The following is a 72,089-nucleotide window of genomic DNA, read 5'->3' on the forward strand; positions in this document are numbered from 1 at the left end:
ACATCGGACTTCCCCATCTTCCTGCATTACCCACCAAGTATATCCAGGTCTCTGAGCAAAAGCAACCCCACGAGTGGGTTTGCCTTTACCTGAAGCAGGAATAACCCAGACTGTCTTCCCCAACAAATTCTTTATGTGCACCACAGGAAATTTATCCCCCTCTACAGTATGTAAAAGTTCTGATTGGGCTGGGCCAGCCCTGTTGGCAGATCCCCTACTGTTGACCAACCAGGTGGCTTTTGGTAAATGTGTATCCCAGTGTTTGAAAGTCCCACCACCCATTGCTCTCAGTGTAGTTTTTAACAGCCCATTGTACCGTTCGATTTTCCCAGAGGCTGGTGCATGGTAGGGGATGTGATATACCCACTCAATGCCATGCTCTTTGGCCCAAGTGTCTATAAGGTTGTTCCAGAAATGAGTCCCATTGTCTGACTCAATTCTCTCTGGGGTGCCGTGTCGCCACAAGACTTGTTTCTCAAGGCCCAGGATAGTGTTCCGGGCAGTGGCATGGGACACAGCGTATGTTTCCAGCCAGCCGGTGGTTGCTTCCACCATGGTAAGCACATAGCGCTTGCCTTGGCGGGTTGGTGGGAGTGTGATATAGTCAATCTGCCAGGCCTCCCCATACTTATACTTCAGCCATCGTCCTCCATACCAGAGAGGCTTTAACTGCTTGGCTTGCTTAATTGCAGCACATGTTTCACATTCGTGAATAACCTGGGCAATAGTGTCCATTGTTAAGTCCACCCCTCGATCACGAGCCCATCTATATGTTGCATCTCTGCCTTGATGGCCTGAGGTGTCATGGGCCCACCGGGCTAAAAATAATTCACCCTTATGTTGCCAATCCAAGTCCATCTGAGCCACTTTAATCTTAGCAGCTTTATCCACTTGCTGGTTATTCTGGTGTTCCTCAGTGGCCCGACTCTTGGGTACATGAGCATCTACGTGGCGTACCTTCACCACCAGGTTCTGCACCCGAGCAGCGATATCTTGCCACAATGCAGCAGCCCAGATGGGTTTACTTCTGCGTTGCCAGTTGCTCTGCTTCCATTGCTGCAACCACCCCCATAGGGCATTTGCCACCATCCATGAGTCAGTAGAGAGAGAAAGTACTGGCCATTTTTCTCGTTCAGCAATGTCCAAGGCCAGCTGGATGGCTTTCACCTCTGCAAACTGACTCCATTCACCCTCTCCTTCAGCAGTTTCTGCAACTTGTCACAGGGGACTCCACACAGCTGCCTTCCATCTCTGATGCTTTCCCACAATACAGCAGGACCCATCAGTAAACAAGGCATATTGCTTTTCACTCTCTGACAGTTCATTATATGGTGGGGCCTCTTCAGCACGCGTCACCTCCTCTTCTGGTGACATCCCAAAATCTTTGCCCTCTGGCCAGTCCATGATGACTTCTAGAATTCCTGGACGACTGGGATTTCCTATTCGAGCTCGTTGTGTAATTAGTGCAGCCCACTTACTCCATGTAGCATCAGTTGCATGATGTGTAGAGGAGACCCTGCCTTTGAACATCCAGCCCAGCACAGGCAACCGGGGTGCCAGGAGGAGCTGCGCTTCAGTTCCTATCACTTCTGAGGCAGCTTGAACCCCTTCATAGGCTGCCAGTATCTCTTTTTCAGTGGGAGTATAGCTGGCCTCGGATCCTTTATATCCCCGACTACAAAAGCCAAGGGGTCGACCTCGAGTCTCCCCTGGAGCTTTCTGCCAGAGGCTCCAGGTAGGACCATTCTCCCCAGCTGCGGTATAGAGCACATTTTTCACATCTGGCCCGGCCCGGACTGGTCCAAGGGCTACTGCATGAACTATTTCTCGTTTAATTTGTTCAAAGGCTTGTTGTTGCTCAGGGCCCCATTTGAAATCATTCTTCTTCCGGGTCACGTGGTAGAGAGGGCTTACAATCAGACTGTAATTTGGGATGTGCATTCTCCAGAACCCCACAACACCTAAGAAAGCTTGTGTTTCTTTCTTGTTAGTTGGTGGAGACATTGCTGTTATCTTGTTGATCACGTCTGTGGGGATCTGGCGGCGTCCATCTTGCCATTTTATTCCCAAAAATTGAATCTCCTGTGCAGGTCCCTTGACCTTATTCCGTTTTATGGCAAAACCGGCCTTCAGCAGGATTTGGATTATCTTCCTCCCTTTCTCAAAAACTTCTTCCGCTGTATCCCCCCACACGATGATGTCATCAGTGTATTGCAGGTGTTCTGGAGCTTGCCCCTGTTCCAGTGCAGTCTGGATCAATCCATGGCAGATGGTAGGGCTGTGTTTCCACCCCTGGGGCAGTCGGTTCCAAGTGTACTGGACGTCCCTCCAAGTGAAAGCAAACTGTGGCCTGCATTCTGCTGCCAAAGGGATTGAGAAAAATGCATTGGCAATGTCAATTGTGGCATCCCACTTGGCTGCCTTTGACTCCACTTCATATTGAAGTTCTAACATGTCCGGTACGGCAGCACTCAATGGTGGTGTGACTTCATTCAGGCCACGATAGTCTACTGTTAATCTCCACTCTCCATTAGACTTTTGCACTGGCCATATGGGGCTATTAAAGGGTGAGCGGGTCCTGCTGATCACTCCTTGGCTCTCCAGTCTACGGATCAGCTTATGGATGGGAATCAAGGAGTCTCGGTTGGTGCGATATTGCCGCCGGTGCACTGTTGTGGTCACAATTGGCACTTGTTGTTCTTCGACCTTCATCAACCCCACAACAGAAGGATCCTCTGAGAGACCGGGTAAGGTGGACAGCTGCTTAATTTCCTCTGTCTCCAAGGCAGGAATACCAAAAGCCCATCTATACCCTTTTGGGTCTTTGAAGTACCCTCTCCTGAGATAGTCTATGCCAAGGATGCATGGAGCCCCTGGACCAGTTACAATGGGGTGCTTTTGCCACTTCCTCCCAGTCAGGCTGATTTCAGCTTCCAGCATAGTTAACGCTTGGGATCCTCCTGTCACTCCAGAAATATAAATGGGTTTCACCCCTTGATACCTTGATGGCATCAGAGTACACTGTGCACCGGTATCTACTAGAGCCTTATACTTCTGTGGGACTGATGTGCCAGGCCATCTGATCCACACAGTCCAGTAAACCCGATGATCCCTCTCCTCCACCTGGCTGGAGGCAGGGACCCTCTAATAGTGCTCACAAGATTGTCCACTTATGTCTTGTAGAAAGGGATTAGTATTCCTTATCACAGGAGCTGGAGTAAAATCAGCTCTTTCGCTCCATCTGGGAAACTGCTCGCCAGAGACTGGAGCAGCAGCTTTCCTAGGAGGATCATCCTTGACCATTGTTGTCCTCTTCAGTTCACGCACCTGTTGCTCCAGAGCTGAAGTAGGTTTTCCATCCCACTTTCTCATGTCTTCTCCGTGATCCCGCAGGTAAAACCACAGGGTGGCCCGTGGCGTGTACCTCCTATATTTTCTTTCTCGAGCAGTAGGGCGCCTTCTGTTAATAGCTGAGACATGGGTTGGTGCACATGGGGAGCTGGATAGATCAGATAAATCATCTCTCAGTTGTTTGAACTCCTGGGAGAGTTTTTCCACAGCTGAAATGATGGAAGGGGTGAGATTGTCTTCGAACTCTCGGAGTTGACGAATCAGGCAATCCACTGTTGGTGATATTCCGTCATTCCAGGTCATTGATGCCAATGTGTGGGCATATGATGATGGCGCACTCCGTGTAAGTTTCCGCCACATGGGTCGTGTACATTCGACTTCATCTGGATCTACGGATGTGTTCCTGGCATCCGGCCTACGATAGATCATCTCTAGAATGGCTGATTCCCTCAGGGACTGGATGCCTTTCTCTATCGTGGTCCAGTTGGCTGAGCGATTCGTAATATCGTCTTTGTAGGGAAACCTTTCCTTCACAGCTGCCAGGAGCCGCCTCCAAAGACTGAGGGATCGCTTCTCTCTTGCAATCGCTTTGTCAATTCCTCCTTCCTTAGCAAGTGATCCCAGCTGCTTGGCTTCCCTACCTTCTAGTTCGTGACCGTCGGCCCCATTGTCCCAGCATCGGAGCAACCAGGTGACAATGTGCTCCCCTGGAAGACGGGTGAAATCTTTTCGCATATTCCGCAGTTCGGTTGAGGTCCGGGGTCGAGAAGTGACCTCTTCTTCTTCTTCCTCTTCCTCTGACCCACATAGTAGTAACTCTTGTTCAGGTGCTGTTGCATGTAGTAATGGCATTGGGTCTTCATCTTTCTTCACTTCGCGGGTTGCTCTTTGTGCCTCTGGTCTGCTTTTGCTTACAGGGGCAACAGACATTGTCACAAACTGGACATTTGGTTTAGCTGCAGTGTTTGTCATTGTGTTTGGAGTGGCTGCAGTGTCTGCCACTAGGATTGGAGTGGTTGCAATGTCTATTGCTGGGGTTGGTGCAGCTGTTGTGCTTGGGAGTTGAGTAACACCAACAGCTGCATTGTCTGTTGCTGTCGGGGTTTGAGTAGCTACTGTGCTTGTCACTGGGGTTGGTGTAGCTGCGGTGCTTGGAGTAGCCACATTGCCTGTTGCTGTCGGGGTTTGAGTAGCTGCTGTGCTTGTCACTGGGGTTGGTGTAGCTGCTGTACTTGGAGTAGCTGTGTTGTCTGTTGTGGTCAGGGTCTGAGTAGCTGCTGTGCTTGTAGTTGGCATAGCTGCGTTGTCTGTTGATTTGCCATCAGATCCAGAGACATTTTTTTCCCTTTGAAGGTGCTGGATAGTGTTGAGCAGGGCTCTGTAGGCATAGGCCAAGCCCCAGCACGTTGCCATGATTTGTCCCTCTCTGGTATAACCAGGACGACAGCACACCTCGTTTAAGTGTTTTACTAGTTTTTCCGGATGTTGCACTTGTTCAGTGGTGAAGTTCCAAAGCACTGGAGGGGCCCACTGGCCTAGATACTTGCCCATACTATCCCACACACCCTGCCACTCATAGCTGTCCAGCCTCAGGGAAAATCTCCTGGTGGTCCTCCTATATAGTCGTCTAACCCTAGACCAGATTCGAACCTGATACTGCTGAATTTTTGAGATTAAACGAAATAGGATGTTCCTAGAACGGGATGGCCGTGGGTAAAACACACTCCGTATGTTTGCCAACATGCTGATCCCCAGCACAATCAGCAGGCAGGTTTCAAGGGTACTCAAAGGCCATCTAAAACCTTCAGAACTCTCAACTGCTGTTGCAAATAGGCTGGTGGGGGAATGGGGGGTGAAAGAGAATGCTTCCTTCGTAAGTTTACCCCCCGAGGAGAAAAAAAAAGATATGCAATTCCTAAAATATTTCATTATATACCTCCCAATGCATAGAGGTGATGGCCACGCTGGAAGCACAAACCAGACCAGTTTCATGATCAATGAGTCTATTGTATTACAAGTCATTACCATGAAGTACAGTGAAACAAGAACCTTAGCCCAGGCCCCCCAGCCTATAAACACTAAAACAGCAAATAGTGGCTGTAAGTAAGGTACAACATGCTGAAACTCTGAGATCAAGCGCAACAAATCTGAGAGCCAAATAATCACCATTGTGACGAGTAGTAACAATGAATGCTTATCACAAATATGATTAAACACACTCTGGTCAGATCTGTCATTATCTCAACCTTTCGGGCCCCATGTTGGGCGCCAAAAGAACTGTCGTGGTTTGAGCCCAGCCGGTAACTCAGAACCACACAGCCGCTCGCTCACTCCCCCCCTTCCTCCCCCCGCTCCCGGAGGGATGGGGAGGAGAATCGGAAGAATGTAACTCCCACAGGTTGAGATAAGAGCAGTCCCGCAACTAAGGTATAATACAAACCACTACTGCTACCACCAATGATAATAATGATTAATGAAATAACAAGGGGAGAGGATACAATTGCTCACCACCCGCTGACCGACACCCAGCCCGACCCGAGGAGCGATCTGGTTTATATACTGGGCATGACGTGCTGTGGTATGGAATACCACTTTGGCTAGTTTGGGTCAGGTGTCCTGTCTCTGCTTCCTCCCGGCTTCCCCTCCTCCCTGGCAAAGCATGAGACTGAGAAAGTCCTTGGTTGGAATAAACATTACTTAGCAACAACTAAAAACATCAATGTTATCAGCGTTGTTCCCAGGCTGAAAGTTAAAAAACACAGCACTGCACCAGCTACTAAGAAGGAGAAAAATGACTGCTATAGCTGAACCCAGGACAGTACCACACCTCAGAAGGCTAAGTGCTACTGTAGAAGCACTTCTCTACATCTGTCTCTCTTTACCTACAGCCACTTGTGGAATTGCAGTAGCTTTGAGATCACTGATATAATTGCTTAATGTTTGCAAGTGGCTTCAAATGCTGCTGGAGAGGACTGGCAGAACAATTCCCTGTCTTTTTTTTAGGAAATCATACAGAAAATTTCTCACCATTTCTCATGTGAGTGAAGTAGTATGCTGATGAGAAAGACAAAAATAATGACATGTACCTAAACAGCAGTTTTCCTCTCTTAATAGAAACAGATATCAAGCTATATCTAGGAGTACCCTTATTTACCTCATCCTATTCCTCCCTTAAAGAATCATAGAAAGAAGAATCAAGACCTCTAAATCAAAGCACTAAATTGCCTCCCCTTCCTATTCCATTGTCTGCAGGTGTATGTTATCTGTAATCATGCTGCTTAGACAGCAGCCCAGAAATAATCTCAGGTAAGCAAAACACAGATGACTGACTTGTGTAAGATTTGCTGCATTACTTTGATCCTGGTTTCTGCTTTCTTGCATGTTCAGTATTTTAGATGCACAAAACTGATGGCTTCTTGTCCTTATAGCTGCAAAGAGAAGAAAGAAAATATCTCTACCTATAGACACAGAAACAGAACACAGGGAAAAAACAAATCTATGTTCCTTAATTCAGTGTTTATTCAGTATTCTAATCCAAATTTAATATTTTGGGTCAGTAGAGATATTGAACTAATAGCATACAAAGATCCATTGCTGCGTTCAGCTACATTAAAGTATTTCACTATCTGTCTTGTCCTTTTCATATATGGCACTGGAATTCACTGAGTAAATAAAAAAATACAAGCATCAAGAATGAATTGTTACTATGAAAAGAAGCTATAAAAGCTTATCTGCATTACAGAATCTCAGTATAAACAGCTTGAGAATGCTGTGTGACAGAAGAGCAAATTGTACCACTGCAAATAGCAATTTGTAGGCTGATTTAATGAGCCTGCCTCAAAAATTGTTAGTGAAGATGGAGCCTACATTAGGATTGCTAAGCTAAGGCACTGGGAAGAATTTCTCCTTCATTTTAACATTTCAATCTTGTTTTCCAGCTACACTTCCTTCCCTATCAGTATCACTATTAGGAGTTGAACAAGTTGTCAGTTGAAAAGTGGCTTGCCTTAGGTTGTTTTTATTTTTCTTAATTACTTGAAAGCTTAATAAATGCTTTGATTTATAATTTGCTCTCAAGGGTATGAGAAAGTTAAGTTGGAAAATTCTACATTAATACAGTGTTGGTGACTAGTAGCCAATTAAGGACACTCCATCAGTTCTGAAAAGCAGTTTTCATTTAGCACAGCAGCAGCTTGCATTTTTAGTGGTTCATTCAGCATTGCCAAACTTAACAAAAACTGATTAGAACAGCTGACACTATATGAACAGCCTGTCATATGTCAGCCTTAATTTTGGAAGATGTAATCAGACATATTAAATTCTAGTGCACCAACTGTTCATAGCAAGAACTATAAAAGCTTCCCATTGTAGCATTGAAAATCCTTTCTGTAATGCCTCTAATTTACATTTTTACCTCTTAGTCTTCTTCACTCATGCTGGCCAAGAAGCAACTAACTGAAAAGGATTTAATTTCACAGTGAAGTATTATGCCTCCAAACAAGCCATTGCATACGACTATTACCTAGAAGAGATAAAACATTAATTGCATTGTAGAATCATAGTTTTGCACTGGATTGACAATTTAACACCAATGATGATCTGGCCTTTGTATCAGACAGAACCAGATGCAGGAACCAAAACCTAAGAAGATGCTGGTTTGGGTTTGGTGTTTTGTTTTTTGTTGGGGTTTTTTTGTTTGTTTTTGTTTTTTTACATTCTGCTGCTATACAGTTAACAACTTGTTCAAAATTCAGTTTGCAAATTTTAACAGAATAAATCTTGTCTGCTCCATTCCTCTGCACTGTAAGGCTGGTTCTGCATACTTACATATGAATAGAAGCACTTTTGGTTCACTAACACAAAATTGGAAAGCAATTTCAGTGCAGTGACAAGCAATAGCTGATTAATATATTCTAAGGATCAGCACTGATGGTTTTGAGAGCTACCAAAATAGTTAGATGAATGCAGTTGGTTTTAAGATACCGATTCTAAACATTGCACTTTTGTCCTATGCACGAAGTGTAATGTACAAAAGACTGGTGCTTTCTTCTTTCTGAAGGCATGAGGTGGTGAAAGCATGCATGTGGTGGTACAAATGCTCCAAGTGAGGAGGCCAATAACTGACTGTCCAAGAAAAGAACCATTCACAAAAGTTTTATTTAAAAAATTCCCCTTTCACCTCAAACAAGTGAAGCTTAAGTTCTGTACTACTAGGCTATGTTTAGAAAAATGAAAATAATTTTTGAAGGCTATACATTGTAAAATTCCATAAGTCAGCATAAACTTGGACTGTGCAAGCAAATATAGCAAATATTTCAGATGTCATTTATTTGGTCCATCAGATGTACAGTATAGTAGTAGTATCTGGGTTTACAAAACATCAAATATAAATAACCTGAAACTGTAACAATACACAAAAATTTGCTTCTTACATTGACATACCAGGCAGTACAAGCTGAAAAACTTGAGTAAATTAACAGTTTTACAGTAATGTACAGTGCCAGCTGAAGTTTAAGAACACTGTTAAAACATGGCACTAATTTCCTTTATTGAATTTTCTTCTTGACTTGTTCAGGGTGTGATAAATGTTTAGGACTAGGCTAAAACTGTTTTTCTTCAAGAAAAAAAAAAAGTAGTTACTTAAAACCTGGACATCAGATGATTACCCTTTACTAAACAAGAGTAGGGGTTTTTTTTGTCCTTTTGAATTATACCTAAAAGGTATTTACACATAAGTAACATGCTTTTTTATGACTGTTTAAGGAAACACTTATAGCAGCCTTCCAATATCTGAGGGGGGCCTACAAGGATGCTGGGGAGGGACTCTTCATCAGGGACTGTAGCAATAGGACAAGGGGTAATGGGTTTAAACTAAAACAGGGGAAGTTCAGGTTAGATCTAAGGAAGAAGTTCTTTACTGTGAGGGTGGTGAGGCACTGGAACAGGTTGCCCAAAGAAGTGGTAAATGCTCCATTCCTGGCAGTGTTCAAGGCCAGGCTGGACAGAACCTTGGATGATCTACCTGGACTTGTGCAAAGCGTTCGACACTGTCCCACATGACATCCTTGTCTCTAAATTGGAGAGACATCAATTTGATAGATGGACCACTCGGTGGATAAAAAACTGGCTCGATGGCCGCACGCAAAGAGTTGTGGTAGATGGCTCGATGTCCAGTTGGAAAACTGTAACGAGTGGTGTCCCTCAGGGATCGGTGTTGGGACCGGTCCTGTTCAACGTCTTTGTCGGCGACATGGACAGTGGGATTGAGTGCGCCCTCAGCAAGTTTGCCGACGACACCAAGCTGTGTGGTTGAGTTGATACGCTGGAGGGAAGGGATGCCAACCAGAGGGACCTTGACATGCTTGTGAGGTGGGCCAATGCCAACCTTATGAAGTTTAACCAAGCCAAGTGGAAGGTCCTACACCTGAGTTGGGGCAATCCCAGGCACTGCTACAGGTTGGGCAGAGAAGAGATTCAGAGCAGCCCTGCAGAGAAGGACTTGGGGGTGTTGGTTGATGAGAAGCTTAACATGAGCTGGCAGTGCGTGCTTGCAGCCCAGAAAGCCAACCGTATCCTGGGCTGCATCCAAAGCAGCATGACCAGCAGGTGGAAGGAGGTGATCCTGCCCCTCTACTCTGCTCTTGTGAGACCTCACTTGGAGTACTGTGTACAGTTCTGGTGTCCTCAACATAAAAAGGACATGGAGCTGTTGGAGCAAGTCCAGAGGAGGGCCACGAGGATGATAAGAGGGCTGGAGCACCTCCCGTATGAAGACAGGCTGAGAAAGTCAGGGTTGTTCAGCCTGGAGAAGAGAAGGCTGTGTGGAGACCTCATAGCAGCCTTCCAGTATCTGAAGGGGGTCTATAAGGATGCTGGGGAGGGACTCTTCCTTAGGGACTGTAGTGGTAGAACAAGGGGTAATGGCTTCAAACTTAAACAGGGGAAGTTTACATTAGATATAAGGAAGAAGTTCTTTACAGTGAGGGTGGTGAAGCACTGGAATGGGTTGCCCAGGGAGGTTGTGGCTGCTCCATCCCTGGCAGTGTTCAAGGCCAGGTTGGACAGAGCGTTGAACCACGTGGTTTAGGGCAAGGTGTCCCTGCCCATGGCAGGGGGGTTGGAACTAGATGATCTTAAGGTCCTTTCCAACCCTAACTGTTCTATGATTCTATGAAATACTTATCTGTAAGTATTTATAAACTATGTTTCTACTACATTTAATATATGGAATTCATATGGAAAAAACTTCTGAAAGAGTCTATTGAGATGAGAGTTTTATCATCAAGAGAAACAGACACACATTATTTAAGCCAGTGGTTTGGTATTTACTTGGAACAAAGGCCTTAAAATTAGTCTAGTTCTGGACATTTTTCACATCCCAACATAATATGCTGTTACTGTATTACATTATCTGAATCATTTTGTCAAGGGGTATTTGCATGTTCAGTCTAATGGTATAATTTCATCTTGCTCTTCTGCCTGCTCAGTACGCACTCTCTTTGTACTGACACACTCTTTATCTTCTAGTTTTCTCTTACGGGTTTTGTTTTCTCTATCATCATCAACATTGCTTGAAGTTCCTTCATCTTCAGAATCAACAATCAATAGATCATCTTGATCTGAAGCTGCAAAATATATATTTTTAATTCAAATGGATACTGTAAAATTTCATACATAAAAATGTCTCTAATACAACAAATACACCTTGGAGCATTCTTTATCCATATTCTTTGTAATTTAACTGCAAGACTATTTTAAAAAGTGTAACGCAGAACTAAGAGATATTTAACTTACATCTGTCACAAGTATTCAGATTCATACACTACCCCTATAAAACAGTATGATGTTTCCAGAACATTAGCCTTCAGTTCTTAAGCATCCCATATTGATTTAAAGTACTTTGAGTATGTTCATATCTTCTACATTAGGAAGGTGATGGTACTTCTTCCTGAATAGGAAATACTCTTTTTTTGCCATGCTTTGCTTGACAGGTGAAAAAGAATTATTTTGGAAGCAGATAATAAAGATGTCTTTTTAAATTAACAAAATGAAATGTGATCAAAGACATCCACAAAGTAATTTTTAATCTGCAGGGAGAAAGTCATAAATTTGGTTGATTCTTTTTTGTCAAGCAATAGCATGACCATCAGATAGAATGGGTCTAACAATTTAAAACACTGTACAAATGATGCATTTAAGATGACACCCCGCCAAACCCTTGCAAGTTAAATATAATTTCAAGGTGTATTTACTGTAAGTCTTTGTTACAATCTTAAATGTGCATTCTTTAACAATTGTAAATGTGCACTTTTCTATTTAATATTATATTTATGCACAAAGACAATTTAAATGCCTTTTATTTCATGTTGGCAAAGTTAAGTCATAAAACTGAAGACAACTATTCTAATTGGACTGCACTACTGAAAGACTCTCTTTAATTTCATATTTATTCCTGTTATTTACCTGTTGATGTTGAGGGCTGCGCTCCATCATCACTACCATTGGTAATGTTCTTGGATGTTGGTTCTGATGGTTTAGGGCCAACTTTTTCAGGGGTATCACCAACAACTTCAAATTCTACATCTTTTTCTAGGTTTTCACTGCAGAAGAATACATATGCTTTTAAACAACCAGGTAAAAATAAAAAAATCCTGTCTTTTTAACAAAGTATGTATGTCATTCCAGTGTTAGAGCACCTTGCAACTGGGACAAAATGAGAAAAACATTAAAAAAAGAGGAAAATCTGTTCAGTCCTCCCTTAGAATTTATGCTTTGGCTATTCATAAACACTGTTCCACCCAGTGCCATGACTTAAAAGCATTACCTGAGCTTACCTTTCTTCCTCAATGTCACATTCCTATTCTCACTCAAAGTGCAGTGTGTCAAATTACTGTATAAAAATGTATATTACTTATCCAGGGTTAAATACACACACCAATTATTCCAAAGTAACTTCTGTTTGCATTGCTGTATCTGAACACAAGTAGTCAAACAGAGAAATTACTACCCTGGCAGGCTGGGTGGTTTTTTGTCTTAAATTTTTTTTTTTTTTTTTAAACGGCAGTTTCTCACTTGTTGGCTGCCCCAAAAGTAAATTTGTTTTCTGCACTGTATTTTTATGTTGTGCATTGATAACTTATTCAAATAAACATTTTCCAGTTACTCTTGGGAAAAAGCCCTAAACCACCTAAACACACTAAACTCCATAAATTCATTAAAAAATAACAATTCCTCTTTTACCTCTTTATTTTCTGTCCACAACTTAATCTTTGAGCTTTATTCATTAATTTAAAATTTTGAGTTGGAAATTCCCTGTGGAACTGTTCTACATCTATACACAAAAATAATTATTTCAGAATCCTTACCTATGAAGCACATTGATTAACAGTGTATAGTCCTGGAGGAAATCATCTGCTTGTAGTCGAGTGCCATTTCGAATTCCGAAGTCTGATAACTTCCTGTGGTTATTTGCAACAAAAAAAAAAAAAAAAAAAAAAAAAAAAAAAAAAAAAAAACAAAAAAAAAAAACCCAAAAAAAAAAAAAAAAAAACCAAAAACAAAAAAAAAGGTGAAAACTTGCAGTGTATACAGCTATTTACGTAAAGATCCATTACACCTGAATAAGTATGATGAAATGAGTACTTCAGAACTTTTATGTAGAAACCTAAGATTAACATTTATTAGCTATATTTAAAGTAAAAGCTAGCCATCAGGAGTTAAAAACTACATTTAAGCCTATCAGGAGTTAAAACTACCTATGTTTGACTTATTTACCCTTTATGCATCATGTTCAAGCACTTCACTATTATTACATTTAGAAACATTTTGGAGATAATATTTGTATTACAATAGTGCTTACAAGCATCATAAAAAGACCACAATCTAAGAACAAGAAAAAAAGGGGGCTTGCAAAGGGAGGAAAATGACTGGTGCACTTTCATAGCTGAATACCTACTCTTGAAAGGAATCCTGACGCTCCAGGTGAAAAGTACTTTAAACAGGAAAACTGAGCTGGACATGCAAGCTTACAGACAATACCACTAGCTATTCTCAAGCCACTCAAATACTTGCAAATCCAGTTATCTTCAAATATTAGTCTACAGGATGAACATGAACATTTGCTATACTTCCATTCTGTGTATCTTGATTTCTTCCTAGTTTCTATCTACTCTTATCTAAAAAGCTTCAGTATGCATACCTTCTGTTTCTCCGTCTTCTGAAGAGATAAGGATAGTTCCTTTTCCATCATCTATCTGTACATCTGGTGCTACCATAGCAAATTTTTCTTTCACTATCTGAAAAGATGTAGATGATTATTTAATTAATATCAGACTTAAAAACACTTATAAAAAAAGAACCTTGAATTATGTTGATTTTCTTATCCTGGCTCATTTTCAGACATCTGCTGAAAGCCTATACTTTTTAATTATTTTTTTTTTAATTTCCATGAACAAAAGAATTATATTTTTCACTGTCTGAAATCTACAGGTTTAGATACGCTGAAAAAAAATTAGAATACTTCATAAAATGGCAGAAATACAAATCAACTATGATTATACAGCTGTAATGTGGCTACTGAACAACTGAAATACAAATTTAGTTTTTTGCTGTTAGATATGAACAGGCTTTAAAACCATCAAAAGGTCACGAAATACAAACATTCTTTCACAAGATATAAAAGCGCATATGGGCAAGAAACATACTGGCTAATCTAGGTCTTCTTGTTGCTCAGAGAAATGCAAAATGTAAAGCAAATATAAACAGTTGGTGTTCAGTCAAAATACATTGAACAAAACCCTAACTTTAATAATTTACAGTATTAGAACAATAATGAAAGCCATAGCTAATACTTAAGATTTACCTTATCCTGGAGCGTTAACACAGTAACTTTGTGTACATTAAGTTTCACAGTCACTTCTGGCTTACTTGCACATACATAACAGTTAGGATTTGGTGGATCCAAAGCACAAGGAACCAATAGCTTCTTTCTGGGATTTGGCTGCTTGTTCAGAAAAATCTTGAGGACAGACAAGAACAAAACAAGTTATTCTGTAAGTAACAGCACTCATAAAACCTGTTTTCCTACAGATTTATTCTTAGTCTCACAGGTTGTCCTGTTCCCTAATCCTCCTTGACATGCCTGCTGAACAGGAGAAAGTGCATATTACAGCCAGTCCACAATAACGCCTGTGCTGACTGACCAGCTGCTGCCAAATTAAGAAACCACCATGTTTCAAGTAATGTCAGTCTGGTTCTCTCTCCTATCCAGCAACTAATTTTCATTAAATCAGAGGAATTTAATGTTCCTTAAGACTTCCACTTCTCTTTTCATTGTGACTGAAAGTTCCCAGCACATTCAGAATCTACCAGAGCAACAAGTGAGAGACAGTAAAACTACACAATAGTCAAAGCAAGTTAAAATGACTTCTAAACAAATAATAACTAACAAGAAAGTAAAAGTATCTCATTCCCACTTACCGTTCTACACTGATCTATTTTTCCTGATAAAATCTTCAAACCCTGCAGCACTATGAGACCAGCTATTACCGCATTAGTAGTAGCTATAGCTGGGATAATATTTCCTGCCATCGCTGCAAAATAAGCAAGAGTATGCAGATTTTTAACAGTAAATTGAGAAGTTTAAATTATTATTTAAATAAAACAATGTTGTATTTTATCCTTACACTTGATATCAAATCTGCTCTTCATATTCATACTGAAAATATGCATCCTGAGGTTCGCAGCAGAAGTGACAAAATCCAGTGCAGAAGGATCATCCTTGACAAGAAATTAATACACAAAGTATTTAAAAATCAGATTAGTCATTGGAAAAAGTTTGCAACACATGATTCCTAAAACCTTAAAAATAGAAAGTTGAAAAAAAAAAAAAAGTCTGTGTAATATTCCATTTCAAAGTCAATATACTTCCTCTTTCAGATGGCATGTTTAGTCAGAGCAGTAATACTTTAAATACACATGTTTAGGAATTGTACTTAGTATTTTAGTAGTGTATTAGTATCAATAAAATGCCTTGCATGTTCAAAAAAATACCCAAATCCTAAATCTTAAAATGTTTTATGCTCAGTTTCAAAAATCAGTGCTTCAGAAAGAAGTACTTTTACTATCTGTTGTAATATTATTTTATTATTTTGTCCCTCCTATATTTACAGACTACTTTTTTTTTCCTTATGCTAAATGGACAATGACTACAGGAAGATTACACTGTGGTGCTGAGAGAAAATTCTTCTTTTTCTTCAGTGAAACTAGTAATATATCACATACCTATCATCAGAGCTAATTACAAGGTACAACTCAGTAAAACTCTAGCTACAAACCACTGTTTATGAGTATGTTTTAGAGAAAGCTAAAAAGGAAAAAAATTAAGTTGCATTATTAAAATATTTTCAAAAATCAAAATATGACAAGTACTTCTGAATTTGTGCTTTTTGAAGTTGGTGAATTATTTTACATCACAATAGTTAATCCTTACACTCAGTGAGTTACAAAATATAGTGTTTAAAGTATGTATTTGTTTACATATGCAAACTGTTTTCAGTGAGGTGCCAGACGCTCTTAGCAGTACTATTTTGGAATGAAACCAAATGAGTCTAATATTTATACTACATATGTAGAGTATAACTGGTTCTTATGTATTTGGCAGACTAACTTTATCCCATATAAGCTCTGCTCCATCGCCCTTCTTGGCCAGGTGAAGTCTCAGGGTTTCAACACTCCTTGAAAATAAGCGTGCATAGCTCTTGACATCAAGAACCTGCTGATCCTTCAAGACTGCAGAGGACTCATTTTGTTGGTCAGATGTGTTTTTCTCTTTGGGAAAAGAAAAAAAAAAAATTAAGATCAGGAAGACCTAAAAATCTCAAAGAAGTTCTCTCAAAGAGCTAAGAATTTTCCAATTTCAGCAAAATTAAGTCTTTTCTAAATTGAAGAATATCTTTAAACTATAGTAGCCCCAACATTTTACAACAAATCACAAATCTGCATTTAAAACTGCAACTACATTTACATCAATCACCTACACATGCACAAATTACAGCAAATGTAATTTTTCAGCAAAACTCAGCTTTCAGAGATAAATGTATCAGTGCTCCTAGAATAAGTTGATATGTAATTTTGTGAAATGTGAATTTTCTACAGCAAATGCCAAGTATCTAAAATAACAATTGCAAAACAGTTTTAGAAAAAAATGGTTTCTATATAGAGAAAAATTTAAAACCTTCAGGAATCACAAAGAATTAAGACGTTCATTATCAGTACTCAACTGTGGCAGTGAGAAAATGTACGTATCGCAGAGGTGCCTTAACAAACAGCAGGTATGGCTTACAAATAAACAGTGGGAGAAGGGACAATTACCTTGATTTTGTACCTCAGTCCAGTCCAGTGGCACTGGAGGCTTTCTTTTCCGCCACAGCTTATCCATTGTCAGCAGATATCTAATGTCATCTTTGAAAAGCTAGGAAACATTAAAACAAAAAAAACCAAACCAAACAACAAAGCACATTAAAATGAAAGGTGAAAAAAAAAGACATACTTTTTATATCTGCTGTGAACTTGAAAAATCAATATTAGATTTATGAGGTCTTGCTCTTCTCCTTGAAAATATTTTCAACCACACAGAATCATAGAATGGTTAGGGTTGGAAAGGACCTTAAGATCATCTAGTTCCAACCCCCCTGCCATGGGCAGGGGCGCCTCACACTAAACCATGTCATCCAAGGCTCCGTCCAACCTGGCCTTGAACACTGCCAGGGATAGAGCATTTCCCACTTTTTTGGGCAACCTGTTCCAGTGCCTCACCACCCTCACAGTAAAGAACTTCTTCCTTAGATCTAACCTGAACTTCCCCTGTTTTAGTTTAAACCCATTACCCCTTGTCCTATTGCTACAGTCCCTGATGAAGAGTCCCTCCCCAGCATCCTTGTAGGCCCCCCTCAGATATTGGAAGGCTGCTATGAGGTCTCCACGCAGCCTTCTCTTCTCCAGGATGAACAGCCCCAACTTTCTCTGCTTGTCTTCATACAGGAGGTGCTCCAGCCCCCTTATCATCCTCATGGCTCTCCTCTGGACTTGCTCCAACAGCTCCATGTCCTTTTTATGTTGAGGACACCAGAACTGTCCACAATACTCCAAGTGAGGTCTCACAAGAGCAGAGTAGAGGGGCAAGATCACCTCCTTCCACCTGCTGGTCACGCTTCTTTTGATGCGGCCCAGGATACGGTTGGCTTTCTGGGCTGCGAGCGCACACTGAAGCCGGCTCATGTTAAGCTTCTCATCAACCAACACCCCCAAGTCCTTCTCCACAGGGCTGCTCTGAATCTCTTCTCCGCCCAACCTGTAGCTGTGCCTGAGATTGCCCCGACCCAGGAGCAGGACCTTGCACTTGGCTTGGTTGAACTTCATGAGGTTGGCATTGGCCCACCTCTCAAGCGTGTCAAGGTCCCTCTGGATGACAGATTTGAAAAACTTCTTATTCCCCATTCTCTAAAACTTACTACATAAAGTAGGCTCAGCTCTGCTTAATCTGAGGAGGAGTAAAGTAAAAATCAAGAAACAATATTCCAAACATGTAGCGGGTTCATGTACCTACTAAAGCCACCACTGTAGCTCTTCGCAGCTCCCTGAGATAATTCTTACCTACATGCCAATGTGTTTCCAAAGTAAAGTTATTACTACCTATCAACATTACATTCTATACAAATTTCCTCTATTTATCCACTTTCAGCAACTATTTAGAAGGAAAACTCTTAAACCAATTTGTATTTTCTCATGCCAGAGCCTGACTATACACAGATGACTGGTAGCTTTTAGGTCTTCAGATTGGTTCTGATTATGCCCAGTGAAACTCCTACAGAATTTAAGTTTACCTTTTCATATTAAAACGAATGTGAATGAAGTTTTTTCTGTAAAGTACAGACAAGCTGCTGAAGCCATCTGTACAGATGTAGATGGAATGCTGTAAAACAAACAAGTGTTGTAAAAGACCAACACTACAGCAATAGTAGTGGAAGCTGTAACATAATTGCATAATAGATAGCTAGCATTAAGTGTCCAACTGGGGCAACTTTACAGCACCTCATACACTTCAAATAAAGACATTTATTGGGGGTAAAGAAGATACCTTAGTAAAAAGTTTAACTGGATCGTATCCAGTTGATTTAGCCCACTCCTTAGTTGAAACACGTTTAATCTCACCATCTTCATCGGATGCTCGTGCTCTGGCTTCTGCTGGCTCCCCTATTAATAAAGTGTTAACCAATATTTTAATTAAAAAAAAAAAAAAAAAAGTCCCATCCAAACATTTCCCCTGGAGTCAATAACCAAAATTATGCAGGGACCATAAAATGGCTTTGCTGTGCCAAACAAAGCTGAATTAGACACAGTGTGACTACTCCTCTTTACTTCTGCAACTGCAACTCGCTAATTTAACTTGATGTCACCTCTTTCCTTTATTGGCAGAAACAGTGAACAATTGTTCCCTAATATTCTGCACATAATGTTGCAATTTCATAAATGTCCAATGATTCCCTTTTAGTAGTCTCCTGTCTTAGTTTGGTTAGAACTTCAACACAAAAAAAAAAAAAAACCATCTTACCTCTGGTTATTTCTATACAAAAACATTCCATGCACACAGATGCTATTCATTTTGTGTTTCTTTACCAGTCACATCCAGCAATTGCTATCACGATTCCTAATAAGCAGCAGGTTGACGTTTTCATAAAACTATCTATTAACATCTTGACTGAATGAGAAAAAAAAATCAGAGACCATCCTTTATATGTAAACTTGTAAACATTTCTCCCCTCTCACCAACGCACGATTTGCATCACTTCATATTTATCTGCACCAAATCTATCTAATGTCACATTGCCCAGTCATTCTGCATTGTGCAGCTTTCTACTACTTTTTGCAGTCAGTCCTCATCTTTATTATCCTGAATGACTTTGCCTAATCTTGTATGCTGAACAGCACTGGTCCCATCCTCAATCTGAGACACTCCTCTAATCACCACTTATCTCTATCATTTAAGTAGTTTATCCACTTCAGGATCTCCATCCTTTTTTCTCCCCATGGCTGCTGAGCTCCTTCAGGTTCCTCACAAAAAGTTTGAGATTCAGAAGAGTGTAAACCAGATATGCTTGTCCACAGGTTTCCCCGATTCCTTTAAAGGACCTGCAGAGCCCTGCAAGGCATGAATTCCCTTTGCAAAGGTTGCACTGACTCTCCCCTGATACACCATGTATGTCCACTGATTCTAAACAGCATTATCGCTATGGACAGTTTGCTCACTAAGATATGAGGCTACAGCTCAGGCCCTCTTATAATTGTCCTGGTACCTTTGTTTAAATAAGTGGCATTGTGTTTGCTACCTTCCAAGTATTCCAGCAGCCACTGTTTTGAGTGACTTTATACACCACTGTTTTTAAGGCTCAGCTATTTCATTCTGCACATCCTGTAGGATCACCTGTTGGGTGATCACTATCTGATGCTCAGAGAATCTGAAGAGTTGGAGGATCCTCTAAGCTCCCTCTCCCAAGTCCATTCATCTATCAAAGGATCCAAAAGAAGAAACAATGATGCTTATTTACCTGCACAGTAACTACAGTTACTGTCCTTACAGAAAAATACTGAATAGCTACAAAAACATCACTCAAAACAAGCATATTTCCTATGCAGATTAACACCGAAGTGTTTCAGGCTAGAAGAGTTCAAATACAATCCTGGTATTTCCTTGCAACCCCTCGGCTAAGAGTGGAAAATGTAGAGTGACTACAAATATCGCTCAGTTCAAAAGACAAGACTCCCAGCTGCAAGGAAGGAAGCGCTCCATCAAATCCAAATATATAAGGGGGAAAACAGACCACCCTGTGAAGATCAATTATATTTAATTTGCACTTCAAGCTCACTTTTCACCTCGAGTTTCTGTGCACATGGGGAAGACAGCTTGCTGCAGAGGGAACAGGAGTCTCCCAACAGACACAAGCCTATTCATCTAAATCATACAACTTACACCTGGATGTGTTAACTGGAACTTTATGACTAGCATACTGATTGTGTTCCTCACAGCTTTTCTACCCACACTACCTGAGAACAACTAGTGAATGCCAGTGACCCATCTTACACTGTATTAAAAAGCCTTCACGACAGCTGAAGTGATCAGCCCCACAAGGGCCACAGTTCTGACAGGTGAAACTATTAAACTGTTGTCACTTTGCAGTGGTAGTTTTTTTGCACATTCTCCATGCAAAAACCTCTGGTATGCACTATGCATCAAGTTAACTAAAAACATGGAAATTGTTTCAAATATCTTATAAGTGGCAGTATGAGGGAACTAAATTATGCACGGTGTACATGAAGATCTGTTAGGCAAACTACTGTCAACAGACCCCAAACTCTTACTGCCTAAGGGCACAGTAAATGGAATCCTCTTAAAAGAAAATGTAGCTGAACTCTCTAACCTTAAGAGATGTACAGAAACAAGAACAGTTCGGTAACGGGGTAAGCTACCAGTTTATTTCACACTCACAAGCAGCTTCAGGATCAGCTCTGTCAGGAGAGACTTCTTGATCAGCATCTTCTTCTCCAAACAACTGGCTATATAATAATTAAGAACAACACCACACTAGAATTTCATCATATCTTGTTAAAGACTGAAATATTTGCTAATGGATATATATCCACTTTAGAATTCTTGCTATCAGAGCACCATTTCATACAGTGCTTTTTAAATTGTTTGGATTAATCATACACAGTCTTAACACTGACAACATAAAATGTCCAATACAAAAATGAATTTAGCAAACTAGTTCTGTATAACTCAATAGTTCACCTAGCATTGTATTTATACTGCAGTACTGAATGCATTGGTTATAACCCTCCAAGATCTCAGCAAACTTTACATCTGTTAATACATGCATTAAACTGAAAAACGTGTTAACTTCACACACAGGTAAAGAATAAAGTAAACTTAACCTATACTACAGTGCCAAAGTGCCAGATTTTCTGTGATATTAAAGCAAAGCCCAAGTACTAACCAACCTTCCATCTTTACATTAAAAAAAAAAAAACCCAACAAAAAAAACCAACAAAAACACCACACCACCACATCAAACCAAACAAAAAAAGAAAAAACAACACACACCACAACAAAACACCCACACACAAAAAAACCCAACAAAAACAAACACAAACAAAAAAAAAACCCACCAAACAAAACCCCACAAGCCTGCACCCCAAAACCCAGGTCAAAGAACTGGAGGTTTTCCCTATAATCCATATTCATTTGAAACCAAACCAAACCAAAAAGTATATGTCCACTTTATTTCTCTGTCTGTAGGTTTAGCAACCAGAAGAGTGAACCACAGTACCTGTTTTCTTTTTAAATAAATCACTTACTTGAACAAATACTTAGCCCACACAATGCAGTGGATAGGTTCCGATGGCGTATTTCGGATTGTGCAGCCTGGAAAAGTCTTCTGAGCTGGTTTGGGATGACATTCATAACATTCTGTCACTCCCTGTTGAAAAGTGAAATATTACTTGTCACGCTGTGAAGGCTACTGATAGCATATGCTATTACCAGCTGAACCGTAACTGTATCTCAAAACACCCAATGCCCTGTTGTCTAAAATAGCCAACAATTTAAACTTAAAGTGACAAGAGTAATAATACACAAACTAACCTTTTTGATAACTGTTACTTGTCCAAGGTAGCCTGCGGTTCCACTCTCTATAAGAGGAACATCAGCAGCCAGACACATCCTGTTCACATGGTTACGGGCAGCTGCAAATCAAAGAGTTTTTAAAGAAAAACTTGAATAATTAGAAAAAAGTTTTACTTCTCCAAATTCAAACTAGCCTCCTATGCAAACATGTATCCTTAATCTGCCTTATTTCATTATAGAGCACTACACCTTTTTCAGAGTCAATTTTCCAATTAACACAAAATATATCAATACTATTAAATACAGCAAACAACTGAATAAAGTTACATATGTACACACAATAATCATCAGTTCACATAAAGCAGCAGCACAGCAGTTAATATTTACTTTCTAAACACCTGTCAAAGCACTAACTACCCTTTCAAGTTTCTAGTAAAGCACGCAAGCATTAGTGAAACTAGAGAGGTTAAGAGGATACTTGTTACTTAACTGACGTTGCAGAAGTACTAAGAACAGAACACATTTAAGTTCTGTTTGTATGAACAAGCAACAGTATTTTCATCTCTAATATAAAATCATAGTGAAAACTTCACCTCTGTTATCCAGAGCATTCATAACCAACGTAAACTGGCGGAAGAACTCTACATTATAGTCAGGGCTACAGAAAAAAAAACAAAAACAAACAAACCAAACAATACTCAAAATGGTATATCAAAGTTATTGGTTATTATGCCACAACAGAAACTATACATATGCAAAGTGTGGACTGACGTTCATGTGATAAATTACACATGAGTTTACTGCTAGCCTTTAACTGCCCCATTTGCCTTCTGCCCATTTTAAAGCTGGATGAAAGCATGGATTTTATGCTGCTGGAAGCTATTGCAATTAGTACTAATTTGACCAATAAAACAGGCAGACAACTAAGAAGTGATTATACTGTTCTGACCTAATGAGTAAATTGGCTGAGCTGTGGTAACTGACCTTAAAAACCACCAGCTGAGGCTAAAACGTGCACACTCTAATTACCATAGCTCATCGGACTGGTGATAATTCATTATACTGTGATAGCTCAATTGGTTTTGATTGTGCCTCCATACTCTTAGGAGCCAAGACACAGGATTTTAAAATCTTGATGCTTTAGTATCTTTACACTGCATTTTTCTGATTTAAAGAAGGTGGTGATGAGAGTGTGAAGAGGAAACAGGATTAACGGTTTTACAGTTTCAGAAGGATGCGATGAGTCAGTGTTTCAGTGGCTAATAGCAAATTCAGATTTCAAACCTTAACATGACAGAATATCAGTTTTTAAGAAACTAAAGAAATGTAAAACATGGGAAACAGCTAATGAAAATCTACATAATCCTGTACTCATTGGTTATGGATCATAAAGACTGAATTTTAACAGTTTTGTGCACATATAAATGATAGTTACCTAAAAAGGACTTTTTTTTTTTTTCCATTACAGACTCAACATTCACATTTATTTTAATCTAATTATTGCTCAAAACATCAGGGCATCCTTACAGTGTAGAAACTTATATAGTAAGTGTTGCTAATAAAATGAAAAATAGACACAAACAAATGACTACAGCTTAGTACCAGAGCTTAAGAAAACTCATTCAAAATCCACACTCCCACTCAGGTTTGTGGTACTCTCACATTTACAGCTTTTTCTTCTTACTGCAGTAGCTGTGTAAAATATCTTAAAGCACCCCATCATAGCACTTAAATAACACAGTATTTGCAAACCCAAACATGCAATTAGAGCATAAAACCAAACATACTTCATGATGCTATCGTGGTAAGCTATAATATTAGCCTCTGGATAAAACTGTAACACGCTTTCCTTGGCAACCTAGAAATAAACAAAAACAAAACAAACAAAAACACAAAAACAAAAACACAACTTATTATTTCTTCCTTCCTTCTAAAGATAGACTTAATACCAGTTGAATATCAAGTTGACTACCTTAAGAGATTTAAATACTTTTGTAATGAAATGCTGTGGATAGTCATGATCAACCAACCAACATTTCCCTCTTCACAGTAGAAACAAGATTGTGACATATTTCTAACACTCAGTATTATTTTGTGGACAGTAAGACATGAACTTTGACTTTTTCCTCACCTGTGATTTTGATCTTCCAACATGTTTCTTTTGAAACAAAAACTGCCTGTTGAGATTGCTGACATCAATAGTATCCAAATCGATCTATAAACACACAAGAGACAGCCATTTCACTTTTACAGAAACAAAAGGAACAAAATCATTAACAGAGTTTGAAGCAAATGCGACTGACCAAAATGCGTAAACTTTACAAACCCCTTTTCAGACCTTCATACAGGGGTTACATCTGCACTATAACAACTGTGGAGGCACAAGTGACCACCTAATCATCTTCAGGAATCCAGACATTTTAAATAATTACTAACAATGGATCCATACATAAAAAATTAAGGGTTACACAACAACAAACTTTCTGAATAAAGAGTCTCTACTAAAACCACAAGTGAATTTTGAGATACGCATGCACAGTAGTTAGGACAATCAGTTACTGACCTTCTACTATTTACCACAGGATAAAGATTTTAGTGAGAATTTATCAGGAGCACAGTGTACAGACTCAGAAGGGCCACTGCAGAAATTGGTCTAGATAAGTCCAGTCAGACTCTACATGGGACTAAACACTCTGAACATTGGCTCTGTTCCACGCTTCCCCAAGGTTGAAGAAAGGCTACTCAGCAAACTAATTAGTACTTCTACTTTACATTTGAACATGGCTTTGAGCAACTGAATCGGTACACTGAGGGCTGCACTGTCTTCTAATTCATACACTGCAGAGCAAAAGGTTTTACTGATTGTCACCAGGACTAACTGCTTAAGTGTATATTAAAAAATTATGAAGTCTACTCACAGAAAAATAATAATCCAATCATGCAACTAAGATGTCTAAAAACATATACCACAGAACACCTGTGATGTGCAACCTCAAAGGATGCCATGACTGTAATCCCCCTAACGGCCACAATTTTATTTATTAATACATGCACATGAACATCAGAATTTCAAATGTGTTTATCTCCCTGTCGTGGTTTGAGCCCAGCCGGTAACTCAGAACCACACAGCCGCTCGCTCACTCCCCCCCCCCCTTCTTCCTCCCCCCGCTCCCGGAGGGATGGGGAGGAGAATGGGAAGAATGTAACTCCCACGGGTTGAGATAAGAGCAGTTCCGCAACTAAGGTATAACACAAAACCACTACTGCTACCACCAATGATAATAACGATTAGTGAAATAACAAGGGGAGAGGATACAATTGCTCACCACCCGCCGACCGATACCCAGCCCGACCCGAGCAGTGATCTGGGCCTTCCGGGTAACTCCCCCCGGTTTATATACTGGGCATGACGTGCTGTGGTATGGAATACCCCTTTGGCTAGTTTGGGTCAGGTGTCCTGTCTTTGCTTCCTCCCGGCTTCCCCTCCTCCCTGGCAAAGCATGAGACTGAGAAAGTCCTTGGTTGGAATAAACATTACTTAGCAACAACTAAAAACATCGGTGTTATCAGCATTGTTCCCAGGCTGAAAGTTAAAAAACACAGCACTGCACCAGCTACTAAGCAGGAGAAAAATGACTGCTATAGCTGAACCCAGGACACTCCCACCACAAGAATTAAGATTTAATTAGAACTTTGAGAAGATTTATTCCTACCTTTGATGCCACTACTTTTGCTTTAAACAGTTTCTCTGATCCACCACTCTTTCAGAAGTCCTCTCCTGTCCCTAACATTTTTAACTAGAAAGGGAGACAATTTTTCTGAGCCTGAGATATTTCTCCCCAATTCCCAAAGACAATTGTCCTGGGTTCAGCTGTAACAGTTATTTTTCTCCTTCCTAGTAGCTGGTGCAGTGCTGTGTTTTGGCTTTAGTCTGAGAACAATGCTGGTAACACACTGATGGTTTAGCTGTTGTTAAGTGATGCTTACTCTGATCAAGGACTTTTCCATCTGTCATGCTCTGCCAGTGAGGAGGGGCACAAGAAGCGGAGAGGAAGCAGAGACAGGACACCTGGCCCAAACTAGCCAAAGGGGTATTCCATACCACAGCACATCATGCCCAGTATAGAAACTGGGGGGAATCACCCGGAAGGGCAGATTGCTGTTCGGGTCGGGCTGGGTATCGGTCGGCAGGTGTTGAGCAATTGTATTGTGCATCGCTTGTGTTTATTATTGGTGTTTTTCCCCCCTTTCCTTTTTAGTTTCATATTCCCTCCCCTTGTTATTTCCCTTATCATTATCATCATAAGTGGTAGTAGTAGTAGCTTTGTATTATACTTTAGTTATTGGACTGTTCTTATCTCAACCTGTGGGATTTACATTCTTTCGATTCTTCTCCCCATCCCTCCAGGAGCGGGGGGGGAAAGGGGGGCAGTGAGCTAGCAGCTGCGTGGTTCTGAGTTACCGGCTGGGCTTAAACCACAACAACAATGTTGACATAATCAACACAGTAACACTTCCAGCTATATAGAGAGTACTATCAGACTGAGTATGCGTGTAGAGTTTAAACATGACCTACCGAGGGTGTTCTCATACACTTCTAATTTTATTAACCAAATTTGAGTAATGAAAAAGTATGCCACACACTTCTCATGGAAGATCCTTTGCAAGCAAGATCCACGCTCCAAGATTAAACTGCCCGTTTTCTGAAGAGAATATTTTTTAAAGCTAAGTTTTAATATACTAAGAACTGTAATAGTAAAGAATTTTATTTAAACACTAAATAAAAGCACCTGTGGATATAGAGCAAACAGAAGATATACAATGTTTTAGGGAAGTATTATAAAGCAGAGACTCTCAATAATTTTTACCCATACGATCCTAGTAACTACTCGCAGTCCTGCATCTTTTAATGAAAATGGTATTTGCATGAAAACACATTTCTACCTACTTTCCTTTCTCGTAAGACACACTAAAGCTTGCTTAGTCCAAAACCAGAAAGCCCAAGAACCTCAAGTGAAAATGATCAAGTGCATCATTGTTAAAACTTCCATTACCCAGAAAGCTTTCAGGATTTTAACTGGAGATGATAACAAATGACATAAGCCACAACTGAAAACAGTACTACCAAGACCAAAAGAAGCAAAGGAAGTTTTTCTCCAAAGAGAATACTTGAGACTTGTCCTGAACCCAGGACAAGACCTCAAGAGAAGCTTCAATCTAGCTCAGAATGATCAGAATATAACAGTTCTCTTATTAAAATAGCTTTTACATTATTCCAATTTTTGTAAGTTAGAAGGAAAGGCCTCAGAGCTTCCTAAGAAAATATACATATATATTCACTGTCAGACTTCGATTTTGAATAATTTGATTTTGTTCTTCATGAGGACAAAGGTGCTGCCTTTCCACAAAGTATACTTAAATCACGTATTTGCAAGTTGTCTGGTATTCAAAAATACTAGATTTTTAAAATACTATTAATATTTTGTTTCTAAAAATAATTCACAACTTATAAAAATATAAAGCATTTTCAGGTGTCCCAGTTTGTTAGTATTTAATAACCATGAAAACCCTCAATACCACAAATGTTGATGAAAGTGATTTATTCTCCCAATAGCAAATTCCCTCTCTGCATAACAAGTCTTTTTGCTCTCACCTTGTCTTCTGCTAGCCCACTCTGTACATTATCAAAACATTACTGTCTTGTATAAAACATTGCCAATGATATTTTTAAATTAAGATGGCCCTGATCCAACATGTACTTGAGTCCAACTTGCCTTGAAAGACAACTTAAAAAAAAAAAAAAAAAGTTAAAAAAAAAAATCAAACTATAATAAGTGAAACAATAAGCAAACTGCAATGAAATTTATACTTAATGACTAACTGGAAAATCAGGAGATATTAAATGGACTGCAGGAGTACACAAATGTCGTGGTTTGAGCCCAGCCGGGAACTCGGAACCATGCAGCCACTTGCTCACTCCCCCCGCTCCCGGAGGGATGGGGAGGAGAATCAAAAGAATGTAACTCCCACGGGTTGAGATAAGAGCAGTCCTGTAACTAAGGTATAATACAAACCACTACTGCTACCACCAATGATAAAAACGATAAGGGAAATAACAAGGGGAGAGGATACAATTGCTCACCACCCGCCAACCGATACCCAGCCCGACCCGAGCAGCAATCTGGGCCTTCCAGGTAACTCCCCCAGGTTTATATACTGGGCATGACGTGCTGTGGTATGGAATACCACTTTGGCCAGTTTGGGTCAGGTGTCCTGTCTCTGTTTCCTCCTGGCTTCCCCTCCTCCCTGGCAAAGCATGAGACTGAGAAAGTCCTTGGTTGGAATAAACATTACTTAGCAACAACTAAAAACATCGGTGTTATCAGCATTGTTCCCAGGCTGAAAGTTAAAAAAACACAGCACTGCACCAGCTACTAAGGAGGAGAAAAATGACTGCTATAGCTGAACCCAGGACAACAAATGACATAGTAAGGTAGGAAAAAGAAAAGAGGGGAAAAAACCAGTGCAGAAACTGCAGGCTTCCACTCTTTTGCACACATTTACTTCACCAATACAATATTAAAATTGGATAGGCTCTCGGCAGCAGACTGAAATCAAAGGGACAACCTGGAATTACACTTAAGCATATCCTACAAGTTTTAAAATAGTATTTCAGTAGAAAGGCCTTAGTTGTCTGAATAACAAGGCAAATCAGTAGCTGTACTCTTCTACAAGCTGATATAGTTTTAGATAAAAGCTGTTTCTAACATGCTTTGCTCAAGTCTGACTATAAAAACTTCTCACAACTTGTCATGCAAAACTCTCAGATGTGACTCCTGGCCAGGCACACACAAGGGAAAACGTATTCAAGGAAATAGACCTGTGCTCCAGCTGGATTTGTACTCCCATAAGTTATTTAAACCATATACTTTTCATAACTACAACAAAAAATTATTAATAAAGGTCTGGAAACTGGGTAATGAGAGTTTTGCTAACAGTATTTCTCTCCGACCCGTTTTCACTACCACCCTCTCAATTCTGCCCTTCCTATACACACTCAGAGAGTAGTACCAGGAAGCAAAACTGAAAGCACGGCCCGCGGGAAGCTGTCGTGACCGGACTCCTAGGACTGACAGTTCTACAGCTCGGTATCTGAAAATACAGTTCACCTCCCACAAATTTTGTTTTTCGCTGCAATCCATCACTGGACCATTACCCACAGTATTAGCAAATGCGGCATTAGGCAAAACTAAGACTTTAAAGATCACTCGTGGGGCAGCTAACATGGCACGCCACTGTTTCCCGGGAGATTTAATCTACGGGCTCCCAGAGAGGAGCAGCCGCTCCTCCACCGAGCGACGGCGGGACCCGCCGCTGGCCTGGGAGGGCGGCCCGACCGCTGGGTTTCCCGGCAGCGCTCTCTCCGCCGGGGAGCCCAGGCACAGCTCGGGGCGGCCCGCTCTGAGACGAGGCGCGGATGGCACCCGCAGATCGCAGCCCCTTTGTGGCGGGGCCCATCCCCGCCGCGCCCGGCTGCTTTGGCGGGCCGGGAGCAGTTTGAAAACACGCAGACAATGCGGCTGGCGGGAGCGGCCATGCCACCACAGCGCCCCTGCGCCCCGGCCTCCGCCCCTGCCCCGCTCCCCGCACCCCCGGCCGCGCCGCCGGCCTCTCACCCGCCCCAGCCCCCGACCCCGCCGCGGCCCCGGCCCGCACCACGTCAATGTTGCTGAAGCCAGTGAGCACCAGGTCCTTGAGGAGCTCGCAGCCGATGCCGCCGGCTCCCACCACCAGGAGCCGCGCCTGGGCCACGGCCTCCACCAGCTCGCTGCGCAAGGGGCCCGGCACCGGGCCCGGCACCGACATGACGACGGGCGGATGGACGAACGACAGCGAGCAACAGAATGACGCACGCGGCTCTCCTCAGCCGGGCCGCACTCCGGACAACGAGCCTGGGCGAAACCAGAGCGACAACCGCCCACAGTGCCCCCTGTCGAGCAAGAAGACCTCGACCCTCTCCCGCGCACCGCCCCGGAAGGCTGCAACACGGCCGGAACCCGGGCGGGGCGGAATGCGCTGTGCCGCGGATTCGAGCTCCATTCCCGTCGTCGCTGCTACCGTCGTCGCTCGGGTCTGCCTCGGTTGGGAGCTGCCTGTGGTCTGGGGAAGCCAGCCTTCGCCTGTCTGCTGCAGCTAGGGCTTGAACTACGAACTGCGCGCCCGGGCTACCGGCCATAGCTGGGGAACAGAGCAGGCAGGCACCCGCGGAAAGCAGGGGCAGCGCTCCGGGCCGAACACGAGATTTGTCTATCTGCCAGTCTAGCCTGACTGACTCGCCCCCTGCAGCCGACATGGTGAGCATTCTTCCTTCAAAAAGTAGTTTTGCAAACACATTCCATCATTTTAGCCCCCGCCCCTCCCCTTTTTAAACCCACACTTTTAGGGCATTGTTTTATGCAGCAGCATTAAATCTGTACAAAACGCTTCAAGGACACTTACTTAAATTACTTCTCCATTAAGTCAATTAAAATACTGCAATTCAACTGAAACTAACAGGGAACTCCACAGAAGACTTTGGACTGTTTTAAACTAAAGCAGCGTGATGAGCCTGCGAGGACCAGACTGTGGTAACAAGGCGGGTGCTGTACCTACCCCATCAACTGTACCTGAGAGGGGAACAAAAGCTCCAACAAAAACCTCCCCCCCCTTCCCCATCCAAAGAAACGTGACTGTCAGAGCACATTTCAAGCACATTTCACCATGCAAATGTAGCTTATCCTTCATCAGAAAAACATAGAGAAAAACTTGATGATAGGAATACTAGTGACAGCAAGGCTCCTTCAGCCACTACCCAGTGAGTTTTCAATCTGTGGTCAAAACAAAGCAGATTTGTTTTTTAAAGGTCAAGCTTACATTAAGTTCTTCACTGCTAATAGTTTCTAAAAACTGTATCCTGTTTGGCTGATGAATGTTAACAGCTACAGGTTGGGCAGAGAAGAGATTCAGAGCAGCCCTGTGGAGAAGGACTTGAGGGCGTTGGTTGATGAGAAACTGAACATGAGCCGGCAGTGTGTGCTTGCAGCCCAGAAAGCCAACCGTATCCTGGGCTGCATCAAAAGAAGCATGACCAGCAGGTGGAAGGAGGTGATCCTGCCCCTCTACTTTGCTCTCGTGAGACCTCACTTGGAGTATTGTGTACAGTTCTGGTGTCCTCAACATAAAAAGGACATGGAGCTGTTGGAGCAAGTCCAGAGGAGGGCCATGAGGGTGATAAGAGGGCTGGAGCTCCTCCCGTATGAAGACAGGCTGAGGAAGTTGGGGCTGTTCAGCCTGGAGAAGTTAAGGCTGCGTGGAGACCTCATAGCAGCCTTCCAGTATCTGAAGGGGGTCTACAAGGGTGCTGGGGAGGGACTCTTCCTTAGGGACTGTAGTGGTAGGACAAGGGGTAACAGGTTCAAAGTTAAACAGGGGAAGTTTAGATTAGATATAAGGAAGAAGTTCTTTACAGTGAGGGTGGTGAAGCACTGGAATGGGTTGCCCAAGGAAGTTGTGAATGCTCCATCCCTGGCGGTGTTCGAGGCCAGGTTGGACAGACCCTTGGGCGACATGGTCTAGTGTGAGGTGTCCCTGCCCACGGCAGGGTGGTTGGAACTAGATGTTCTTAAGGTCCTTTCCAACCCTAACCATTCTATGATTCTATGATTCTATGATTGTCTCATTTCAGTTAGCTATACTTTCTCCTTTACTCTCCTCCCCAAACGTTAAGCATAACTACAATCAGGAAACAAGCTCTACACTTCAATTTCCATGTGTAACCAAAGTATGCAAGTTTTCTGCCACCACATTTTAGAGGCATGTTCATACTTCAATCAGTTATTCATGGAAATAAGCACAATGTCATCAAATTAATTTAATTTTTCACCACATCTGAGGAAAATTCTGTTGCATAATTACACTCTTTCACCTGTATGTAATAAAAAAACCCAAACCATCAGATTTTCCATCTATACAGAGAAATACAATTTATTTAAATAATCTCTGATCTGGGTCTTCTTGTACAAAAATAAATTCTTCAAGAGGGGTTTGGTGATTTCTTGGCCAGCAGCTTCTCTCACACGTGTAAACCGGAGCAGTTCCCAATTCCACTGACAGATCTAAAAACAAAGCAATAAAGGCACGTAATGTAAAGGTATGAAAAATGACATCATTGGGGGCTGTTGCTCATTGCTCTACTTCAGCCTTTGCCAATTCAGACAATATTTTTCATATTCAGTTTCCTATGTACATAGCATTTTCTAATTGTAAAGATTTTAAAGCAAGCAGGCTCAGAATTTTCAAAGAGCTTCTTAAGTGTGCAATCTTATCTGACAATATTTATTATTTTCCAAGGCCTCACTTAAGAGGCAATAAAGACAAATTACTCCCAAGGTCAGGAGTTATCTACATTGCTGTTATTAAAGTTCCCTCGTGAGCAAATGAAGTTGCAATCATAGAGTCTCCATAAACCAGAGTTATATCTTTCACTTAGTGAAATCTATAATGGAAACAGAGCGGATTCTATATATAAAGATGATCACTGTAGTGAAGCACATCAGTGCGCATGGTTAGTGAGAAACAATTCAAACTGCAGTTCATGAACTTTACCAAGAAAATGACTGTTTATAGTATTCATTCATCTAAGTCAAAGGTCAACACCTGAATCACTCTGGAGCATGCTGACCAGCGCTGGCATGAGTTGAAATTCAAATATTCTGTTGCTTCCACAATTACTGCAGGCTGGAATACATTTGTTAAAGTCGGCTGGAGGACACGTGATGAATAAAGGCTGGCCAGCCCAAGAGTATCTAAAAGAAGAAAGGAAATAAATTTATTTTTTTTAATCTAAATTTCATAGGAAAACTTTCATGTTGGCAACAGCATTCAGGATTCTCTGAAACCTCTGAACTTGCTTGTAGTACACTGCTATGAGCCAGAATTGTTGTCTAAGCTTCAGATTAGTAATTAAATAAAGAATGAAGATGAGGAGGGGGAAATACTTGGAAGGTCAACACCTGGAAAGACTCTAAGCAAGAGCTGGATTTAAAGACAAATGCTTTGAACTGACAAATTCAAAACGGGCTGTACCTGACTCAATTAAGCAAACTACACTTTCCTGAAAAATGAAATCCTAACCAGTGGCACTTTAAGATATTCAGCATAGAACAGGTCTCAAAACCACTCTAAGTTATGCCACAGAACTGATGTTTGTCATGGTTTAAGCACAGCCGGTAACTCAGAAACACACAGCTGCTAGCTCACTCCCCGCCTTCTTCCCTGCCCCCCCTCCAGGAGGAATGGGAGGAGAATCGAAAGAATGTAACTTCCACGGGTTGAGATAAGAACAGGCAGGACAATATCAGACAATATCCACTCCTTATTCCATACCCTTCATGTCATGCTCAGATCCCACTTTTTTCAATATACCATCACTTTTGTATCACATGTATATATACATGCACAAAGAGAAAGAGATCATTCCTTAGTCCATGGATCATCACTATAAAGTTTGCTGAATTCATTCTGTCCTGGGTTCAGCTATAGCAGTCATTTTTCTCCTTCTTAGTAGCTGGTGCAGTGCTGTGTTTTTTAACTTTCAGCCTGGGAACAACGCAGATAATACCGATGTTTTTAGTTGTTGCTAAGTAATGTTTACTCCGACCAAGGACTTTCTCAGTCTCATGCTTTGCCAGGGAGGAGGGGAAGCCGGGAGGAAGCAGAGACAGGACACCTGACCCAAACTAGCCAAAGGGGTATTCCATATCATAGCACGTCATGCCCAGTATATAAACCCGGGGGAGTTACCCGGAAGGCCCAGATCAGTGCTCAGGTCGGGCTGGGTATCGGTCGGCGGGTGGTGAGCAATTGTATCCTCTCCCCTTGTTATTTCCCTTATCATTATTATCATCGGTGGTAGTAGTAGTGGTTTTGTATTATACCTTAGTTACGGGACTGCTCTTATCTCAACCCATGGGAGTTACATTCTTTTGATTCTCCTCCCCATCCCTCCGGGAGTGGGGGGAGGAAGAAGGGGGGGAGTGAGCGAGCGGCTGCGTGGTTCTGAGTTCCCGGCTGGGCTCAAACCATGACAGTTCTTTGTGGTGCCCAACGTGGGGCACGAAGGGTTAAGATAATGACAGATCTGTCCAGAGTGTGTCTAATCATATTTGTGATAAGCATTCATTGTTACTACTCGTCACAGTGGTGATTATTTGGCTCTCAGACTTGTTGCGCTTGATCTCAGAGTTTGAGCATGTTGTACCTTACTTACAGCCACTATTTGCTGTTTTAGCGTTTATTGGCTGGGGGGCCTGGGCTAAGGTTCTTGTTTCACTGTACTTCATGGTAATGACTTGTAATACAATAGACTCACTGATCATGAAACTGGTCTGGCTTGCATTCCCAGCGTGGTCATCACCTCTATACTTTGGGAGGTATATAATGAAATATTTTAGCAATTGCATATCTTTTTTTTTCTCCTCGGGGGGTCAACCTACGAAGGAGGCATTCCCTTACACCCCCCCGTTCCCCCACCAGCCTATTTGCAACAGCATTTGAGAGTTCTGAAGGTTTTGGATGGCCTTTGAATACCCTTGAGACCTGCCTGCTGATTGTGCTGGGGATCAGCATGTTGGCACACATACGGAGTGTGTTTTACCCATGGCCATCCTGCCCTGGGAACACCCTATTTCATCTGATCTCGAAAGTTAAGCAGTAACGGGTTCAAATCTGGTCTAGGGTTAGATGACGATACAGGAGGACCACCAGGAGATTTTCCCTGAGGCTGGACAGTCATGAGTGGCAGGGTGTGTGGGATAGTATGGGCAAGTATCTAGGCCAGTGGGCCCCTCCAGTGCTTTGGAACTTCACCACTGAACAAGTGCAACATCCGGAAAAACTAGTAAAACACTTAAACGAGGTGTGCTGTCGTCCTGGTTATACCAGAGAGGGACAAATCATGGCAACGTGCTGGGGCTTGGCCTATGCCTACAGAGCCCTGCTCAACACTATCCAGCACCTTCAAAGGGAAAAAGATGTCTCTGGATCTGATGGCAAATCAACAGACAACGCAGCTACGCCAACTACAAGCACAGCAGCTACTCAGACCCTGACCACAACAGACAACGCAACTATTCCAACTTCAAATACAGAAGTTATACTAACCCCAGTGACAAGCACAGCAGCTACTCAAACCTCGACAGCAACAATGTGGCTACTCCAAGCACCGTGGCTACACCAACCCCAGCGACAAGCACAGCAGCTACTCAAACCTCGACAGTAACAGACAATGTGGCTACTCCAAGCCCCGCGGCTACACCAACCCCAGTGACAAGCACAGCAGCTACTCAAACCCCAGCAACAGACATTGCAGCCACTCCAATCCTAGTGGCAGACACTGCAGCCACTCCAACCACAGTGACAAACACCGCAGCTAAACCAAATGGCCCGTTCGTGACAATGTCTGTTGCCCCTGTAAGCAAAAGCAAATGAGAGGCACAAAGAGCAACCCGTGAAGCGAAGAAAGATGAAGACCCAATGCCATTACTACACGGAACAGGATCTGAACAAGAGTTACTACTACATGAATCAGAGGAAGAGGAAGAAGAAGAAGAGGTCACTTCTCGACTCCGGACCTCAACTGAACTGTGGAATATGCGAAAAGATATCAGCCGTCTTCCAGGGGAGCACATCGTCACCTGGTTGCTCCGATGCTGGGACAATGGGGCTGACGGTCATGAACTAGAAGGTAGGGAAGCCAAGCAGCTGGGATCACTTGCTAGGGAAGGAGGAATTGACAAAGCGATTGCAAGAGAGAAGCAAGCCCTCTGCCTTTGGAGGCAGCTCCTGGCAGCTGTGAAGGAAAGGTTTCCCTACAAAGACAATATTATGAGTCGCTCAGCCAAGTGGACCACGATAGAGAAAGGCATCCAGTCCCTGAGGGAATCAGCCATTCTAGAGATGATCTATCGTAGGCCGGATGCCAGGAACACATCCGTAGATCCAGATGAAGTCGAATGTACACGACCCATGTGTCAGAAACTTACGCGGAGTGCACCATCATCATATGCCCACACATTGGCATCAATGACCTGGAATGACGGAATATCACCAACAGTGGATTACCTGATTCATCAACTCCGAGACTTCGAAGACAATCTCACCCCTTCCATCATTTCAGCTGTGGAAAAACTGTCCCAGGAGTTCAAACAATTGAGAGACGATTTATCCGATCTATCCAGCTCCCCACGCATACCAACCCATGTCTCAGCTATTAACAGAAGGCGCCCTACTGCTCGAGAAAGAAAATATAGGAGGTACACGCCACGGGCCACCCTATGGTTTTACCTGCGGGATCACGGAGAAGACATGAGAAAGTGGGATGGAAAACCTACCTCACTTCTGGAGCAACTTGTGTGTGAACTGAAGAGGAGAACAATGGTCAAGGATGATCCTCCCAGGAAAGCTGCTGCTCCAGTCTCTGGTGAGCAGTTTCCCAGATGGAGTGAAAGAGCTGATTTTACTCCAGCTCCTGTGATAAGGAATACTAATCCCTTTCTACAAGATATAAGTGGAGAATTTTATGATCACTATTAGAGGGGCCCTGCCTCCAGCCAAGTGGAGGAGAGGGATAATCGGGTTTACTGGACTGTGTGGATCAGATGGCCTGGCACATCAGTCCCACAGAAGTATAAGGCTCTAGTAGATACCAGCGCACAGAGTACCCTGATGCCATCAAGGTATCAAGGTGTGAAATCCATTTATATTTCTGGAGTGACAGGCAGATCTCAAGAGTTGACTGTACTGGAAGCTGAAATCAGCCTGACTGGGAGGAAGTGGCAAAAGCACCCCATTGTGACTGGTCCAGGGGCTCCATGCATCCTTGGCATAGACTATTTCAGGAGAGGGTACTTCAAAGACCCAAAAGGGTATAGATGGGATTTTGGTATTCCTGCCTTGGAGACAGAGGAAATGAAGCAGCTGTCCACCTTGCCTGGTCTCTCAGAGGATCCTTCTGTTGTGGAGTTGCTGAAGGTCGAAGAACAAAAAGTGCCAGTTGCGACCACAACAGTGCACTGGCGGCAATATCGCACCAACCGAGACTCCTTGATTCCCATCCATGAGCTGATCTGTAGACTGGAGAGCCAAGGAGTGATCAGCAGGACCCGCTCAACCTTTAATAGCCCCATATGGCCAGTGCAAAAGTCTAACGGAGAGTGGAGACTAACAGTAGACTATTGTGGCCTGAACGAAGTCACACCGACATTGAGTGCTGCCATACGGACATGTTAGAACTTCAGTATGAGCTGGAGTCAAAGGCAGCCAAGTGGGATGCCACAATTGATATTGCCAATGCATTTTTCTCAATCCCTTTGGCAGCAGAGTGCAGGCCACAGTTTGCTTTCACTTGGAAGGGCGTCCAGTACACTTGGAACCGCCTGCTCCAGGGGTGGAAACACAGCCCTACCATCTGCCATGGATTGATCCAGACTGCACTGGAACAGGGGCAAGCTCCAGAACACCTGCAATACATTGATGACATCATCATGTGGGGTGATACAGCGGAAGAAGTTTTTGAGAAAGGGAGGAAGATAATCCAAATCCTGCTGAAGGCCAGTTTTGCCATAAAACAGAGTAAGGTCAAGGGACCTGCACAGGAGATTCAATTTTTGGGAATAAAATGGCAAGATGGACGCCGCCAGATCCCCACAGACGTGATCAACAAGATAACAGCAATGTCTCCACCAACTAAGAAGAAACAAACCCAGTCTTTCTTAGGTGTTGTGGGGTTCTGGAGAATGCACATCCCAAATTACAGTCTGATTGTAAGCCCTCTCTACCACGTGACCCGGAAGAAGAATGATTTCAAATGGGGCCCTGAGCAACAACAAGCCTTTGAACAAATTAAGCGAGAAATAGTTCATGCAGTAGCCCTTGGACCAGTCCGGGCCGGGCCAGATGTGAAAAATGTGCTCTATACCGCAGCTGGGGAGAATGGTCCTACCTGGAGCCTCTGGCAGAAAGCTCCAGGGGAGACTCGAGGTCGACCCCTTGGCTTTTGGAGTCGGGGATATAAAGGATCCGAGGCCAGCTACACTCCCACTGAAAAAGAGATACTGGCAGCCTATGAAGGGGTTCGAGTTGCCTCAGAAGTGACTGAAACTGAAGCACAGCTCCTCCTAGCACCCCGGTTGCCCGTGCTGGGCTGGATGTTCAAAGGCAGGGTCTCCTCTACACATCATGCAACCGATGCTACATGGAGTAAGTGGGCCGCACTAATTACACAATAAGATCAAACAGGAAATCCCAGTCATCCAGGAATTCTAGAAGTCATCATGGACTGGCCAGAGGGCAAAGATTTTGGGATGTCACCAGAAGAGGAGGTGACGCGTGCTGAAGAGGCCCCACCATATAATGAACTGTCAGAGAGTGAAAAGCAATATGCCTTGTTTACTGATGGGTCCTGCTGTATTGTGGGAAAGCATCGGAGATGGAAGGCAGCTGTGTGGAGTCCCCTGTGACAAGTTGCAGAAACTGCTGAAGGAGAGGGTGAATGGAGTCAGTTTGCAGAGGTGAAAGGCATCCAGATGGCCTTGGACATTGCTGAACAAGAAAAATGGCCAGTACTTTCTCTCTCTACTTACTCATGGATGGTGGCAAATGCCCTGTGGGGGTGGTTGCAGCAATGGAAGCAGAGCAACTGGCAGTGCAGAAGTAAACCCATCTGGGCTGCTGCATTGTGGCAAGATATCGCTGCCCGGGTGCAGAACCTGGTGGTGAAGGTACGCCACGTAGATGCTCATGTACCCAAGAGTCGGGCCACTGAGGAACACCAGAAGATCCAGCAAGTGGATAATGTTGCTAAGATTGAAGTGGCTCAGATGGACTTAGGTTGGCAACATAAGGGTGAATTATTTTTAGCCCGGTGGGCCCATGACACCTCAGGCCATCAAGGCAGAGATGCAACATATAGATGGGCTCGTGATCGAGGGGTGGACTTAACAATGGACACTATTGCCGAGGTTATTCATGAATGTGAAACGTGCTGCAATTAAGTAAGCCAAGCAGTTAAAGTCTCTCTGGTATGGAAGACGATGGCTGAAGTACAAGTATGGGGAGGCCTGGCAGATTGACTATATCACACTCCCACCGACCCACCAAGGCAAGCGCCATGTGCTTACCATGGTGGAAGCAACCACCGGCTGGCTGGAAACATACGCTGTGCCCCACGCCTCTGCCCGGAACAGTGTCCTGGGCCTTGAGAAACAAGTCTTGTGGCGACACGGCACCCCAGAGAGAATTGAGTCAGACAATGGGACTCAATTCGGGAACAACCTTTTAGACACTTGGGCCAAAGAGCATGGCATTGAGTGGGTATATCACATCCCCTACCATGCACCAGCCTCTGGGAAAATCGAACGGTACAATGGGCTGTTAAAAACTACCCTGAGAGCAATGGGTGGTGGGACTTTCAAACACTGGGATACACATTTACCAAAAGCCACCTGGTTGGTCAACACTAGGGGATCTGCCAACAGGGCTGGCCCAGCCCAATCAGAACTTTTACGTACTGTAGAGGGGGATAAAGTTCCTGTGGTGCACATAAAGAATTTGTTGGGGAAGACAGTCTGGGTTATTCCTGCTTCAGGTAAAGGCAAACCCACTCGTGGGGTTGCTTTTGCTCAGGGACCTGGATATACTTGGTGGGTAATGCGGGAAGATGGGGAAGTCCGATGTGTACCTCAAGGGGATTTGATTTTGGGGGAAAACAGCCAATGAACTCAATTGTACGCTGTTGCCTGCTCTATAACACTTTGATAGCCCACCAGCTAGATATCTTCAGGTCGCCAGCAATTGACCCTGACTTCCCTCCGATCATCACCTCAACAAAGAATGAATTTGGAGGAAACCAGACAAGCTCAGCAGTGACCAGACGAGTTTGGCGGTATCATCAGCAGGCAGCAACCCAACACTACGTACCGTCCCTCCTGCCCTGAAAGACTATTACAAGAGATGGAGCCTGACATCATGGACTGGATGAGTTCAGCAATTTTACAGGGATTGGTCCATGGACTAGGGAATGATATCTTTCTCTGTGTGGGGGTGTGGGTGTATATATATGTGTATATATGGGACAGGGGCGATGGTGTGTTGAGAGATGTGGGATCTGAGCATGACATGAATGGTATGGAATAAGGGGTGGATACTGTCCTGGGTTCAGCTATAGCAGTCATTTTTCTCCTTCTTAGTAGCTGGTGCAGTGCTGTGTTTTTTTAACTTTCAGCCTGGGAACAACGCTGATAACACCGATGTTTTTAGTTGTTGCTAAGTAATGTTTACTCTGACCAAGGACTTTCTCAGTCTCATGCTTTGCCAGGGAGGAGGGGAAGCCGGGAGGAAGCAGAGACAGGACACCTGACCCAAACTAGCCAAAGGGGTATTCCATACCATGGCACGTCATGCCCAGTATATAAACCTGGGGGAGTTACCCGGAAGGCCGAGATCACTGCTCGGGTCGGGCTGGGTATCGGTCGGCGGGTGGTGAGCAATTGTATCCTCTCCCCTTGTTATTTCCCTTATCATTATTATTATTGGTGGTAGCAGTAGTGGTTTTGTATTATACCTTAGTTGCGGGACTGTTCTTATCTCATCCCATGGGAGTTACATTCTTCCGATTCTCCTCCCCATCCCTCCGGTAGCGGGGGGAGGAAGAAGGGGGGGAGTGAGCGAGCGGCTGTGTGATTCCGAGTTACCAGCTGGGCTCAAACCACAACAAGTGTCTAGCAGCGCCCTTTAGAATTTCTTGTCTGGAGCTCTGAGGAAGCACAGCAGCCATGAGAGGAAGCAACCTGTGATTAATTTTGTAGATATAATAATGGATTTAGTTGGTTTCTGGTTGCATTTCCCCCATGGCACTCTATGTGAGCTTTCAAAGCTATGTTGATCTCTATGGACTCCAAAGCTCATATTTCTCACATTACTGTTGCAGCCCCAATTTGTGGCTACCACTACTCCATCAAAAATATGACCCGTCATTAAACACAAGAGTAATTATGAGAAAAAGCAGGGCTCCTTGGCCGAGGGGGTGTGCTGCCCTCCCTTGGCAATGTCCAAATGGAGGTTCAGTGGGGATGTGACATTTATTAGGCTTTCCCACAAAGGTGGTAAGCGCGAAGGCTGAAAGCTCCACCATTGCTACAGTTGCTCTTACAGTTCAATCTGTAGCCTACTTTTGTATCCCCATATATTAACTGCAAGGCAATGCAATATACCATCATCTGCTGCACACGAAAAGGTCTAATACATATTTACATACACCCACAAACTGAACCAATTATCCCATATCTGTTCTGCACGCACTAATCTGTGATTTTAAGGGTGATGGTGAGGACAAATTGACAGCACATTTGCACTATATCCTGCTTTTTTTCAGGATAAGGAAAAAAATGGGTGGGTTGGTTGGTTGGTTTGATTGACTGACTGATTGATTTCCCTGTACCTCTATCTCTCTTGCTTAGGTTAGAAAAACTCAAAACATTTCCTACTCCTGACTCTGTCTCATCTTCCACAGGCCCCAGTCTGTCAGTTCTGTAATTAAAATAATAATAAATGCTGCTATTTCTGGATTAGTCCAGGTATTTGGGAGGTAGCCAGATTCATGCTTCTGCAAGAGTAATGATTCATATAACTTGTCAAGAACAGACCTTTGGGGATATCTCTGCAGTTTGTATAGAAATAACTTCATCCAGATAATGGCTGATTAATTAGCCTTGAGTCAGTGCAAATGAGTTGAAAAGTAAGTACAGGAGAAACCCATGACTTCCAGCATAGAGCCACACTGAGAACAATACTTTCTCTTAAATCTCACTGCTGATAATCCAGTCTTTGGGCTGTTCAACATATTTCTATTATTCCTAATCAAATGTGAAACAATTCCAATGTAAGACAGCAGCAAATGCAAAAACTGGAATTCAGTGATAATATTACTTTGATGTAAAAAATATAAATGCTATTTATAATATGTCATTTGACCTTGAACACTGATGAGGTAGAATCACATATAATTAATTAAAGCTCAAAAATACTGCTTTTTTTATCTGAAAATTCAAAAGGGAGCATTTCAAGGTGGTCTCATATGCACCCCACTGAAATCAGCAGGTGCCATGGTAATGCATACATGAATATATAGCAATAATTAACAGCAAATAGAATTACATGCTATGTGAAGAAGCAGGTTATGTGTCTCAAGTGATTACCCTGAATTATCTGTTAATTCCTTCCAACTTCACAAAATAGCTGTACCTATTAAGATCAGAGGAGGTAAACCAGCTATGTGACCCTTGTGATCTCCCCTCTCTCTGGTTCCAGGCACAAATCCTGCAGCAGATGGGAACAGACCTAACTGCTTTGGCATAGCGCTCCTCTGTGCAACTTGTACTCACCCCTCTAGAATGAGTGAAGCCCTGGGGACCTAATCCAAGGCCATCTCACTTTCCATTAAAGGACAACTCACAGAACCTAGTGCCAGATCCTGAGTGGTATCCTGTAACCATGGTGGTGTTCTATAACCATTAATTCATTAGTTGTGCCTGGCTGCTGGCACAAAACAAGTATCTGCCACAGAGTCCTGGATTTTCTGTATGATTTCTACTAGTGAGACAAGGAAGTACAAATTTTTTGTAAAGAGTTAAATTCAGTTAACTTTGTGGCCTTGTAATAGATGACATTGAAAAAATAAGATATTGTAATAGATGACAGTGAGAAAGTATCTTGGGTAAATGTTTCACGATGACCAGCCAGAACTGGACTAGTGGTAGTTGGCTTGACAACAGGACTTTCCAAACTTGAAGTTCAGCTAAAGGACAAGGTGATGAAGAGGAAGATGATGAAGAAACGACCACCAGGGGTCCCAAAGACCACTACCATAATAGAGTGTGCATGCAGGAAGAATGTTCTAGAAATGTGATGTCATGTATAAGCAACTTCATAAATATGCATATAATGTAATGAATATGTATGATTAACAATGATATAATCACAGTTTGTTTGATGCTCGGATGGGGCACACTAGGAGGAGCTATCCCCTGTGTTCCCCAGAGCTGCAATAAAGAATACCTGCTTGTCAACTTAAACTTTGTTGATGAGTTCTTGGATCTTTGAATCACTAGGTATTATTTTATTTTCAGTCACTTTTCCTGCTGAAACACTGTTCTCTCAAATTTTTTATTTAGCACTTCTACATATGCCTTTCCAGTTATTTTTTGGCTAGCAAGGGGTCTATGTCACGTCTACATCATTAAGATATTCATAATTCTCAATGGCAAAAGGCTTGCAATATGGCTTCTTGAAGTCCCACCAGGGAAACTCCCATTTTTAGTTTGGTTCCAGTCAGCACAGAAGTGGTCCTGTATCCTTGGTTCTGATGCTTCTCAGATTTCCCTTCTTTCAGACAGAAAAAAATTAAGAATACCCCCACTTCATATGTCAACTTCTAAAGTTTGACCCTGACACACAGTAAAGGCATGCAAGAAAAACTGGTCTGAAAAACTGGTCCAAAAGACTTACAAACCCACTCACAATATTTTCCGGTGAGAATTTTAAGCAGAAATATTCAAATTTTTTAAAAGTTAACTGAAGACAAACCATTTCTTCCATTACATGGAAGTGTAGTTACATAATTAACTGTATATAAATATAGATTAATCAAGATGGTTTGGCAGATTCCAGTTTATCCAAGTTAAATCACCAAGTTAAGTCACCAAGTAGGTGATTCTACTTTGAAAGGCACAGAGGCACCCATCTGTCAGCCTGACCCAGTCTCGATGGAGATGTGTTGCCTACTAGGGGCTCGGATCAGGGATGATGCTGAGAGGCTGCCTGGTCTAGTAAGTCCCACTGACTATTACCCACTTTTAGTGGAGTTTGTAGGTCAGGGTCAAAGGGAAAACAGCAATGGGGGACATTATGGTGGGGATCTGTTACAGACCACCTGATCAGGAGGACTCTGTGGATGAAGCGCTCTACAGACAGATAGGAGCAGCCTCACATTCGCAGGCCTTTGTCCTCATGGGGGACTTCAATCATCCTGATATCTGTTGGAGGGATGGTACGACCTGGCACAACCAATCCAGGAGGTTCCTCAATTGTGTAGAAGACAACTTCCTCTTTCAAGTAATAGAGGAGCCAACAAGGAGAGGTGCCATGCTTGACCTCGTGCTCACCAACAGGGAGGGGCTGGTGGGGAATGTGATGCTCCAGGGCAGCCTTGGCTGTAGTGATCATGAGATGGTCGAGTTCGGGACCCTCAAGGCAGTGAGAAGAGCATGCAGCAAGCTCACTGCCCTGGACTTCAAGAGAGCAGACTTTGGCCTCTTCAGGAACCTGCTTAGTAAGATTCCATGGGATAAAGCCCTAGAGGGCAGGGGGGCCCAAGACTGCTGGTTGATTTTCAAGGATCACTTGCTACAAGCTCAGGAGTGTTGCGTCCCGACTAGAAGGAAGAGCAGCAGGAGGGCCAGGAGACCTCCATGGATGGATAAGGAGCTGCTGAGGAAAATTAGAGGGGAAAAAAGAAGCTTATAAAAGGTGGAAGCGAGGACAGGCAGCCTGGGAAGAATACAGGGATATTGTCTGGGAAGCTAGGGACCAGGTCAGGAAAGCTAAGGCCCAGTTAGAATTAAATCTGCAAAGGATGTGAGAGATAACAGGAAGGGCTTCTATAGGTATGTAGCAAATAAAAGACAGACGAGGGACAATGTGGGCCCTCTCTGGAAGCTATCAGGAGAACTGGCTACCATGGATTTGGAGAAGGCTGAGGTTCTTAATGACTTCTTTGCCTCAGTCTTCATTGGCAAATGCTCTGACAACACCACCCAAGTCTTGGAAGGCAGATGCAGGGACTGTGAGAATGAAGACCTTAGGCCCACTGTAGGAGAGGATCAGGTTCGAGATCATCTTAAGAACCTGAATGTGCACAAGTCCATGGGACCTGGTGAAATCCATCCACGGGTCCTGAAAGAGCTGGAGAATGAAGTTGCTAAGCCACTGTCCATCATACTTGAAAAATCATGGCAGTCAGGTGAAGTTCCTGATGACTGGAAGAAGGGTAATATAACCCCCATTTTCAAGAAGGGGAAAATGGAAGACCTGGGGAACTACAGACCAGTCAGCCTCACCTCTGTGCCTGGCAAAATCTTGGAGCAGATTCTCCTGGAAAGCATGCTAAGGCACATGAGAAATGATGAGGTGGTTGGTGACAGCCAACCTGGCTTCACTAAGGGGAAATCCTGCCTGACCAATTTGGTGGCCTTCTATGATGGGGCTACAGAATTGATGGATAGGGGCAAAGCAGTTGATGTCATCTACCTGGACTTGTGCAAAGTGTTCGACACTGTCCAGCATGATATCCTTGTCTCTAAATTGGAGAGACATTAATTTGATGGGTGGACCACTCGGTGGATAAAGAATTGGCTGGATGGCCACAAGCAAACAGTTGTGGTAAAAAGCTCGATGTCCAGTTGGAGACCAGTAACGACTGGTGTCCCTCAGGGATCAGTGCTGGGACCAATCTTGTTCAACATCTTTGTTTTTGACATGCTTGTGAGGTGGGCCAATGCCAACCTCATTGTCATGGTTTGAGCCCAGCCGGTAACTCAGAACCACACAGCCGCTTGCTCACTCCCCCCCCTTCCTCCCCCCGCTCCCGGAGGGATGGGGAGGAGAATCGGAAGAATGTAACTCCCACGGGTTGAGATAAGAGCAGTCCCGCAACTAAGGTATAACACAAAACCACTACTGCTACCACCAATGATAATAATGATTAGTGAAATAACAAGGGGAGAGGATACAATTGCTCACCACCCGCCGACCGATACCCAGCCCGACCCAAGCAGTGATCTGGGCCTTCCGGGTAACTCCCCCCGGTTTATATACTGGCCATGACGTGCTGTGGTATGGAATACCCCTTTGGCTAGTTTGGGTCAGGTGTCCTGTCTCTGCTTCCTCCCGGCTTCCCCTCCTCCCTGGCAAAGCATGAGACTGAGAAAGTCCTTGGTCGGAATAAACATTACTTAGCAACAACTAAAAACATCAGTGTTATCAGCGTTGCTCCCAGGCTGAAAGTTAAAAAACACAGCACTGCACCAGCTACTAAGAAGGAGAAAAATGACTGCTATAGCTGAACCCAGGACAGTATCCACCCCTTATTCCATACCATTCATGTCATGCTCAGATCCCACATCTCTCAACACACCATCACCCCTGTCCATATATACATACATATATTCACCCACACCAACACAAAGAGAAAGATATCATTCCCTAGTCCATGGACCAATCCCTGTAAAATTGCTGAACTCATCCAGTCCATGATGTCAGGCTCCATCTCTTGTAATAGTCTTTCAGGGCAGGAGGGACGGTATGTAGTGTTGGGTTGTTGCCTGCTGATGACACCAATGAACTCATCTGGTCACTGCTGAGCTCGTCTGGTTTCCTCAAAATTCATTCTTTGTTGAGGTGACGATTGGAGGGAAGTCAGGGTCAGTTGCTGGCGACCTGAAGATATCTAGCTGGTGGGCTATAAAAGTGTTATAGAGCAGGCAACAGCGTACAATTGAGTTCATTGGCTGTTTTCCCCCAAAATCAAATGCCCTTGAGGTACACATCGGACTTCCCCATCTTCCCGCATTACCCACCAAGTATATCCAGGTCCCTGAGCAAAAGCAACCCCATGAGTGGGTTTGCCTTTACCTGAAGCAGGAATAACCCAGACTGTCTTCCCCAACAAATTCTTTATGTGCACCACAGGAACTTTATCCCCCTCTACAGTACGTAAAAGTTCTGATTGGGCTGGGCCAGCCCTGTTGGCAGATCCCCTAGTGTTGACCAACCAGGTGGCTTTTGGTAAATGTGTATCCCAGTGTTTGAAAGTCCCACCACCCATTGCTCTCAGGGTAGTTTTTAACAGCCCATTGTACCGTTCGATTTTCCCAGAGGCTGGTGCATGGTAGAGGATGTGATATACCCACTCAATGCCATGCTCTTTGGCCCAAGTGTCTAAAAGGTTGTTCCGGAAATGAGTCCCATTGTCTGACTCAATTCTCTCTGGGGTGCCGTGTCGCCACAAGACTTGTTTCTCAAGACCCAGGATAGTGTTCCAGGCAGCGGTGTGGGACACAGCGTATGTTTCCAGCCAGCCGGTGGTTGCTTCCACCATGGTAAGCACATGGTGCTTGCCTTGGTGGGTCGGTGGGAGTGTGATATAGTCAATCTGCCAGGCCTCCCCATACTTGTACTTCAGCCATTGTCCTCCATACCAGAGAGGCTTTAACTGCTTGGCTTGCTTAATTGCAGCACATGTTTCACATTCATGAATAACCTGGGCAATAGTGTCCATTGTTAAGTCCACCCCTCGATCACGAGCCCATCTATATGTTGCATCTCTGCCTTGATGGCCTGAGGTGTCATGGGCCCACCGGGCTAAAAATAATTCACCCTTATGTTGCCAATCCAAGTACATCTGAGCCACTTCAATCTTAGCAGCTTTATCCACTTGCTGGTTCTTCTGGTGTTCCTCAGTGGCCCGACTCTTGGGTACATGAGCATCTACGTGGCGTACCTTCACCACCAGGTTCTGCACCCGAGCAGCGATATCTTGCCACAATGCAGCAGCCCAGATGGGTTTACTTCTGCGTTGCCAGTTGCTCTGCTTCCATTGCTGCAACCACCCCCACAGGGCATTTGCCACCATCCATGAGTCAGTAGAGAGAGAAAGTACTGGCCATTTTTCTTGTTCAGCAATGTAAAAGGCCAGCTGGATGGCTTTCACCTCTGCAAACTGACTCCATTCACCCTCTCCTTCAGCAGTTTCTGCAACTTGTCACAGGGGACTCCACACAGCTGCCTTCCATCTCGGATGCTTTCCCACAATACAGCAGGACCCATTAGTAAACAAGGCATATTGCTTTTCACTCTCTGACAGTTCATTATATGGTGGGGCCTCTTCAGCACGCGTCACCTCCTCTTCTGGTGACATCCCAAAATCTTTGCCCTCTGGCCAGTCCATGATGACTTCTAGAATTCCTGGATGACTGGGATTTCCTATTCGAGCTCGCTGTGTAATTAGTGCGGCCCACTTACTCCATGTAGCATCAGTTGCATGATGTGTAGAGGAGACCCTGCCTTTGAACATCCAGCCCAGCACAGGCAACCGGGGTGCCAGGAGGAGCTGCGCTTCAGTTCCAATCACTTCTGAGGCAGCTCGAACCCCTTCATAGGCTGCCAGTATCTCTTTTTCAGTGGGAGTGTAGCTGGCCTTGGATCTTTTATATCCCCGACTCTAAAAGCCAAGGGGTCGACCTCGAGTCTCCCCTGGAGCTTTCTGCCAGAGGCTCCAGGTAGGACCATTCTCCCTGGATGCAGTATAGAGCACATTTTTCACATCTGGCCCGGCCCGGACTGGTCCAAGGGCTACTGCATGAACTATTTCTCGTTTAATTTGTTCAAAGGCTTGTTGTTGCTCAGGGCCCCATTTGAAATCATTCTTCTTCCGGGTCACGTGGTAGAGAGGGCTTACAATCGAACTGTAATTTGGGATGTGCATTCTCCAGAACCCCACAACACCTAAGAAAGACTGGGTTTTTTTCTTCTTAGTTGGTGGAGACATTGCTGTTATCTTGTTGATCACGTCTGTGGGGATCTGGTGGCGTCCATCTTGCCATTTTATTCTCAAAAATTGAATCTCCTGTGCAGGTCCCTTGACCTTACTCTGTTTTATGGCAAAACCGGCCTTCAGCAGGATTTGGATTATCTTCCTCCCTTTCTCAAAAACTTCTTCCTCTGTATCACCCCACATGATGATGTCATCAATGTAGTGCAGGTGTTCTGGAGCTTGCCCCTGTTTCAGTGCAGTCTGGATCAATCCATGGCAGATGGTAGGGCTGTGTTTCCACCCCTGGGGCAGTCGGTTCCAAGTGTACTGGACGCCCCTCCAAGTGAAAGCAAACTGTGGCCTGCATTCTGCTGCCAAAGGGATTGAGAAAAATGCATTGGCAATGTCAGTTGTGGCATCCCACTTGGCTGCCTTTGACTCCAGTTCATATTGAAGTTCTAGCATGTCCGGTATGGCAGCACTCAATGATGGTGTGACTACGTTCAGGCCACGATAGTCTACTGTTAGTCTCCACTCTCCCTTAGACTTTTGCACTGGCCATATGGGGCTATTAAAGGGTGAGCGGGTCCTGCTGATCACTCCTTGGCTCTCCAGTCTACGGATCAGCTTATGGATGGGAATCAAGGAGTCTCGGTTGGTGCGATATTGCCGCCGGTGCACTGTTGTGGTCACAATTGGCACTTTTTGTTCTTCGACCTTCAGCAATCCCACAACAGAAGGATCCTCTGAGAGACGGGGTAAGGTGGACAGCTGCTTAATTTCCTCTGTCTCCAAGGCAGCGATACCGAAAGCCCATCTATACCCTTTTGGGTCTTTGAAGTACCCTCTCCTGAGATAGTCTATGCCAAGGATGCATGGAGCCCCTGGACCAGTCACAATGGGGTGCTTTTGCCACTTCCTCCCAGTCAGGTTGACTTCAGCTTCCAGCAAAGTTAATGCTTGGGATGCTCCTGTCACTCCAGAAATATAAATGGGTTTCACCCCTTGATACCTTGATGGCATCAGAGTACACTGTGCACCGGTATCTACTAGAGCCTTATACTTCTGTGGGACTGATGTGCCAGGCCATCTGATCCACACAGTCCAGTAAACCCGATTATCCCTCTCCTCCACCTGGCTGGAGGCAGGGACCCTCTAATAGTATTCCTTATCACAGGAGCTGGAGTAAAATCAGCTCTTTCACTCCATCTGGGAAACTGCTCACCAGAGACTGGAGCAGCAGCTTTCCTGGGAGAATCATCCTTGACCATTGTTCTCCTCTTCAGTTCACGCACCTGTTGCTCCAGAGCTGAAGTAGGTTTTCCATCCCACTTTCTCATGTCTTCTCCGTGATCCCGCAGGTAAAACCATAGGGTGGCCCGTGGTGTGTACCTCCTATATTTTCTTTCTCGAGCAGTAGGGCGCCTTCTGTTAATAGCTGAGACATGGGTTGGTACGCGTGGGGAGCTGGATAGATCGGATAAATCGTCTCTCAATTGTTTGAACTCCTGGGAGAGTTTTTCCACAGCTGAAATGATGGAAGGGGTGAGATTGTCTTCGAACTCTCGGTGTTGACGAATCAGGCAATCCACTGTTGGTGATATTCCGTCATTCCAGGTCATTGATGCCAATGTGTGGGCATATGATGATGGTGCACTCCGTGTAAGTTTCCGCCACATGGGTCGTGTACATTCGACTTCATCTGGATCTACGGATGTGTTCCTGGCATCCGGCCTACGATAGATCATCTCTAGAATGGCTGATTCCCTCAGGGACTGGATGCCTTTCTCTATCGTGGTCCAGTTGGCTGAGCGATTCGTAATATCATCTTTGTAGGGAAATCTTTCCTTCACAGCTGCCAGGAGCTGCCTCCAAAGGCTGAGGGCTCGCTTCTCTCTTGCAATCGCTTTGTCAAGTCCTCCTTCCTTAGCAAGTGATCCCAGCTGCTTGGCTTCCCTACCTTCTAGTTCGTGACCGTTGGCCCCATTGTCCCAGCACCGGAGTAACCAGGTGACAATGTGCTCCCCTGGAAGACGGGTGAAATCTTTTCGCATTTTCCATAGTTCGGTTGAGGTCTGGGGTCAAGAAGTGACCTCTTCTTCCTCTTCCTCTGACCCACATAGTAGTAACTCTTGTTCAGGTGCTGTTGCATGTAGTAATGGCATTGGGTCTTCATCTTTCTTCACTTCGCGGGTTGCTCTTTGTGCCTCTCGTCTGCTTTTGCTTACAGGGGCAACAGACATTGTCACAAACTGGCCATTTGGTTTAGCTGCAGTGTTTGTCATTGTGTTTGGAGTGGCTGCAGTGTCTGCCACTAGGATTGGAGTGGTTGCAATGTCTATTGCTGGGGTTGGTGCAGCTGTTGTGCTTGGGAGTTGAGTAACACCAACAGCTGCATTGTCTGTTGCTGTCGGGGTTTGAGTAGCTACTGTGCTTGTCACTGGGGTTGGTGTAGCTGCGGTGCTTGGAGTAGCCATATTGTCTGTTGCTGTCGGGGTTTGAGTAGCTACTGTGCTTGTCACTGGGGTTGGTGTGGCTGCGGTGCTTGGAGTAGCCACATTGTCTGTTGCTGTCGGGGTTTGAGTAGCTGTTGTGCTTGTCACTGGGGTTGATGTAGCTGCTGTACTTGGAGTAGCTGTGTTGACTGTTGTGGTCAGGGTCTGAGTAGCTGCTGTACTTGTAGTTGGCATAGTTGCGTTGTCTGTTGCTTTGCCATCAGATCCAGAGACATTTTTTTCCCTTTGAAGGTGCTGGATAGTGTTGAGCAAGGCTCTGTAGGCATAGGCCAAGCCCCAGCACGTTGCCATGATTTGTCCCTCTCTGGTATAACCAGGACGACAGCACACCTCGTTTAAGTGTTTTACTAGTTTTTCCAGATGTTGCACTTGTTCAGGGGTGAAGTTCCAAAGCACTGGAGGGGCCCACTGGCCTAGGTACTTGCCCATACTATCCCACACACCCTGCCACTCATAACTGTCCAGCCTCAGGGAAAATCTCTTGGTGGTCCTCCTATATCGTCGTCTAACCCTAGACCAGATTCGAACCTTATACTGCTGAATTTTTGACATTAAACGAAATAGGATGTTCCTACGACGGGATGGCTGTGGGTAGAACACACTCCGTATGTTTGCCAACATGCTGATCCCCAGCACAATCAGCAGGCAGGTTTCAAGGGTACTCAAAGGCCATCTAAAACCTTCAGAACTCTCAACTGCTGTTGCAAATAGGCTGGTGGGGGAACGGGGGGTGAAAGAGAATGCTTTCTTCGTAAGTTTACCCCCCGAGGAGACAAAAACAGTTATGCAATTGCTAAAATATTTCATTATATACCTCCCAATGTATAGTGGTGATGGCCACGCTGGAAGCACAAACCAGACCAGTTTCATGATCAGTGAGTCTATTGTATTACAAGTCATTACCATGAAGCACAGTGAAACAAGAACCTTAGCCCAGGCCCCCCAGCCAATAAACGCTAAAACAGCAAATAGTGGCTGTAAGTAAGGTACAACATGCTGAAACTCTGAGATCAAGCGCAACAAGTCTGAGAGCCAAATAATCACCATTGTGATGAGTAGTAACAATGAATGCTTATCACAAATATGATTAAACACACTCTGATCAGATCTGTCGTTATCTCAAGCTTTCGTGCCCCACGTTGGGCACCAAAAAGAACTGTCGTGGTTTGAGCCCAGCCGGTAACTCAGAACCACACAGCTGCTCGCTCACTCCCCCCCTTCCTCCCCCCACTCCCGGAGGGATGGGGAGGAGAATCGGAAGAATGTAACTCCCACGGGTTGAGATAAGAGAAGTCCCGCAACTAAGGTATAATACAAACCACTACTGCTACCACCAATGATAATAATGATTAGTGAAATAACAAGGGGAGAGGATACAATTGCTCACCACCCGCCGACCGATACCCAGCCCGACCCGAGCAGTGATCTGGGCCTTCCGGGTAACTCCCCCCGGTTTATATACTGGGCATGACGTGCTGTGGTATGGAATACCCCTTTGGCTAGTTTGGGTCAGGTGTCCTGTCTCTGCTTCCTCCCGGCTTCCCCTCCTCCCTGGCAAAGCATGAGACTGAGAAAGTCCTTGGTCGGAATAAACATTACTTAGCAACAGCTAAAAACATCAGTGTTATCAGCGTTGTTCCCAGGCTGAAAGTTAAAAAACACAGCACTGCACCAGCTACTAAGAAGGAGAAAAATGACTGCTATAGCTGAACCCAGGACACTCATGAAGTTCAACCAAGGCAAGTGCAAGGTCCTACACCTGAGTTGGGGCAATCCCAGGCACTGCTACAGGTTGGGCAGAGAAGAGATTCAGAGCAGCCCTGCAGAGAAGGACTTGGGGGTGTTGGTTGATGAGAAGCTTAACATGAGCCGGCAGTGTGCGCTTGCAGCCCAGAAAGCCAACCATATCCTGGGCTGCATCAAAAGCAGCGTGACCAGCAGGTCAAAGGAGGTGATCCTGCCCCTCTACTCTGCTCTCATGAGACCTCACTTGGAGTATTGTGGACAGTTCTGGTGTCCTCAACATAAAAAGGACATGGAGCTGTTGGAGCAAGTCCAGAGGAGGGCCATGAGGGTGATGAGAGGGCTGGAGCACCTCCTGTATGAAGACAGGCTGAGAGAGTTGGGGCTGTTCAGCCTGGAGAAGTTAAGGCTGCATGGAGACCTCATAGCAGCCTTCCAGTATCTGAAGGGGGCCTACAAGGATGCTGGAGAGAGACTCTTCCTTAGGGACTGTAGTGGTAGGACAAGGGGTAATGGCTTCAAAGTTAAACAGGGGAAGTTTAGATTAGATACAAGGAAGAAGTTCTTTACAGTGAGGGTGGTGAGGCACTGGAATGGGTTGCCTAAGATAGTTGTGGATGCTCCATCCCTGGCGGTGTTCAAGGCCAGGTTGGATGGAGTCTTGGGTGACATGGTTTAGTGTGAGGTGTCCCTGCCCATGGCAGAGGGGTTAGAACTAGATTTTCTTAAGGTCCTTTCCAACCCTAACTATTCTATGATTCTAAGTAACCATGTTGTACTTCAAATGCTAATCATAAGTTATTTAAATATGATCTAAAATGCTAACCAGAGGTTTATAATCCAGTTCAGTAAACTGAGTCACACACTTCATTTCACCACCAAACTCTATTTAAACTGACAAGGCTATTTTGGTTGCTGTTTTGTGACACAGGCAGAGAGAACTTGCTGCAAGCACTTGGTGATCTTTAACTGCCACATTAACACTTCAAACTGCAATTATCAGGGCAAAGGGGTCAAAATCACCTCAAGAGCTGGACTTTAGAACTATAATTGGCTCCTGAAAAAAAACCCAAGCCAACAGAATGTTATTCACTCAGTTAATTTCATAGGAAAAAATATCCATTCCCTGTGGTCAGTCCCTTTAAAGCATTTTTCATGGTTATCTTTGTCACAGTTAAGTAGTCTGAGAAGCTTAACATGTTATAGGATAAAAAGATGTTTCTGAGCCAGTATGCTGCATTTTATTGGCTATGCAACCCCATAGCCCAATCCCATGCTCTTTTCTTTCCCTTGCTTTATTCCTATATCCTGTATTATATCTATCTATATATTTCTATATCTTATATCTATAACTTAATTTCCACCACCTTCCTCCCTCTTGCCTTCTTTAGCCTTGTTTCTGCAACTGATTTGTAAACCCTTAAACTGTCACGAATTCGATGGCAACTGTCCCTACACAGAGTCACAGGGATTTTCCCATACTGATCAGGCTGTAATTTTTTGGAAGCAGGAACCAAAGTTATTTTGGCTGTAAAAATGTCTCACACGTTTCATTGCTAGGCAAACAACAAACTGTATACATGATGCTTGGGTGAGCCATTTGGAATACAAGTATAGTTATCTGGCTAGTCGTTTCTTTGCCTGATCACATGGTGATGACTGTGCACTTCTGAGGTAAGACTTTCGCTGTCTCACTTTGCTACTCAGGTGAAATCAAGAGAAGAATTTGACCTTTATGTTTTATATCAGCCTCTTAAACCATTAGCACTGCACGTGGAGACATTGGCAAGCTTGCTATGTTAAGTGCAAACCCTAGCACAGGTTCTTTTCTCATAACCTCCTCCTGAGCACTGAGCACCGAGCACCGAGCACCAAATGAAGCAAATATTGCAAATTTGAGAGTATTTTCCCTAACACTACTCTAGACACCAGGATTACACCTAAACTTCTCGACAGTAATTTAGAGCCTAACAAGCCACGGAAACCTATCTATGTCCAACAGGTGCTCTCTCACACAGGGCTATGAGTAGAAACAAGCGGCATACATGGGAATACTGCATTCCATCAGGAAAGCAGGACCCCGGGCCGGCAGGAGCGGGCCGCGGGGCTGACCCTTCACTCACTACACGTGGCGGTGCTTCTCTCCGAAGCGCCCCGCATCCACTCCTCGGCGCTTGCCCTGCCCGGCCGTGCCGCGGCCCCCTCTGCTCCTCCGCGCCCACAGGAGGGCAGCCCCGCCGCCGACCCCTTTGCTGCCACCGGCAGACCGGGCCGCGACTCCCCGCTGAGCCGAGCCGCTGTGGGCGTGCAGCGCTGTCCTCGGAAGCGCTGGCAGGGCTCCGCGGCGCGCGTCACGGCGGGCCGGGCCGGGCCGTCTGGCGGAGCCACAAATAGGGGGCAGGCGCGGGGTGGCGGCAGCGCTTGCTAAGGGAGTTCTAGTACAGGCGATAGTGGTGGGGAAATCTTTCATTGCCTCCTCTCCGCGGAGCGCCCTGAGGTAAGCGCCGCTCCGCGGGGCGGCCCAGCACGGCGGGGCTCTACGGAGCAGGGCGGCGGGTGCTGACAGCTCTCTCCCCTCCGGCCTCAGCTCAGCACACCCATGACTCTGAACCGCGGCGACAAGCTGCGCTACCTGGACAAGCGGCGCGACAGCATGCCCTTCTCCGCGCACCAGCATCTGCACCGGCGAAGCGTGCCGGTGGATGAGTGGGGCCTGCGAGCGGCCCTGCCGCAGGACGAGGTCTCTGGGCTGGTGCGCTGCACTTCGTACAGCCCTGGCGAGGCGCAGCGGGAGAGCTGGGCTTCCGACTCCTCCGACTCGGTCATCTCCTCGGGCAGCGACTCCGACAGCAGCCTCTACAAGGTGATCCTACTCGGCGAGCAAAGCGTCGGCAAGACCAGCCTGGCGCGCATCTTCGGTGGTGTGGAGGACTGCGCGGACGCGGAGGAGGCCGGTGAGGGCGCGGGCGGAGTGGGGTACCCACGGTCCCGGTGACCCGCAGCTCCCCGGGCATCCCCCCTGTGGCCACCCCGGCGGGGATGTAGGAGAGTAACTGCTTTTTCTGAACTTCTGTTTCCCATAGGAAATACGTATGACAGATCGATTATAGTTGACGGAGAAGAGGCGTCTCTTGTGGTGTTCGATATATGGGAGCAGGTAATTACAGATTTGATATCTCTATGGCTTGGTCAGTGGTTCACTCTTCACAAAAGCAGAAACAGAACAGCTATGTCTGCCTAGCTCTCTAGTCAGATAACTAACATTAAGAAAGTGACATTAAAAATTAGAATTCGTACTGCCTTTGTTCTGTCCTGCAACTAATTTCTTGTGGCTTGGCAGGTAATTTACAAACCTGAAGAGGGTTGGAGTGTGAATCCCTTAATGCTTTGATAAAGCAGCAGTTTACATGAGCAGCCCAGGGAACTACTGTAAAATGAGATTTGCAATCTGAGCAGTGCAGACCTGATAAGATTTCTAGAAATAAGATAACTTTGTTTTGTAATATATCTTAAATAACAATCTTTTTTAAAAAAAATCAGGAGGTTGGCTTACTGACTCTTGATAATAAAGCTAAGAAAAATATCTTTAAGGTACTTACAATAATTAAAACAGTATTGAATAGACTTTCAGTGCAATAAATCCATTTCTTGCCTTTTGTTTTAGGATGATAGCCAATGGCTTCAGAACCACTGTATGAAAATGGGGGATGCCTATATTATTGTATATTCAGTGACAGACAAAGTTAGCTTTGAAAAGGCCTCTGAGCTAAGAATCCAGCTAAGAAGAGCAAGGCAAACAGAAGACATTCCTATTATTCTTGTGGGCAATAAAAGTGACCTGGTCAGGTCCCGGGAAGTCTCAGTTGATGGTAAGTGACACCATTCACTTGTACAGTAGTGGCTAAAGTAGTAGCAAAGGCTGTGGAGGATCATGGCCAATAGAAATGGTCTGGTTTTGATGTAGAAAAATGTATGATTTGAGGCATGGTGGAGAAATCAAGCCAGCTGGTTCATGTTGGGAGAGTTGGTACCACAGAAAACACTGGAGAGTGTGGTGTGGGACTGTGCAGAGCAATGCACTGAACTGCAGTACAAGAGAAAAAACACATCAGAGCTGCAGCTTTAGCATACTGGTTTGTGTAGGATTTGGTTTTGGTCAGCCTTAACTGAAAGGGTTTAGTTGCATGTTATATGTGCAGCAGTACTTGCTCATTTCAAGATTTGGTAGCTCAAGCTATGCTTTTTAAGGGGCAGGAGTGCCATGTCACATAATCCAGACAGCTTCTGGAAAGGGTGATCCTGTACAGTCCTTCTTCTGGAGGCAATTCTATCACAGCTGAGCTGAGCTGGTGGGACCAGGCTCACACAACTTGAAGACTTTTTGTACATGTTCTCCAGTTGCAATCAGTGAGAATTTTCTCATCTAGTTTCAGCTAGCCTTTAGGTAACTAGAGCTCAGTAACCACCACCACCATCACAGTATTAATTTGACTTATTTAAACATTCAGTGTTTTTTTTTGTGGCGGGTGTGGTTTGTTGGTTTGGTTTTTTTTTGGGGGGGTGTGTGGTTGTTTGTGTGTGGTGTGTGTTGTTTGTTGTGTGTGGGTGTTTTTTTTTTTTAGTTTGTTCTTGGTTTGTTCCCCACTGGGAAGAATACTTGGAAATATCAGTACCTTGATGATGATGAACCACCTCTTGCTGTCTGTTTTTTGCCATGTTCCCTGTGTTAAATGCCTGCATCAGGGGACTGACTGGAGTTCATCAGATAATCACTTTTTTTCAGGCTGGTGGCAGTGCATGGTTGACCTGTCCTAGTCGTGACATCAGTACTTTGCTCAAGCTTAAAACTTTGCCATTATTTACCTCAAGTTGCACATGGAAATTGGCACTGCAGCAATGTTCCAGTCAGGCGCTTACATCTGGAACATTGAGCATCTTGTTTTGAATGCAGTCCTAGTCAAATCCAGTGGTGTACAACTTTATGACCTCTAGTGATCTGTTCAATGACTTGACCTTGGGGACTTCATTTGTAGCTAGTGTGGAAAACTGTCATTACAGCAAGACAAGGGTGCATAGTTGCTCAACTTCCAGAAGAAATAAACCCCACTTCTTTCTGTACCTCACACTCTTGCTATCAAACAGCAAGTGTGCATCCAAGTGCCAATCCTATATCAGCTTTAGCTCTTAAACAATACTGGGATGGTCTGCCTAGAGGATTAGTGTTGCCTTATATTCAGTGACATTGATCAAATGAGATTTCTGACCATACCACAACAAACCTGAGAAGAGTAAGGGGGCAAAACCATGAGTGCAAATTTGGACTTTGCTACCATGTAGTAAAGCTCTTTTGTGGCATTGAGGGCACTTTCCTTGCTTAATTTTTTTTGGTGTTTTGTGTGTGTGGGTGTGGTGGTTTGTTTAGGGTTTTTTTTTGGGGGGGTGTGTGTGTTTGTTTTTTGGTGGTTGTTTTTTTTTGTTTGTTTTGTGGTTTTTTGTTTTGGTTTTTTGTTTTTTGCCAGTACAAAGAGAAAATGTCCACCTCCACTCATCTCTTTTCCTCTTTCCATCCAGAGGGACGGGCCTGTGCTGTTGTGTTTGACTGCAAATTCATCGAGACCTCAGCTGCTCTTCATTATAATGTTAAGGACCTGTTTGAAGGTATTGTTCGGCAAATTAGACTTCGCAAAGACAGTAAAGAAGACAATGCTCGGAGAATGGCCAACACAAAAAGAAGAGAAAGCATAGGCAAAAAAGCGAAGCGATTCCTTGGGAGAATTGTGGCAAAGAACAATAAGAAGATGGCTTTCAAAGCAAAATCAAAGTCTTGCCATGACTTATCTGTGCTTTAGGAGCTTTCAGCAAGGCTGGCCGTTGCATGTGGGTGATGAACAAGCATTTGACTGTTACAAGTGTACAGATGATCCTCGTGGTGATAACAAGAATGACTTATCAATTGAGACTCTTGTTAATGCCTTAAGGTGTGCAAGCAAGTCTGGAAGTTACACTACTCTGCTTCATTGATAAATGGTTTAAGTTTCAATTTGTGCAAGCAAATGAACTAACTTTAAGTGGCTTGACATGCCCACATTTTCACTGTGTATATATGTCATATATCCTCTTGTCCTGTGGATACTAGAGATGCAAAGATAAGAAAGGATGATAAGTATCACCATAGACTTGTCTCGTTTGCAGAGCAAAACTTCAACTTGTACGCAGGCTCGTACGCTCTTTTTAGTATAAAGCAAGCAATGATAAATCTTTTTAAACTGAAATGTAGGGAGGGGGGAGTAGAACCACATTAGAATGGGAGAAAACAAATTATCTATATTTAAATACAGGACAGACATAATTTTATGAAGTTAATTTGCACTTCCATTAACTGTTCTTCAATTAATTTGTTAATTACATGCAGATTTTTTTATAATAAAGTAGTCTATGATTTCCTGTTATAATACACTGTGCTTTTCTCACAGTATGGATAAAGGAAAGGAGTATTTTTATACTGACTTTTTTCACTGTACACTATGCAGATTTACATGTGAAAGTTCTGTAACAAGATGAATTTGGAATATCCTGTGTCCTTTTCTTTAAGAAGTAAACCCTGCTTTTATGAACACTACTTCAACTGCTCACATAGTGCCTTGACCCTTCATATTATTGTTCATCTTCAACTGGTTCTTTTCAGCTCTGGCAGGAACAGGGCTCTATATAATGCCATGAGTTAGTTAGATGTCTGGTGTCTCCTAGCTTGAAGGTATTGGATTACAGCCATTAACTAAATGTGGGGAGTTGGGTTTTATTTTGGGTTTTTTTTCCTTTTCTGGGAGCAGCATACTTCTCCAATCTACTCCCAAGTATGTAGATACCTTCTGGTGGGTTCAAGAGGTTCAAAGCAGGTTGGTGAGGCTGTTTGAAAGAATTGTAGGCTTCAGTTGTGGTATATGGTGGCCTTCAGCGCTGTTAAAGTTTTCATGTTCATTTTACTGTGTTATAATTAAAGTGCTTCCATGGTTTTTCCCTATTTGCTATTCATGAAGTTGAAAAGCAATCATGTCTCAGTGAAAAACTTGGACACTCTGCATTTGCTTTATAAATTGCTCTTCATAGGATACATTCACTTTAATGCATAAACTCACTTCTCAAACACCATAAAACATATGCTTTTTCTGTCTCTTTCTACTGTCCAGGCCTAAGTCCAGTTCTTCAGAGAGCTTGTTCCAGCTGCCTGGGACTTCTGTTTGTCCATGATTTTAGAGGGGCTGACCTTTCCCATACAGCAGGCAACTTGCATCAACTGTTACACTTTACATATCGCTTCCCTGAGCTCCAACACACACCTCTCCACTGGGTTAGCCCAGTGCTTGGGTACAATCAGGGGACAGTTAGTACTGGGGAAAATTGCATCTGATTTGCATAGGCAATATGTGGTGCAATTAGTGTCTCCTGATGTGCTGCTAGTGGACCTAACTGGTTAGATGCACAGTTTAGCACATGTTGCTAGTAACAGATCACATTTCTTATGAAGAGAGGGGTTCAGTGTGTGTCCTGAGTGAAGTCTAAAGTGAATGATTCTGTCCTGCTGCCAAAACCCACATTTACCTGATATATTTTAATCGGATTTGGCTTTTTTTTTTTTTACTTATTGTTTGCTAGCCTTGCTTCCTGGCAAACTATTATCACTGGAATGTCTAACCAGTGCCAGAGTATGGCACCAGGTGTCTATTTCCATGGAAGCTTTTAACTGTCAACACCAAAGCAATTCTCTAGTCCTGAAAATGGACCACTTGGTGGATAAAGAATTGGCTGGATGGCCACAAGCAAAGAGTTGTGGTAAACAGCTCAATGTCCAATTGGAGACCAGTAACGAGTGGTGTCCTTCAGGGATTGGTGTTGGGATTGATCTTGTTCAACATCTTTGTTGGCGATATGGACAGTAGGATTGAGTGCGCCCTCAGCAAGTTTGCCGATGAAACCAAGCTGCATGGTTCGGTTGATACGCTGGAGGGAAGGGATGCCATCCAGAGGGACCTTGACACACTTGTGAGGTGGGCCGATGCCAACCTCATGAAGTTCAACCAAGCCAAGTGCAAGGTCCTACACCGGGGTCGGGGCAATCCCAGGCACTGCTACAGGTTGGGCAGAGAAGAGATTCAGAGCAGCCCTGCAGAGAAGGACTTGGGGGTGTTGGTTGATGAGAAGCTTAACATGAGCTGGCAGTGTGCGCTTGCAGCCCAGAAAGCCAACCGTATCCTGGGCTGCATCAAAAGAAGCGTGACCAGCAGGTCAAAGGAGGTGATCCTGCCCCTCTACTCTGCTCTCGTGAGACCTCACTTGGAGTATTGTGGACAGTTCTGGTGTCTTCAACATAAAAAGGACATGGAGCTGTTGGAGCAAGTCCAGAGGAGGGCCATGAGGATGATAAGAGGGCTGGAGCACCTCCCGTATGAAGACAGGCTGAGAGAGTTGGGGCTGTTCAGCCTGGAGAAGAGAAGGCTGCATGGAGACCTCATAGCAGCCTTCCAGTATCTGAAGGGGGCCTACAAGGATGCTGGAGAGAGACTCTTCCTTAGGGACTGTAGTGGTAGGACAAGGGGTAATGGCTTCAAACTTAAACAAGGGAAGTTTAGATTAGATATAAGGAAGAAGTTCTTTACAGTGAGGGTGGTGAGGCACTGGAATGGGTTGCCTAAGGAAGTTGTGAATGCTCCATCCCTGGCAGTGTTCAAGGCCAGGTTGGATGGAGTCTTGGGTGACATGGTTTAGTGTGAGGTGTCCCTGCCCATGGCAGAGGGGTTGGAACTAGATGATCTTAAGGTCCTTTCCAACCCTAACTATTCTATGATTCTATTCTATGATTCTATGTCCAAATTCATGTGCACGAATTTGGCAAGTACCTATTCATGCACAGAAAGTTATGGACAAAACTACGTGGTGTTCCCTGTATGTCTGCAAAGCTTCTCTATTTTCATTGCCCTGTGCTTTCATAGTGACCAGGAAAGGACTGACATGTTAGATTGACTTGCGAGATTTAATTCTGTCCGTAACAAATACAAGGAATGGGATGCTGTCCTGCAAACCCAGAGGTTAAGATATGGCATTTCGCAAAGTGCAAAATGTTACAAGGATGTGTCACTCCTAATGCTGCACCATAACTGCAGCTGCAAAGCCTCTTCAAGGTCATCGTTAATAGCTGTACTTTTTGCACACCCTGACCTACAAATCAGATGTTTTACTGTGTTCATGAATTCAAAGGTTAGGTTTGGACAACTCTTAAGCCTAAAATATTTCTGAGGTGCTCTAGCACATTGCTAGATGTTCATTTAAAGAGTGGAAAATAATTTGTATTTTGAAAGTATGTCATATAGAACACTGTGAGACAACAAACTGATTCACTCTAAAGAAACCTGGGCTAATCTATAATGTAGTCTATCAGTTAATACTGTAAAATAAAGTAGTTATTCAAATACTCATTATACTATTTTTTTAATTCATTTGGTTGTACAAGGATGAGCATAATTAAGCCATGGTTCGTGAGAAGGGGGAGGGTTTGTTGTTATTGCAACTCTGACAATAACCTGCTCTAGACCAAGTTTGTATTCTATGATATAGAGGTATTACCATGAATACAATTTTGCTGAGATTCTGTAGCTCCTGGAAGATTTTCTACCCTGAAAAAAATTAATTTCTTGGATGTCATTTAGTGGAATTTTCAAGCAGACCTTTTCGAAGTACATGTGCAACACCAGCTAGAAGTCAGTAACAGGCACATAACTGACAAATGCCTCTCAAAACCAACCTTCGTCAAAAGGTTATTTGTATCCTTAAGCATTTGAAAGTCATCTATAGGGTTTTGTAATCTGAGATGTTTTACTGGTATGGATACTCAGATTCTTGTCATTACTTGGGTGAATTTACATCATGTGAAAACCAGGGAGTAGCAGACAGCAGTATTTTCTCTTAATTACTACTAGAGTAGAACAGAAGGTAAGGGTAAAAGTGGTGTGAGCTTCCTTATCATTTGCCAATGTAATGTACATCAGTTTTAATTTAGAGGGACAGTTCACACAGTCATTCAATCTTTACTGCCTTCACTGCTGCCGCGAGCTGAAGTTCCTATTACTGCTAATTGTGCTGGTGGATTTTGTGTTGGTACAGATCCATTTGGAACAGCTAGTTATTAACAACTACACTGAAAGGACATTGCCTTTTAAATCTGACACATACGTTAAGTAAACAAATCAAAGCCTCCTCTGCTTGCTATTGCTAAAATAGCTGTCGTGGTTTGAGTCCAGCCGGTAACTCGGAACCACGCAGCCGCTCGCTCACTCCCCCCCTTCTTCCTCTCCCTGCTCCCGGAGGGATGGGGAGGAGAATCGGAAGAATGTAACTCCCACGGGTTGAGATAAGAGCAGTCCCGCAACTAAGGTATAACACAAAACCACTACTGCTACCACCAATGATAATAATGATTAGTGAAATAACAAGGGGAGAGGATACAATTGCTCACCACCCGCCGACCGATACCCAGCCCGACCTGAGCAGTGATCTGGGCCATCCGGGTAACTCCCCCCGGTTTATATACTGGGCATGACGTGCTGTGGGATGGAATACCCCTTTGGCCAGTTTGGGTCAGGTGTCCTGTCTCTGTTTCCTCCCGGCTTCCCCTCCTCCCTGGCAAAGCATGAGACTGAGAAAGTCCTTGGTCAGAGTAAACATTGCTTAGCAACAACTAAAAACATCAGTGTTATCAGCGTTGTTCCCAGGCTGAAAGTTAAAAAACATAGCACTGCACCAGCTACTAAGAAGGAGAAAAATGACTGCTATAGCTGAACCCAGGACAGTATCCACCGCTTATTCCATACCATTCACGTCATGCTCAGATCCCACATCTTTCAACACACCATCACCCCTGTCCCATATATACACATATGTATACACCCACACCCACACACAGAGAAAGATATCATTCCCTAGTCCATGGACCAATCCCTATAAAATTGCTGAACTCATCCAGTCCATGATGTCAGGCTCCATCTCTTGTAATAGTCTTTCAGGGCAGGAGGGACGGTATGTAGTGTTGTTGCCTGCTGATGACACCAATGAACTCATCTGGTCACTGCTGAGCTTGTCTGATTTCCTCAAGATTCATTCTTTGTTGAGGTGATGATCGGAGGGAAGTCAGGGTCAGTTGCTGGCGACCTGAAGATATCTAGCTGGTGGGCTATAAAAGTGTTATAGAGCAGGCAACAGCGTACAATTGAGTTCATTGGCTGTTTTCCCCCAAAATCAAATCCCCTTGAGGTACACATCGGACTTCCCCATCTTCCCGCATTACCCACCAAGTATATCCAGGTCCCTGAGCAAAAGCAACCCTTCGAGTGGGTTTGCCTTTACCTGAAGCAGGAATAACCCAGACTGTCTTCCCCAACAAATTCTTTATGTGCACCACAGGAACTTTATCCCCCTCTACAGTACGTAAAAGTTCTGATTGGGCTGGGCCAGCCCTGTTGGCAGATCCCCTAGTGTTGACCAACCAGGTGGCTTTTGGTAAATGTGTATCCCAGTGTTTGAAAGTCCCACCACCCATTGCTCTCAGTGTAGTTTTTAACAGCCCATTGTACCGTTCGATTTTCCCAGAGGCTGGTGCATGGTAGAGGATGTGATATTCCCTCTCGATGCCATGCTCTTTGGCCCAAGTGTCTATAAAGTTGTTCCGGAAATGAGTCCCATTGTCTGACTCAATTCTCTCTGGGGTGCTGTGTGGCCACAAGACTTGTTTCTCAAGGCCCAGGATAGTGTTCTGGGCAGTGGCATGGGGCACAGCATATGTTTCCAGCCATCCGGTGGTTGCTTCCACCATGGTAAGCACATAGCGCTTGCCTTGGTGGGTCGGTGGGAGCGCGATATAGTCAATCTGCCAGGCCTCCCCATACTTGTACTTCAGCCATCGTCCTCCATACCAGAGAGACTTTAACCGCTTGGCTTGCTTAATTGCAGCACATGTTTCACATTCGTGAATAACCTGGGCAATAGTGTCCATCGTTAAGTCCACCCCTCGATCACGAGCCCATCTATATGTTGCATCTCTGCCTTGATGGCCTGAGGTGTCATGGGCCCACGGTGCTAAAAATAATTCACCCTTATGTTGCCAATCTAAGTCCATCTGAGCCACTTCAATCTTAGCAGCTTTATCCACCTGTTTATTGTTCTGGTGTTCCTCAGTGGCCTGACTCTTGGGTATATGAGCATCTATGTGGCGTACCTTCACCACCAGGTTCTGCACCCGGGCAGTGATATCATAGAATCGTAGAACAGTAAGGGTTGGAAAGGACCTTAAGATCATCTAGTTCCAACCCCCCTGCCATGGGCAGGGACACCTTGCACTAAACCGTGTGGTCCAAGGCTCCGTCCAACCGGGCCTTGAACACCGCCAGGGATGGAGCATCCACAACCTCCCTGGGCAACCCATTCCAGTGCTTCACCACCCTCACTGTAAAGAACTTCTTCCTTATATCTAATCTAAACTTCCCCTGTTTAAGTTTGAACCCATTACCCCTTGTCCTACCACTACAGTCCCTAAGGAAGAGTCCCTCCCCAGCATTCTTGTAGACCCCCTTCAGATACTGGAAGGCTGCTATGAGGTCTCCACGCAGCCTTCACTTCTCCAGGCTGAACAGCCCCAACTCTCTCAGCCTGTCTTCATACGGGAGGTGCTCCAGCCCTCTTATCATCCTCGTGGCCCTCCTCTGGACTCGCTCCAACAGCTCCATGTCCTTTTTATGTTGAGGACACCAGAACTGTACACAATACTCCAAGTGAGGTCTCACAAGAGCAGAGTAGAGGGGCAGGATCACCTCCTTCGACCTGCTGGTCACGCTTCTTTTGATGCAGCCCAGGATACGGTTGGCTTTCTGGGCTGCGAGCGCACACTTCCAGCTCATGTTAAGCTTCTCCTCACCAACACCCCCAAGTCCTTCTCCACAGGGCTGCTCTGAATCTCTTCTCCACCCAACCTGTAGCAGTGCCTGGGATTGCCCTGACTCAGGTGTAGGACCTTACACCTGGCTTGGTTAAACTTGCCACAGTGCAGCACCCCAGATGGGTTTACTTCTGCATTGCCAGTTGCTCTGCTTCCATTGCTGCAACCACCCCCACAGGGCATTTGCCACCATCCATGAGTCAGTAGAGAGAGAAAGTACTGGCCATTTTTCTCATTCAGCAATGTCCAAGGCCAGCTGGATGGCTTTCACCTCTGCAAACTGACTCCATTCACCCTCTCCTTCAGCAGTTTCTGCAACTTGTCACAGGGGACTCCACACAGCTGCCTTCCATCTCTGATGCTTTCCCACAATACAGCAGGACCCATCAGTAAACAAGGCATATTGCTTTTCACTCTCTGACAGTTCATTATATGGTGGGGCCTCTTCAGCATGCATCACCTCCTCTTCTGGTGACATCCCAAAATCTTTGCCCTCTGGCCAGTCCATGATGACTTCTAGAATTCCTGGACAACTGGGATTTCCTATTCGAGCTCTTTGTGTAATTAGTGTGGCCCACTTACTCCATGTAGCATCAGTTGCATGATGTGTAGAGGAGACCCTGCCTTTGAACATCCAGCCCAGCACGGGCAACCAGGGTGCCAGGAGGAGCTGTGCTTCAGTTCCGGTCACTTCTGAGGCAGCTCGAACCCGTTCAGAGGCTGCCAGTATCTCTTTTTCAGTGGGATTATAGCTGGCCTCGGATCCTTTATATCCCTGACTCCAAAAGCCGAGGGGTCGACCTCGAGTCTCCCCTGGAGCTTTCTGCCAGAGGCTCCAGGTAGGACCATTCTCCCCGGCTGCGGTATAGAGCACATTTTTCACATCTGGCCCGGCCCGGACTGGTCCAAGGGCTACTGCATGAGCTATTTCTTGTTTAATTTGTTCAAAGGCTTGTTGTTGCTCAGGGCCCCTTTTGAAATCATTCTTCTTCCGGGTCACGTGATAGAGAGGGCTTACAATTGAACTGTAATTTGGGATGTGCATTCTACGGGACACTAGCTCCTGTAAATTTCTCTCCATATGAAAAATGTGAAGAAAATCATTCCTCCATGTGCCAAACCTCTAAAGCATAAAGTCATGTCACATAAATATAGATGAAATGTTAAGTGGTGGGGGAAGACTTAGCATCACCGAAAATGTAGTTTTACTGAGATGTATTTTCTCAAAATAGAAGTAGAAAAAACAGGGCATGATCTATATAATAACATTGCATAACATCATTGTTCTTTACTGAAAAGTACAGTGAGTTGACAGTGATTATGAATCCAGTGCGTGATAAAAGACTCTTAAGACATCATAATCTAAAAAAAAGTGGGGCGATACTCCCAGAAAAAGAAGAAATTTGCTTTATATTCTTTGTTTTATTCAGAGACAATATTCAGATTGAACTGCATGTACATCACAGAGGCCTCACTGATTCTGCAGTTGCAGTCACAGGTGATGTTTGTGCATTCCAGGATCACCATTCAATTTATAATTTACCACGTGATCTCTAGCATTATAATGGACAATTTGACTCCCTCTTTGAATAAAGGAATATCTGAACTTCAATACTACTGAAGTTACAAATTTCTAAAAATTGAAATAGTAAATTATGTCGACTCTCCCTGTGCTCAATGACATGGATGTTGAACATAGAAGTAAAAGGGAGAAAAATGCCCATTGCTTATCTGCAAATAAGATTTCTCTAACCTACTGTTCAGAATCCAAGGGAGAACACCACTGTTTAACCTAAAAATGTACTAAGGATCCTAGCACTAGAAGGTAGGAATCAGGCTAAGAAATTTACTTCCAACACCAAGTTCTTCACCAACAAAATAGTATAATTATGTACCACAAAAATTTTCTGGCTACTGGGTAAAATGGGCAGCATATGTTCTAAAGACTCTTCGCTTTCATGCTCCCCCCCCGCCCTTTTTTCCCCCATTTATAAATGTGCTGTTTGAATGAATCATTGGAAACCAATTAGGAGCCTACAGATTTTTTTTCTAATACTTTCCATATTTATCACAGGACCTAAAGAAAATATTAATCTGAACTAAAATTTAGCAGATTCAGAGACACATAAATAGAATACATTTGAAAATATTAATTTTCTCACCCTCCTGAAAAGTTTCTCTGAGGCACAAAACAGGGGCTGGAGAAAGGACAGGATTTGAAGAGCAAGTGCTCCTGTTCAGAATAGTCTAGTCAGACCCATAAAAATCTCCTCAGCCTGTTTCTGGCAGTAAGTCCCACTCTCATCAGCCTCATTACACTAGCTTAGATAATTACACTACTGTTAGGCTTGCAGTCCCACTGAAGGTTGTGACCCTTACTTTGGGAATGACAGTTTTCAGCGCAGTAGATGCCTTGGCAGAAGAACAGTGATTTTTGTCACATCTAAATTGGATTATTGTAATGCATTATGCTTAGCAAAGAGCTTTCAGGAGCTCCAGGTAGTAGGAAATATAGCCACGTTAATTAAGCTGGCACGGTCAAAATGAACACATCACTTGTGTGCTGTGGGAACCCCAGTCCTGGGTTCCCATACATTTTTAGGTGAAGTGATGATCTAGAAAAGCTATAAATAGCATTGGACATGAGCAATGTTGAAAATGCTTCACTTTGTTGCATATTTCTTGTCTGGCTACAAAGCTTGTTGAACTCACTAGAAAGTCAGCAGCATTGCTGGATTTTGGACTGCTCAACAAGAACAATCTTTGCATTTCTAATTGCAGGTATTCAGGTGTCTTACTGCAGGTATTTGAGCCACAGGAGTGTAGTGCATCTAACGCTGCAATGGTAACTGCAAGAGATCACACCCTATTTATTATTCTTGCAGATCAAGGATGCAAAAAGCATAAAGCAGCAGAAATACATCTTAACTGAACTAGAACATGTGGTGAAATTTCAAACCGTGCCAACTTGCATCAGCTCCACTTCATTACAGGCCTGCCATTGGAACTTATTGAGGAGTGCTTACCAACCTTCAAGGAAAAGAATACTGTAACTGTCTTTGAGTATCAGCCAGGTGCTGCACAATTTTCTCACAGATTTTTCAGCTATGTGTATGTCAGTTGTTATGCTTCTATGTCAAATGCTTTTCATGTCAACTTCAACTTTATCTTTCCAACCTCCATTGTTACATATTGTTACCCTTGCAGCAGTGGCTCAGCGCTACGGTGGGAATGGGAAAGTGGCACTCAGCTGCTGCATGACTTACTTACTGAAAAACATTAGCTGTCAACAGTTGTAACATGAACCTGGTCCCCCAGCTCACTGCTTTACATAATATAGTCTAGATAAAAATGTCAGATTTTGCTGCACTTAAGTCCCTGATTAAGACAGCACAGCAAATTAAATTACTCCCTCCTTGAATGTCAGGGGTACTGCTGTATTTGCAAGGCAAAAGGGAATGGAAGATTTTTAGCTAATCTGGGCATGGAGAAAAAAGAACAAATTTATGCAATGTGACAGCAACCCCTCACTTCTACCCTATAGAAATATTTTTCAATGGAAATTTTTTTGACTGTGGAGTATTGCTGCATATACTCTTCTGCCCTCTGACTATTCAGAGTTCTTGGATCTCTATCCTTCCTGCCCAGTCCCATATGGAAAATTTTACAAGAAGTCTGACACACACACTCAAGTTAAACAAGTGGGGTGAAAGATACGAGCAAAGGAAAAGTTTCTATGATTTTGAAAAACACTAATAAAAACATTTTATTCAACAAATTAACATTTCTATGCAGGGTTTATGTCATGGTTTGAGCCCAGCCAGTAACTCAGAACCACACAGCCGCTCACTCACTCCCCCCCTTCCTCCCTCCGCTCCCGGAGGGATGGGGAGAAGAATCAGAAGAATGTAACTCCCACAGGTTGAGATAAGAGCAGACCCGCAACTAAGGTATAATACAAAACCACTACTGCTACCACCAATGATAATAATGATTAGTGAAATAACAAGGGGAGAGGATACAATTGCTCACCACCCACCGACCGATACCCAGCCTGACCCGAGCAGTGATCTGGGCCTTCTGGGTAACTCCCCCCGGTTTATATACTGGGCATGATGTGCTGTGGGATGGAATACCCCTTTGGCTAGTTTGGGTCAGGTGTCCTGTCTCTGCTTCCTCCCGGCTTCCCCTCCTCCCTGGCAAAGCATGAGACTGAGAAAGTCCTTGGTTGGAATAAACATTACTTAGCAACAACTAAAAACATCGGTGTTATCAGCATTGTTCCCAGGCTGAAAGTTAAAAAACACAGCACTGCACCAGCTACTAAGAAGGAGAAAAATGACTGCTACAGCTGAACCCAGGACAGTATCCACCCCTTATTCCATACCATTCACGTCATGCTCAGATCCCACATCTCTCAACACACCATCACCCCTGTCCCATATATACACATATATATACACCCACACCCCCACACAGAGAAAGATATCATTCCCTAGTCCATGGACCAATCCCTGTAAAATTGCTGAACTCATCCAGTCCATGATGTCAGGCTCCATCTCTTGTAATAGTCTTTCAGGGCAGGAGGGACGGTATGTAGTGTTGGGTTGTTGCCTGCTGATGATACCGCCAAACTCGTCTGGTCACTGCTGAGCTCGTCTGGTTTCCTCAAAATTCATTCTTTGTTGAGGTGATGATCGGAGGGAAGTCAGGGTCAGTTGCTGGCGACCTGAAGATATCTAGCTGGTGGGCTATCAAAGTGTTATAGAGCAGGCAACAGCGTACAATTGAGTTCATTGGCTGTTTTCCCCCAAAATCAAATCCCCTTGAGGTACACATCGGACTTCCCCATCTTCCCGCATTACCCACCAAGTATATCAAGGTCCCTGAGCAAAAGAAACCCCACGAGTGGGTTTGCCTTTACCTGAAGCAGGAATAACCCAGACTGTCTTCCCCAACAAATTCTTTATGTGCACCACAGGAACTTTATCCCCCTCTACAGTACGTAAAAGTTCTGATTGGGCTGGGCCAGCCCTGTTGGCAGATCCCCTACTGTTGACCAACCAGGTGGCTTTTGTTAAATGTGTATCCCAGTGTTTGAAAGCCCCACCACCCATTGCTCTCAGGGTAGTTTTTAACAGCCCATTGTACCGTTCAATTTTCCCAGAGGCTGGTGCATGGTAGGGGATGTGATATACCCATTCAATGCCATGCTCTTTGGCCCAAGTGTCTATAAGATTCTACCAGAAATGAGTCCCATTGTCTGACTCAATTCTCTCTGGGGTGCCGTGTCGCCACAAGACTTGTTTCTCAAGGCCCAGGACACTGTTCCGGGCAGTGGCGTGGGGCACAGTGTATGTTTCCAGCCAGCCGGTGGTTGCTTCCACCATGGTAAGCACATAGCGCTTGCCTTGGTGGGTTGGTGGGAGTGTGATATAGTCAATCTGCCATGCCTCCCCATACTTGTACTTCAGCCATCGTCCCCCATACCATGGAGACTTTAACTGCTTGGCTTGCTTAATTGCAGCACGTTTCACATTCATGAATAACCTGGGCAATAGTGTCCATTGTTAAGTCCACCCATCGATCACGAGCCCATCTATATGTTGCATCTCTGCCTTGATGGCCTGAGGTGTCATGGGCCCACCGGGCTAAAAATAATTCACCCTTATGTTGCCAATCCAAGTCCATCTGAGCCACTTCAATCTTAGCAGCTTTAACCACTTGCTGGTTATTCTGGTGTTCCTCAGAGGCTGGACTCTTGGGTATATGAGCATCTACGTGGCGTACCTTCACCACCAGGTTCTGCACCCGAGCAGCGATATCTTGCCACGGTGCAGCACCCCAGATGGGTTTACTTCTGCGTTGCCAGTCACTCTGCTTCCATTGCTGCAACCACCCCCACAGGGCATTTGCCACCATCCATGAGTCAGTAGAGAGATAAAGCACTGGCCATTTTTCTCGTTCAGCAGTGTCCAAGGCCAGCTGGATGGCTTTCACCTCTGCAAACTGACTCCATTCACCCTCTCCCTCAGCAGTTTCTGCAACTTGTCCCAGGGGACTCCACACAGCTGCCTTCCATCTCTGATGCTTTCCCACAATACAGCAGGACCCATCAGTAAACAAGGCATATTGCTT

At 44.1% G+C, this 72,089-nt stretch overlaps 2 protein-coding genes across 2 annotated transcripts; one reads left to right on the forward strand and one right to left on the reverse strand.

Moving 5' to 3' along the window:
• Window positions 1-10,521: 10,521 nt before the first annotated feature.
• Window positions 10,522-29,902, reverse strand: LOC115619137 (SUMO-activating enzyme subunit 2-like). Its single transcript, XM_030511189.1, has 17 exons — window positions 29,747-29,902; window positions 24,162-24,245; window positions 23,818-23,888; window positions 22,624-22,688; window positions 22,049-22,149; window positions 21,763-21,884; window positions 20,894-20,961; window positions 18,488-18,603; window positions 16,723-16,822; window positions 16,019-16,179; window positions 15,036-15,129; window positions 14,830-14,942; window positions 14,213-14,368; window positions 13,550-13,646; window positions 12,717-12,822; window positions 11,815-11,951; window positions 10,522-10,976 (listed from the first exon to the last, which is right to left on the reverse strand). Exons 1-17 carry the CDS (start codon window positions 29,894-29,896, stop codon window positions 10,795-10,797), a joined length of 1,923 nt encoding a protein of 640 aa, XP_030367049.1. The 5' UTR covers window positions 29,897-29,902; the 3' UTR covers window positions 10,522-10,794.
• A 25,661-nt stretch (window positions 29,903-55,563) lies between these two features.
• LOC115619079 (GTP-binding protein RAD-like) lies at window positions 55,564-59,494 on the forward strand. Its single transcript, XM_030511108.1, has 4 exons — window positions 55,564-55,926; window positions 56,056-56,129; window positions 56,637-56,841; window positions 58,544-59,494. The coding sequence occupies exons 1-4, from the start codon at window positions 55,572-55,574 to the stop codon at window positions 58,819-58,821; spliced, it is 912 nt and encodes a 303-aa protein (XP_030366968.1). The 5' UTR covers window positions 55,564-55,571; the 3' UTR covers window positions 58,822-59,494.
• Window positions 59,495-72,089: the final 12,595 nt, after the last annotated feature.

The sequence above is a fragment of the Strigops habroptila genome, chromosome W (assembly GCF_004027225.2).
Source record: "Strigops habroptila isolate Jane chromosome W, bStrHab1.2.pri, whole genome shotgun sequence".
In the NCBI taxonomy this organism is placed as follows: Eukaryota; Metazoa; Chordata; class Aves; order Psittaciformes; family Psittacidae; genus Strigops; species Strigops habroptila.

Bases quoted from the DNA above. Each gene is read 5' to 3' on its own strand.
- LOC115619137 (XM_030511189.1), bottom strand. From the start codon at position 29,896: ATGTCGGTGCCGGGCCCGGTGCCGGGCCCCTTGCGCAGCGAGCTGGTG. The intron at 22,150-22,623 runs GTGAAGTTTTCA...TTTGATTTGCAG, and splicing joins GAATGCTCTGGATAACAGAG to CTGCCCGTAACCATGTGAAC. The intron at 13,647-14,212 runs GTAAATCTTAAG...ACATCTTTTCAG, and splicing joins TGTTAACGCTCCAGGATAAG to ATAGTGAAAGAAAAATTTGC.
- LOC115619079 (XM_030511108.1), top strand. From the start codon at position 55,572: ATGACTCTGAACCGCGGCGACAAGCTGCGCTACCTGGACAAGCGGCGC. The intron at 55,927-56,055 runs GTGAGGGCGCGG...TGTTTCCCATAG, and splicing joins CGCGGACGCGGAGGAGGCCG to GAAATACGTATGACAGATCG. The intron at 56,130-56,636 runs GTAATTACAGAT...CTTTTGTTTTAG, and splicing joins TGTTCGATATATGGGAGCAG to GATGATAGCCAATGGCTTCA.